This window comes from Rhinopithecus roxellana, chromosome 1 (genome assembly GCF_007565055.1).
Source record: "Rhinopithecus roxellana isolate Shanxi Qingling chromosome 1, ASM756505v1, whole genome shotgun sequence".
NCBI classification, from domain to species: domain Eukaryota; kingdom Metazoa; phylum Chordata; class Mammalia; order Primates; family Cercopithecidae; genus Rhinopithecus; species Rhinopithecus roxellana.
In genome coordinates, this window is record NC_044549.1 from 193,978,850 (window position 1) to 194,050,121 (window position 71,272).

At 42.0% G+C, this 71,272-nt stretch overlaps 2 protein-coding genes across 12 annotated transcripts; both read left to right on the forward strand.

Annotated features, from left to right (window-relative positions):
- Positions 1–1,267: 1,267 nt before the first annotated feature.
- On the forward strand, positions 1,268–12,731 carry ZNF620 (zinc finger protein 620). 3 transcript variants are annotated; one of them, XM_030935258.1, is made up of 5 exons: positions 1,268–1,401; positions 1,584–1,656; positions 6,820–6,946; positions 7,784–7,897; positions 11,258–12,731. In XM_030935258.1, exons 2-5 carry the CDS (start codon positions 1,633–1,635, stop codon positions 12,259–12,261), a joined length of 1,269 nt encoding a protein of 422 aa, XP_030791118.1. In that variant the 5' UTR covers positions 1,268–1,401; positions 1,584–1,632; the 3' UTR covers positions 12,262–12,731. The 3 variants fall into 3 exon arrangements, with proteins under 3 accessions (XP_030791118.1, XP_030791122.1, XP_010358328.1); XM_030935262.1 differs by having other exon boundaries at positions 1,323–1,414; XM_010360026.2 differs by lacking the exon at positions 1,268–1,401 and adding an exon at positions 1,412–1,476.
- On the forward strand, positions 1,408–32,158 carry ZNF621 (zinc finger protein 621). Of its 9 annotated transcripts, XM_030935214.1 has the most exons (6): positions 1,408–1,656; positions 18,825–18,922; positions 20,887–20,972; positions 28,279–28,405; positions 29,177–29,284; positions 31,004–32,156. In XM_030935214.1, the coding sequence occupies exons 3-6, from the start codon at positions 20,949–20,951 to the stop codon at positions 32,062–32,064; spliced, it is 1,320 nt and encodes a 439-aa protein (XP_030791074.1). In that variant the 5' UTR covers positions 1,408–1,656; positions 18,825–18,922; positions 20,887–20,948; the 3' UTR covers positions 32,065–32,156. The 9 variants fall into 9 exon arrangements, with proteins under 9 accessions (XP_030791074.1, XP_010358329.1, XP_030791070.1 ...); XM_010360027.2 differs by lacking the exons at positions 1,408–1,656; positions 18,825–18,922 and adding an exon at positions 19,985–20,145 and having other exon boundaries at positions 31,004–32,157; XM_030935210.1 differs by lacking the exons at positions 1,408–1,656; positions 18,825–18,922 and adding an exon at positions 20,008–20,381.
- Positions 32,159–71,272: the final 39,114 nt, after the last annotated feature.

Here is a 71,272-nt window from a genome sequence, read left to right on the forward strand (position 1 = left end):
ACTGAATCATGACTAATCTCTGAGGAGAATGTATTGAGGAAATCATAGTGCATGATTTCCAAAACTAGGTCATAAAAGCTTTGGCCTTGGCCTGTTGGATTCCTCACTTTGGGAGAAAGCTACATGCCATGTTGTGAAAACCCTCACGTGGGAAGGAACTGAGGCTTCCTGCCAACAACCAGCACCCACTTGCCAGCCATGTGAATAAACCACCTTGGAGGTGGATCCTCCTAACTCAATCAAGCTTGAGATGACTTCAGCCCCATATGACACCTGACTGCAACCTCAGCAGAGACCCTCGCCAGTACCACCCGGCCAAGCTGCTCTTGAATTCTGGGTCCACAGAAACTGTGAAAGATAACAATGTTTATTGTTTTTAGCCACAAAGTATTACAGTGGTTTATTATGCAGCAGTAGATACATAATATACTCTCCATGGTAGGACTTGTTTTAGAGGTGGTGGATACATCTAATTCCTGTGGAAGGAGTAACTAAAATCTGTCTCCAGGTGGGCCAGGGCACACATCCCAGTACAGGGCAGGAAGGGGCTCTAAGGCCAAATGTTAATAGCTCTTTCGCTAAACTTCTGAAATTGTCTTTAAAAAAAAAATCTATTTCCCTAAAGCACGCCACATACTGGAGTCCCAGCAGCACTTACTTTGTGTCTTCAAAAGACACAACTGGAAAACAGAACAATACAAACTCACGAGCACTTACTGTGTGCCAGGCACAGCTGTAAATAATTTGCCTATCAATTAACCAATTTAATGAATCAACCCTGAACAGCCTCAAGAGGTTGGTACCACCATCATAATACGCATTTAACAGACAAGGAAACCGGGGCAAGGAAACTTGCTGCAGTCATACAATTAGTAAGCGGTGCAGCTGGGTTTCTGGACCGACGTAGTCCATACACATTCGGCCTTCTGAGTGATGGGCCCGACTTTCCCCACGCCCACTTTTCCCACTGCAGCGCACCCACACAATCTAGACAGCTTTGGCGCATGTGGAGGGAGCGATGGTCCCTTCATTATCTGGAAGGACACCCACAGTGGCAAATGCCAGATAACCATGAATAATACCCAGGATAGTAACCATTCTGTGGCCTGAGCTGGCTGGATGTCATGCCCCGAAGGAGCTACCAGGTGTGGGCGCTGCAGGACCCCCGCCTGGGGCCGCCCGCTCGGGCCCGTGTTGTCTCAGGCAGTAGGGACACTGGCGATGTCGGCTGGGGTAGGGAACCACAGAGACTGGCAACTTCCCAGGTTCCTAGAGAGGAGGCGCATGGAAAACGCACTTCCGGCGGAGGGTCCCACGCTTCTCTCGGTGTCGGCTGCAGGTGGTATTTCCACGCTTTATCTGCGCCTGCGCCGCGCGGGGTTAGCGGTCCGAGCGGAAGAGGTTCGCGGTCCGGGTGACTGATTGGTTTCCCTGGGGCTTGTTCTGCCTGGTTTTCCAACCCCTTTGCTGTTTGGGGTGAGGGAGGGGGTAGCGGAACGGAGCGGAGCCCAAGTCGCACAGAGGGCATTTGCGGGGTGCGAGGCAGCATCAGTCTCACCCGTGCTTCTTTATTTTCTCTTCAGTTTCACTTCTCCGAACTCCGAGGCAGTGTGTGAAGCTGGGACGCCAGCCATGCTCCAGACCGCTTGGCGCCAGGTGAGTGAGCATCCTCTCCCTCCCTCTCACCGTTTTGATGTCAAGAGAGAGCAGGTGTCACCTCTGCATTCAGATCTTGAATTGTGTAGGCTAGTGGCTTCCATTGTGCATCTGTCACTATGAGAGGGATGGAGAGGTAAGAATGCCCAATTTAAGACTAGAAAACTATTGAGTGTGGGGGGATTGGTTGGGATTTGGCAGTTGAAGCCAGCTTAAAACTAAAAATTCTGAAATGTGGAAATCTGCATTATTACATCCAGTAAAGACCCCCTTCACCCCAATCCGCAGGCTTGGAGAAGTATTTGCTTCTCCAGTATAGCAATTCTAGTAACTGTTTTGTAGATTCCATTGTATTTTCTACATAGGTCATCTATAAGTAAAGATAGTTTTACTCCTTTCTTTCCAGTCTGGATGCCTTTTATTTTATTTTGTCTTGCCTCACTGTACTGGCTAGAAACATTATTTCAATATTGAACAGAAGTGGTGAGAGCAGATATCTTTGTCTTATTTATGCTTTTAAGGTGTGAAAGCATTCAATCTTTCACACTGAAGACTGGTGTTCACTGTAGGTTTCTTGCTTTTTTGTTTTGTTTTGTAAATGCCCTTTATCAGGCATTCTCTTCAATTCCTACTTTGGTGAGAGTTTTTATAGGAATGGCTGTTGGATTTTGACAAATGCTTTTTCTGTGTCTATTTAGATGATCGTATGGTTTTTCTCTTTATTTATTTATTTATTTATTTATTTATTTATTTATTTAGAGACGGAGTCTCGCTCTACCGATAGACTGGAGTGCAGTGGCGCGATCTTGGCTCACTGCAACCTCCACCTCCGGGGTTCAAGCGATTCTCCTGCCTCAGCCTCCTGAGTAGCAGGGACTACAAGCACGCGCCACCACACCCAGCTGATTTTTGTATTTTTGGTAGAGACCAGGTTTCACCATGTTGGCCAGGATGGTCTCAATCGCTTGACCTCGTGATTCCCCCGTCTTGGCTTCCCAAAGTGCTGGGATTACAGGTGTGAGCCACCGTGCCCAGCCTCTCTTAGTTCGTTAATGTGGTGAATTACATTACATTATTTTTCTTTCAAATATTAAACCAACTCTGCGTTGGGATAAAACCGACTTCGTCATGATGTATTATTCTTTTATTAGTACTATATATTGAATTTAATTTGTTAAAATTTCTGTGTCTATGTTTATGAGGTATTGATTTGCAGTTTTCTTGTGACATCTTTGTTCCATAGAATGAGAAATACTCCCTCCTCTTTAATATTTTGGAATGATTTATGTAGAGTTGATTGCATTTCTTCTTTAAATATTTGGTAGAATTCATCAGTGAAGGTATATAGGCATGGAATTTTCTTTCTGATAAGATTTTTGAGTCCTTTGGTAGATATAGGGGCTACTCTGGTTATCCGTCTCTTTTTATTTCTTTATTTCTTTATTTTTATTTTTTGACACGTTTTTCTCTATGTTGCCCAGGCTGACCTCAAATTGGGCTCAAGTGATCCTCCCCACTCAGCCTCCCAGGTACCTGGGACTACAGGCATGCATCACTATGCGCAGCTTAAATGAGTTTTGGTAACTTGTGCCTTTCAAGGAACTTATCTATTTTATCTAAGTTGTAGAAATTATTCACATAAAGTTGTTCATAATATGTCCGTATCTTTCATTATCTGCAGTGATGTCACTTCTTTTATTACTAATATTAGTGATTTGTGTATTCTGTCTTTTTTTCTGGCACTCTGGCTAGAGGTTTATACATTTTATTAATTTTTCCTTAAGAAAAATTAAGAACTAGCTTCTGGTTTCATTACTTTTCTGTTTTATGTCATTAGTTTTCACTTTGATCTTTAATGTATTTTTTACACCTATTTTGTGTTAAATTTGCTGTTTTTTTAGTTTTAAGGGGGAAGCTGAAGTCACAGATTTGAGATCTTTCTTCTTTTTTGTTTTGTAAAATAGGCATTTAGTGCTATAAATTTCCTCCCAAGTACTGCTTTGGCATTATCCTGCAAATTCTAGTACATGGTGTTTTCATTTTTATTCAGTTTAGAGTACTTTGTACATTCTCTTATGGAAGTGTGTTACTGACTTTCCAAATATTTGGGGATTTTCCAGGAGTCTTTCTGTTATATCAGATTTAATTGCATTACAGTCAGAAAACATACTTTGTATGACTTGAATCATTTTGATTTTATTGAGCTCTCTTTTATGGCACAGAATATGGACTGTCTACCTATCTACATTGTCTTATATGAATTTGGCCACTACAGCTTTTTTTTTTTTTTTTCTTTTGAGACAGTTTTACTCTGTCTCCCAGGCTGAGTGCAGTGGTGCAATCACAGCTCACTGCAGCCTCGACCTCCCAGGCTTAAGTGATCCTCCCAAGGAGTTGAGACTACAGGTACGGACCACTGTGCTTAGCTAACTTCTTTTTCCTAGAGACAAGGTTGCCCAGGCTCGTCTCAAACTCCTAGATGCAAGCCATCCTCCCGCCTCCACCTCCCAAAGTGCTGGGATTACAGGCATGAGCCACCATGCCTGGCCTTACAGTTTTCTTTGACTAATGTTGTCATGGTATATGTTTTATTTTGGTATATCTATTATTTTGATATATCTATTATTTTGGTATATCTGTTATTGGTATGTCTATTATTTTGATTTTAATTTATGCCTGTCTTTATATTTAATGTACATTTATTGAAGGTGACAGATAGTAGGTTCTTATTTTTTTAAAAATCCAATATGACAATGTTTGCCTTTTGGGATGTTTAGATTATTTACATTTGATACCATTATTGATATGGCTAGAGTTGGGCCTATCATTTTTCTACTTGTTTTCTAATGGTCCCAACTGTTCTTCATTTCCCTTTATCCTCTTTTTCTATTTTCTTTTTTTTTTCTTTTGTTTGAGACAGAGTCACTCTGTCACCCAGGCTGGAGTGCAATGGTATGATCTCGGCTTATTGCAATTTCTGCTTCCTGGGTTCAAGCAATTCTTGTGCCCCAGCCTCCCACGTAGCTGGGATCATAGGCACACACCACCATGCCCAGCAAATTTTTTGTATTTTTAGTAGACATGGGGTTTCATCACGTGGGCCAGGCTGGTTTAGAACTCCTGGCCTCAAGTGATCTGCCCACCTCAGCTTCTCAAAGTGCTGGGATTACATGCATGAGCCACCGTGCCTGGCTCTTTTTTTTTTTTTTTTTTTTTTTTCCATTTTCCATAGGATTAATGGTGTGTAAATATCAGGCATTGTTCTTTTCAGTCTTTCCAAATGATCCTTTCTTTGGCCTTGGTTAGTTTTCCCACATCCATGTACTGATCTGTGTTTTGTTGAATACTCTGATAATTGAGATTCCATCTCTATGCAGCCCTCTCCTCGCTAGCATTCTGTCCTACAAACTCTAGCTGCCTTGGTCTCTTCAGACTCTACAAGGTAATATGCCAGGTTCTGCCTCAGTTCCCTCTTCCTGTGTTGCAGCCTGGAAACTCCTCAGGGTAGTAGCTTAGGGAGTTACAGGGCTCACCTCTTTTTTTTTTCCTGTTTCTCAGGAACTGTTGTCGTTTTTTGCATGATATCTTGAAAATTATTTTTATATAATTTGTCCGGTTATTTTGTGTCAGGCAGGAGGCAAAATCCAGCCCCCATGATTCCACCTAGATAAGAACTGGAAGTTTTCCCTTAGCATTTTTTTTTAGAGACAGTCCCACTGTCACCCAGGCCAGAGTACAGTAGCACAATCATGGCTCACTGCAGCCTCGACCTCCCCTAGGCTCAGGTGATCCTCCCACCTCAGTCTCCCGAGTAGCTGGGAGCATCACCTTGCATGGCTAATTTTTGTGTATTTTGTAGAGACGGAGTTTCACCATGTTGCCCAGGCTGGTCTCAAACTTCTGAGCTGAAGCAGTCTTCCCGCCTTGGCCTCCCAAGGGGCTGGGATTACAGGCGTGAGCCACTGCACCTGGCCTGCATTTTAAAAAACATTACCCTTTTACTTTTGCTGTTTAGTCTGTTGCCATCTTGACTTCCCAGTCTTCATGTGTGTATTGTTTTTCCTTCTCTGAAAGCCTGTAGGATCTCTCATTTTTCTGAGACTTCTTGTGTATTCTCCTTTTTCTGAGACTTCTCAGTTACATGCCTATGTGTAGATATTTTTCATTCATTGTCCTAAATACTTTGTTGGTCCTTCCTTCTCTATGTTGCTTTTAAGGAGATAGAATATTTTACCAAGTTATACACAACAGTGCACATTTACAAAATCCTTAGCTCATCCTTAGTTCTGTGGTTTGAATTGGGCCCCTTTTTGTTTGCTTCCCCTTCTGCCGGAAGTTGAGTTTCATCTTTGTCTGCTTTTCTAGTCGTTATCATTCATTCTTTCTCTGCCTTCTAAAATTCTGTTTATGCCTCTAGCTGGCTTTGACTCCTCTCTCTCTCTCTCTTTTTTTTTTTTTTTTTTGAGACAGGGTCTCACTGTGTCACCCAGGCTGGCATACAGTGGTGCAAACACAGCTCACTGCAGCCTCGACCTCCCCAAGCTCAGGTGATCCTCCCATCTCAGCCTCCCAGGTAGCTGGGACTACAGGCAGGCGCCACCACACCTGGCAAATTTTTGTATCTTTTGTAGAGACAGGGTTTCACCCTACTGGCCACATGGCCAGGCTGGTCTCAAGCCATCCACCCGCCTCGGCCTCCCAAAGTGCTAGGATTACAGGCATGAGCCACTGTGCCTGGCCTGCTTTGACTCTTTTCTTGGGCTATTATGTTACTATCACTTCAGTAGGGTTAGGGAGAGTGGAGATCAGTACAAAAGTATTATTCACTGTGTTTATACAGATGTCCCCTGTGCATGTGCACACAAAACCCACACTGGGGAAAGGAGCCCAGAGGAACAGATGGGCACACAGAGCAGGGCACAGTGGAGACAAGCAGAGATCAGCAGATGAAAATAGAACTGTTTGCTGGGGATGACCACAAAGGGGTGCAGTGACCCTTGGACTCCCTTGTTGGTGTGGGCAAAGATGGCTGAGGGCTGGCCTCTGGTGGAGTGCTGGATAACTGTCCTTGGCAATACCACTAGACCCAGTAGGTCTCTGCCCCACTACTTAGCCTGGTCCTCTGCCCTCATGCAGGGTTTGAGCAGGAACCTGTTGTTTTAGGAACCAGTGACCTTTGAGGATGTGGCTGTGTACTTCACCCAGAATGAATGGGCCAGCCTGGACTCTGTGCAGAGGGCCCTGTACAGGGAGGTGATGCTGGAGAATTATGCAAATGTGGCTTCCCTGGGTAAGACATCTCTTCTTCTTGTTTTTGGCCTCTGCCCTTTGAGCATCCTGGCTTCTTTATTCCTTAGAATTTTTTAGGGTTTCTTTCTTTTTTTCTTTTTTTCTTTTCTTTCTTTCTTTTTTTTTTTTTTTTTTTTTGAGACAACAGTCTCTGTTGCCCAGGCTGGAGTGCAGTGACGCGATCTCGGCTCACTGCAACCTCCACCTCCCAGGTTCAAGTGGTTCTCCTGCCTCAGCCTCCCAAGTAGTTGGGATTGCAGGTGGGTGCCACCACACCAGGCTAATTATTATATTTTTAGTAGAGATGGGGTTTCACCATGTTGGCTAGGCTGGTCTCGAACTCCTGGCCTCAAGCGATCCTCCTGCCTTAGCCTCCCAAAGTGCTGGGATTACATGCGTGAGCCACCACTTCTGGCCCTAGAACTTTGTGGGGTTTCTAATAACTCCCTGTTGCCCTGAAGGCTGAGCTGTCTGGAGGTTTCTGGGTGGAGAGAGCCCTGTGTTCCCAGGTTTTGAAATCAGCTGTCTCTCCAACCCTAGAAGGGACTGTACCCAAAACATGGGAGGGAAAGGAGCTCTTGGTAGCACAGCAAAGCCCCTTGTGTCTTCCAAGTTCTCTGAAGAAAACTTGAGATTCCCTTATGTGAGCGTGGGATTATTCTGGGACTCTGTGCCGCTTTGTGGGAAATTGCTGTCCTCCAGCAGCATAGATTAAGTTTCTCCCTGATTCACCTCGTCTCTCACTACCTGGCTCAGCAGATAAAGATAAAGGGGGACTACAAGAGGACCCTGGTTCCTGATTCCCCTTACCTTTTCCTGTTTCTTTCTCCCTGGGCAGCATTTCCATTCACCACGCCTGTTCTGGTCTCCCAGCTGGAGCAAGGGGAACTGCCATGGGGCCTCGATCCCTGGGAACCTATGGGCAGGGAGGCTCTCAGAGGTATCTGTCCAGGTGAGCATGAGAACCCACTAGATGTCTTTTTGGCTTGACTTGCTTTCTTGTTTTCACATTTCATTGCGCAAGAAGTGTTCCTTCTCTTGGGAGACTGTTTTTGTTCCTGTGGAATGATTACATGTGATTCTCTTAGTTCGTGGTGGTAACCTACCTCAACTGGGGAAGGGCCTGTCTCTTTTAAGACAGGAATGACTGTAAGATTTCTTTGCGTATTCATCTTTGCCTCTTCTCACAACCTGCCAAGGGAGACTGTCTGATTGGGCAGCACTTAAACCAGCTCATTTCTTCTCTGTCATATGAAACCATTTTATTTTTCTGCCAGTTTGTTTTTGCAAAGATGAGAATGTCAGCCACCTTTGGAGGAAAATAGGCTTCTGGCAACATTGCTGGCCATCTGCATATCACAGGCTACATTGTTTAAGCACTGATTTAAATAATAAAAAGTTTATTTTTATAATAGAAATTTTCAAATATACGCAAACACCAGCATAATGCACTCCATGTATCCTTCATCCAGCCTCAACAGTCACCAATATCCTTTGATTCTTATTTCATCTTTCCCCCACAGATACTTAAAAAAATTTCTGGAGCAAAATTTATTGTAAATTAAAGGTGATTAACTTCCTCATTTTGATGGTTATTGATATAAGAATTAACAATAGGCTGGGCATGATGGCTCATACCTGTAATCTCAGCACTTTGGGAGGTCAAGGCAGGTGGATCACTTGAGGCCAGGAGTTCAAGACCTACTTGACCAACATGGCGAAACCCCGTCTCTAAAAAAAAAAAAAAAAAAAAAAAAAAAAAAAAAAAAAAAAAAATATATATATATATATATATATATATATATATATATATATATTTGTGTGTGTGTGTGTGTATATATATATATATAGCCAGGCCTGGTGGCTTATGCCTGTAATCCCAGCACTTTGGGAGGCTGAGGTGGGTGGATCACCTGAGGTCAGGAGTTCAAGACCAGCCTGGCCAACATGGTGAAACTTCATTTCTACTAAAAATACAAAATGTTAGCATGGATGTGGTAGCACGTGCCTGTAATCCTAGCTACTTAGGAGGCTGAGGCGGGAGAATCGGTTGAACCTAGGGGTGGAGGTTGCAGTGAGCTGAGATTGCACCACTGCACTCCAGCCTGTGGGCAGCAAGCCAACCAGGTGCCAAGGCAAGAGACCGAGGGCACAAGCTGTTCCAGTATAATAAAGAAAATATATAATAAAGAAAAGTGTAAGAATAGTTATACTAGAAATAGATTATATATATGATTGTATATTAATATTATTAATCGTTAGTTTGTAGCATTACTCTTTATTCCGATATTATAATAATCTTTGTTCTGTGATTATAACCTAGGAAAAACCAGGCCATACAGAGATAGGAGCTGAAGGGACATGGTGAGAAGTGACCAGAAGACAAGAGTGTGAGCCCTCTGTCACGCCCAGACAGGGCAACTAGAGGGCTTCTTGGTCTAGCGGTAGCACCAGTGCCTGGGAAGGCACCCGTTACTTAGCAGACTGGGAAAGGGAGTGTCCCTTTCCCTGGGGGAGTTAGAGAAGACTCTGCTCCATCACCTCTTGTGGAAGGCCTGACATCAATCAGGCCCGCCTGCAGCCATCCGGAGGCCTAATCATCTCCCTGTGATGCTGTGCTTCAGTGGTCACGCTCCTGGTCCACTGTCATGTTCCGCCCTGTACACCTGGCTTCGCCTTCTAGATAGCAGTAGCAGAATTAGTGACAGTACTAAAGCCTTTGAAATGCACAGAAGAAATAATGACATAAGCTGTCCCCTCTCTCTCTCTCTGCCTCGACTACCAAATAGGGAAGGGCCCCCTGTCCGGTGGACACATGACTCGCGTGACCTTACCTATCATTGGAGATGACTCTCACTCCATACCCTGCCCCTTTGCCTCGTACACAATAAATAGCATGGCCAGGCATTTAGGGCCGGTCTCCGCATCTTGGTGGTAGTGGTCTCCTGGGCCCAGCTGTCTTTTCTTCTTTTTCTTTGTCTTGTGCCTTTATTTCTACAATCTCTTGTCTCCACACATGAGGAGAAAAACCCACAGGCCCAGTAGGGCTGGACCCTACACCAGCCTGAGTGACAGAGCGAGACTCTGTCTCAAAAAAAAAAAAAAAAAAAAAAAAATACCATCAAAAATTAGCTGGGTGTGGTGGTGTGCACCTGTAGTACCAGCTACTGGGGAGGCTGAGGCATGAGAATCACTTGAACCCAGGAGGTAGAGGTTGCAGTGAGCCAAGATTGCGCCACCGCACTCCAACCTGCGTGACACAGCGAGACTCTATCTCAAAAGTAAATAAATAAATAAAACATAGTATATTTTTTATTCTTTCTTATTCTGCTTTACCCCTCCTCTGCCTGTGAAAATTTTCTGTGCTCTTCTGCAGAGAATGCCCATTACTGATCCACTCCCAAGTCTTGAGTTTAAGTTGTAGCTTTCTGGATGTGACCTCAGGACCCTACGTCATCTAAGTAAAAATATTTTCTGAACAATTTTTTGTGAATGCATGCAGGCTGAAGATTTTATTTAATCCGCAAAAGGCTTTGATAGTGGAGGGAATATTTCTCTTTGGTTTTCCCTTATTATCATGTGAGTTTAGTAGTTCACTTTTCAAACTGTTGTATTAAACAAATGCACAAACTACCAGGCCCTCTTTGGGACTTACGTTCACTCTTGGACGAGTTCTTCACATTTCCACTGCTCTTTGGTTTTAAAGGCAAGCCTCCAAACCTTCCTTTCTCCTTCAGGATGCTGTGGTGGTTGCCATGCATGGCGTCCTCAACCACTGCATGGGAGCCTGCTGCTTTACTAGAGCCAGCTTGATGGTAGAGATCAGCTCTCTTTTCAAGATTATGACATGGATGATGTCTTCTAACAAGCATCTCTTAAGGAATCTCAGCCTGTGGGACCTGTTGTAGTGCTTGAGCTGCCTAACCTGCCCCTTCTCTAATCTCGGGAGTCTTCCTCTCACTTATGGATTTCTATTTGTTACTTTTCTATGTTTGTGTCTTTATCCACCTCATTCACTTTTCTTAGTCTTTCTGCCCTAATTAACAGTCTTTGCAGTTTTCTGGTTTGCACACTGTTCATGGGAATGTCTCTTGGCCTTGCTTGCCTCCCCTCTCAGAGTTTTCATGTCCCTGTGGGGCTCTGTTGTGTGGTGATCTTAGGCAGCCATCTTGTGAGCATATTAGAAAATATCCATATACTCAGGGCAAATTAGAACCACTTAATTCTGTTTCTTCTTCAGCACAGATAGTGTGTGTGTGTGTGTGTGTGTGTGTGATCAGGGATTGACACTTGTATTTTCTTTTTGTGATAGGGGATGAGGCCAGAACTGAGAAGGAAAGATTAACTCCAAAGGAGCATGTGTCCAAAGAAACAGTGTCCTTCAGACTGATGGTGGGGGTGCTGCCAGGGAATGTTTCCCAGCACCTTGACTTTGGGAGCAGCCTAGAGCAGCCCCAAGGTCATTGGATAATTAAGAAAAAATCAAAGAGGAGACATTTCACAGATACCTCAGCCAGGTACCATGAGGCCTATGCGGTCAAGAATGGAGAGAAGTTTGAGAAATTAGGAAAAAATATTAGTGTCAGCACACAGCTCACTACAAATCAGACAATTCCTAGTGGTCAGATATCTTATGAATGTGGACAATGTGGCAGATATTTCATTCAAATGGCAGACTTCCACCAACATCAGAAATGTCACACTGGTGAAAAGTCTTTTGAATGCAAAGAATGTGGAAAAGACTTCAGATATAACTCATTACTTATCCGGCATCAGATAATTCACACTGGAAAGAAACCATTTAAATGTAAAGAATGTGGAAAAGGTTTAAGTTCAGACACAGCCTTGATTCAGCATCAGAGAATCCACACTGGAGAAAAGCCCTATGAATGTAAGGAGTGTGGCAAGGCCTTCAGTAGCAGCTCTGTCTTCCTCCAGCACCAGAGGTTCCACACTGGGGAGAAGCTCTATGAATGTAACAAATGTTGGAAAACTTTCAGTTGTAGCTCAAGTTTCACTGTCCATCAGCGAATGCACACTGGGGAGAAACCTTACGAATGTAAAGAGTGTGGAAAACGACTAAGCTCCAACACAGCCTTGACTCAGCATCAGCGAATTCACACTGGGGAGAAGCCCTTTGAATGTAAGGAGTGTGGGAAGGCATTCAATCAGAAAATAACCCTGATTCAGCACCAGCGAGTTCACACTGGCGAGAAACCTTATGAGTGTAAAGTGTGTGGTAAAACCTTCAGCTGGTGTGGAAGATTCATTCTGCATCAGAAACTACACACTCAGAAGACACCTGTCCAAGCTTAGGGCTATCCATAGTTAGGCCCACGGTGCCTCTCATTTTTTCTCTTTATTTTCATGCTCTTTTTCAGTGTCCTTGCTATCCTTCCTGGGTAGACACTTGGCTTTCATCATGAAATCTTCCTTAAGTTTTTTGAACCCCTGTTTCCCCAACATGAAGTCTCTTTATGGTTAGAGAAGACCAAAAAAAAAAAAAAAAAAAAAAAAAAAGAAAAACAAAAACCAAACTTAAAAACATGAAAGGAAATGTAAGTTTCCAGATTTAAAGGATATGCTGGGTGCCCAGCAGGATGGATTCAAGGGAAACCTACATTAAGGAAAATTGCTGTGAATTATGAAAACACCAAATTTGAATAAGAGGATCATGGAGAAAAAAATGAGACCCTAAAAGTTTCTAGAGAGAGAAAACAAAAGATCAGAAATTAAAGTGAGGCCGGGCACGGTGGCTCATGCCTGTAATCCCAGCACTGTGGGAGGCCGAGGCGGGCGGATCACGAGGTCAGGAGTTCGAGACCAGCCTGACCAATATGGTGAAACCCTGTCTCTCCTGAAAAAAAAATTACAAAAATTAGCCAGGCGTGGTGGTGCATGCCTGTAATCCCAGCTACTCAGGAGGCTGAGGCAGGAGAATCACTTGAACCTCTGAGGCAAAGGTGGCAGTGAGCCAAGATCACACCACTGCACTCCACCCTGGGCGACAGAGTAACACTTTCTCTCAAAAAAATAAAAAATGAAAATGGCATTAGATTTTTCAGCAGCAACCTTCAAAGTCAGATGACAATGTGTATGCCTTCAGACTTCTCATGGAAAATGTTTTCCCCTGCAATTCTATACTCCAAAGTATAAGTATAAGGCCCTTATACTTATAAAGTACAAGGCAATTCAGGCCCTTTAAATCTGCAACCTTTATTTCCCATGCATCCTTTCTTATATTTGCAACACTACACAAGAAGTAAACCAGTAAATAAAAAGACAGATACATGGATACCCTATTACAGTCCGTATGTCAGAAGTCTCCTAAATTCAAAAACGGGCCCTGTCCATGTGGAGCCACATGCATCTTGGAAGACATTCCTAGTCAGGTGCAAACTTCAGAGACCTATCCCACCCTACTTACTCTTCAGTTTGTCTTCACTAGACAGTTGTAGTCTGTGCCTTTGCAAAAGTCAGGACGTATATACTCTTTGAGTCAGGTGCAAGGCACCATTTGTCTGAAATTTATTCTTCTCATTGCTGTATCAAGTGATCTCAAAGCTGGAAGCATTTTCTTGCAACTCCATCTAGTTATTTTTTATGATCATGGAAGAACCTACCATTATTGCTGTTATCTGTGGAAATGAGGGAAGATGTAAATGTGTTAGGTTTTAGCATCCCCTCTGGCAGCCAGCTTGATTTTGCCTGTTGCAGGAAGCAGAAAGTAGTGATTAATAATACAGAGCCAGGCAGATTTTGCTTTGAGCCCAGGTGTTTGTCCTTGGTTAAGTTACAAAAACTGCACTAGTTTCCTTATCTGTAAAATGAGGATGACAGTTAATCTACCTCATAGGTTTGTGTTGGGGATTAAATGCATTAATACATGTAGAAGTGTTTCAAACGGTGACTGCATATAATAAAAGTATTACCTATTATTGGCCGGGCGCAGTGGCTCAGGCCTGTAATCTCAGCACTTTGGGAGGCTGAGGTGGGCAGATCACGAGGTCAGGAGATTAAGACCATCCTGGCTAACATGCTGAAACCCTGTCTCTACTAAAAATACAAAAAATTAGCTGGGCATGGTGGCACGCACATGTAGTCCCGGCTACTTGGGAGGCTGAGGCAGGAGACCAGGAAGGCAGAGGTTGCAATGAGCTGAGATCATGCCACTGCACTCCAGCCTAGGCGACAGAGTGAGACCCCACCTCCAAAAAACAAAATTACCTATTATAATCCTATTGATAAGTTTTGACTTATCAATATACCAGTGAAACAATTATCACAGTTCAAGATAATAATCAGCCACCACCCCAAAACTTTGCTTGTACCCCTCCCTAATCCCTTCCTCTTGGCCCTTCACAGGCAACCACTGGCTTGCTTTCTGTCACTTGGATTAATTTTCGTTTATTTTTTGGTCTGGTGTCTTTCACTCAGCATAATTACTTTGAGATTCACCCATGTTGTTGCATATATATCAATAGTTCATTCCTTTTTATTGCTGAGTAGTAGTCTACTGTATGGATATGCCATAATTTGTTTATTCATTGACCTGTTGATGGCCATTTGGGTTGTTTCTAGTTTTTGGCTATTACAAATAAAGCTGCTATGAACATTTGTGTCCACATCTTTGTAAGAATATATGCTTTCATTTATCTTGATACCAGGAGTGGAATAGCTAGGTCATTAGGTAGGTTGTGTATATTAAACGTTTTACATTTTTATTACATTTTTATTTTTTAGAGGTTGGGAGGGGGTGGTTCTTGCTTTGTTGTTCAGGCTGGACTCAAACCCCTGGGCTCAGCGTATCCTCCTTCCTCAGTCCTCCTGTCCTACTCTTAGTAGCTGGGACTACAGGTGTGCACCACCATACCCTATTTAACTTTTTGAGAATCTTCAAAACTGTTTTACGAAAGAGGTTGTGCCATTGTACATTTCCACTTGTATTGTATGACAGTTGTACTTCCAATACATCTATGCCTACACTTGATGTCAGGTTTTTAAATTTTAGCTATTCTAATTGTTTAATGCTATCCCATTGTGGTTTTAATTTGCATTTCTCTAATGACTATTGTGCTTATTTGTGTTCCATATATCTTATTTGATGAAGTGTCTGCTCATATCTTTTGCCCATGTTTTTATTGGGTTTTGTTTTCTCAATCTTTGAGAGGTCATTATTGTGGATACAAGTCTTTTTCAGATATGTGATTTTTAAATATTTTCTTCTAGCCTGTGGTTTGTCTTTTCATTCTCATAACAGTGTTTTTTTGTTTTTTGTTTTTTTGTTTTTTTCTTTTTTGAGATGGGGTTTCACTCTGTTGCCCAGGCTGGAGTGCAGTGGCACCATCTTGGCTTACTGCAACCTCTGCCTCCCAGGTTCAAGTGATCCTCCCACCTCAGCCTCCCAAGTAGCTGGGATTACAGGTGCACATGATGACAGTGTCTTTTAAAGAGCAGAAGACATTAGTATGCATGAAATCCGATTTATCAGTTTATTTATTTTATTTATTTTAAAATAGAGATGGGGTCTCAGTATGTTGCACAGGCTGGTCTTGAACTTCTGGGCCCAAGTGAGCCTCTTGCCTTGACCTCCCAAAGTGCTGGAATTACAGGCGTGAGCCACTGTGCCTAGCCTGTTTTTTTTTTTTTTTTAATGGATCATGGTTTCAGTGTCAAATCTAAGACATCTTTGCTTTACCCACATTTGCAAAGATATTTTTCCTGTTTTCCTTTTAGAAGTTCTATAGTTGTTTTTTTGTTTTTTGTTTGTTTGTTTGTTTGTTTTACAGAGTCTCACTCTGTTGCCCAGGCTTGAGTGCAGTGGCAGAGTGGCAGGATCTCAATCTGCAACTTCAGAGGTTGCTCACTGCAACTTCCACCTCCTAGGTTCAAGCAATTATCCTGCCTTAGCCTCCTGAGTAGCTGGGATTACAGGCCTGTGCCACCATGCCCAGCTAATTTTTGTATTTTTAGTAGAGATGGGGTTTTGCCATGTTGGCCAGGCTGGTCTCGAAATCCTGACCTTAAGTGATCTGCCTGCCTCGGTCTCCCAAAGTGCTGGGATTACAGGTGTGAGCCACCGTGCCTGGCCAGAAGTTTTCTAGTTTTAGGTTTTACATTTAATTATATCATCTATTGAGTTAATTTTTGTCTGAGGCATGGATCTAAGTTTTTTTTTTGTTTTGTTTTGTTTTTGTTTTTTTTTTCATGTAAGTGTCCTATTGTAGCACCATTTTTTTTTTTTTTTTTTAAGAGATGGGTCTCACTATGTTGCACAAGCTGAAGTGCAGTGCTATTCACAGGCATGATTATAGTGTACTGTACCCTTGAATTCGTGGTCTCAAGTGATCCTCCTGCCTCAGTCTCCTGAGAAGCTGGGACTACAAGTCTGTGCCACTGCTGCCTGGTCTGTAACACCATTTTTTGAAAAAAGTTCCCCCACTGAATTGCCTTTGTACCATTGTGAATCAGAAGTCCATATATGTGTGGGTCTATTTCTAGATTCTGTTCCATTGATCTGTTTGTCTGTCTTGATGCCATTAAGGCACTGCCTTTATTATTGTAGTTATCTAATAAGTGTTGAAATCTAATAAGCGTTGAAGTCATATAGTGTTAGTTCTCTAACTTTGTTCTTTGTCAGGGTGTTTTGGCCATTAGAGGTCTTTTGCATTTGCATATGAATTTTAGAATCAGTTTTTCAGTTTCTATAAAACACCTCCTGGGAGTTTGATTGGGATTGCATTGAATATAATGATCAATTTATGGAGAATTGACAACTGTATAGAGTCTTTTGACCCATGGACATGGTAGATCTCCCCATTTAGATATTAACTTCCTTCAGCAATGTTTTATAATTTTTACTGTGCAGATCTTTCACACTTTTCCCCAGATGCATCTAAAAATTTTATCTTTTTCATGCATAAGTACTGAATAACTTATGATACTTGTAATAATAAACAGTGAATTTCCAGTTTTTGCTGACATATAGGAATATAATTGTTTTTTATATATTAACCACATATCCTGCAACCTTGCACAACTCACTTATTAGTTCTAGTAACATTTTATAGATTCCATAGGATTTTCTAACATTGAGAATCATGTTTGCAAATAACAGTTTTACTTCTTCCTTTCTAATTCTGGATGCTTTTTTGTTTTTTGCCTTATTGTAGTGGCTAGTGGGTGGGGATAGTGTGTTTTTAGGGAGAGCTAATCTCTCTGGCATTGATCAGGAGAGAGACATTCAGCTCCAGAGACTTTAATTTTGCTGTTACGTGAACTGACTCACAGTTGCAAAGTCTAAAGTTTCCCGTATCTTTTGGTTCACTTTGCTCTTTAGCTTCCTCTAAGCAGCACTGCCTATAGATGGTTTCTGTTGAAGCTGTTCTGGAAAAGAATGGGCCTGTTGTAGCATGGTCCCAATTTTCTCCTCAGACTGCTCATGATTCCTGTCATGGTTCCAACGTGGGGATTTTAGGCACTTTGTCTTGCCTACCAAAACTTTCATCTCTTCTCCCTGCACCATAATACCAAATGGAGGAGTTACGTGTCCAATCTTGTTCCTTCTAGTTAGTTCAAGTTAGAACTAATTGGAATAACTGTCTGATACTCTTTAGAGTTTGTGGTATATAAATGTGTACATGTACATACACCCATATATGTGTGTCCATTTCTCTAGATTCACGGTAGATACTCTTTGATAGGTTTAGAGAAGGGGCAGTATGCAAATATATGTTCTAATGCTATTATTCTTGGAAATCTAATTCATCTATTTGAAACAATTGCTCTTCATAAATGTTACAATAAAAGTACTATAAAAAGGACCGTTTCTGTGGTAGGTAAAAAATGTGTTTAGCCAGCTCCCCAAATGGTCCCCAGTGATTCTCATTCTGGCGTTCACACCCTTGTGTATCTCATCCAACACTGAATCATGACTGGCCTGTGATGATAGTATACTGAGGAAATGACAGCAGGTGACTTCCAAAGCTAGGACTTAAATCATATTGCCACTTCTGCCTTGACCTCTTGGGCTGCTCACTTGAGGTGGAAGTGGAAGTCTGCTGCTGTGTTGTGAGGATACTCAGCCATGTACAGATACCTGGTGTGGGAAGGGAGGTTTTTTTTTCTTTTCTTTTCTTTTTTTTTTGAGACAGAGTCTCGCTCTGTCCCCTGGGCTGGAGTGCAGTGGCGGGATCTTGGCTCATTGCAACCTCTGCCTCCCAGGTTCAAGCGATTCTCCTGCCTCAGGCTCCTAAGTAGCAGGGATTACAGGTGTGTGCCACCACGCCCGTTGTATTTTTAGTAGAGACGGGGTTTCACCATGTTGGCCAGGGTGGCCTCAAACTCCTGACCTCAGATGATCTGCCTGCCTTGGCCTCCCAAAGTGCTGGGATTACAGGTCTGAGCCACTGTACCCGGCACAAGAAGGGACGTTTCACACTAATAGCCGGCACTTATGTGCCAACCATGTGAGTGAGTTACCTTTGAGGCAAATCCCCAGCCTCAGTCCAACTTTCAAGTGACTGCAGACCCAGGTGACACCTGACTAGACCCTCATGAGAGATCCCAAGCCAGTACCATCCAGCCAAGCCACTCCCAAATTCCTTATCCACAGAACCCATTTTTTTTTTTTTCTTTTTCTCTTTTTAGGACTGACTGACCTATGTTCACTAATTCATAGAAACTTCAAGAGATAGTGTGTTTTGTTTTCAGCCATAAGGCTTTAGGGTGATTTGTTATGCAGCAGTAGATACCTAGTATACTCTCCATAATAGGACTTCACAGTCTAATTCTTAAGAAAGGAATAACAAATCCAAGAAGTGGGACCCCTGTAATAAAGCAATATATCTACATACCCAGGATCATTTTTTATCTTTTAGTGGTGGGAGACCAATTCCCCTTTATAGCATGGAAATGCCTGGTGAGGAGGAGCCTGGTATCTGGAACTGTGTTCAGGAGAAGTATCAGTGTGATCAAGGTAAAAGAAAGTCTGTCCATCTTGGCACCACTTTGATACTGGAGAAAGGCTCCTGTCCAGAAGGGCACGGTAGAGAGGTACTTGCCAATGAGCTGGGGAGGGCTGCCACTGACTGACTGGCTTCAGGAAGTGTTTATCACTGACTGGCTCATGTTCAGAAGCTTGGAGTGACGCTGTTGTGTATTGGTTGATTTTCAGAGTTACGTGTACTGATCTAAAATTATGTAAATTAATGGCAAGTACTTGTTAGTGACTTGGGACTTTGGTCAAAAAACAGTCTTTTCCTTCCCTGAATATGAAAAATAAGGTCTTTTAATTAGCAGCCTCCCGTCTTCACTGTTTTTTCTTCGTGCAGTCCAAATTACAGAACAGACCCTAAAGGACTGTCCAGATCATTATTTGTGGAATTATGATATATATATATTTCAGCTGGTGTTAACATTTAAGTGCCAGTTACTGAGCAGAAAAATAGCTCTAACTACGAGTTTTTGTAATTTATTGGAAAAAGCTAAATGTAAGACATTTAGGGTGTCCTGCCAAAGTCAACACTGGACAAGATCATTTAATATAGGACATGTCCTGTATATACAGGATGCCTGGCAACCGTAGCCAGGGTGTTTTGGTTGTTAAATGAATCTGTCCTAAAAGGTTCCATGCACATCTAGGTCCTTGGAAGGCAGAGGGCTAAAAGGGCGAGTGGAAACCATGGTTTCCCTGAGGACTGCCCAGCTGAGGACCTAAGCAAGATCCTAGGCTTGGGCCTCTTAGAGATGACAAAGCAGGCGCCATTCTCCCCTCACCTGCATGGCCCAGGCTTCAGGTGAGCCACGGGGTGAAGGCGGCCAACAGCTGAGGCGCTGCCAGTGAACTGGGGCCCCACTTGTGCCTAGAGGGTGAGGTATGGGTAGAGCCAGGCTGCATCAGTCGATGACACTCCCAAGGCAATGCCGACGGCTGCCGGAGAAACCAGGGCTGAGAGCGCTACGCTGCCGGTCCGCCGCCTGCCTCTCAGCCCAGCGGGTCGCCGCGACCTCTCCTCTTCCGCAGGGCGGGGCCAGCCGTGAGAGGCGGGGCGGGTCTGGCCGCGGGGCGACCGAGATGGCGGCCTCCGGGGGCCTAGAGGGGCCCTGAGCACGCACTTGCTTTTCCGGCTCGGCCTTTAGTTAGTGACCAGCCCCTTGGTGTTCGGCAGAGCGTGGGTTTCAGCGAGTTCTACGTGCAAGGTCCGCCCGGTGCCGGCTTCCTTGCTGCCCCTGGCGGCTCGTTACCTCCCACTTCCCCTGAACTTGGTCCCAATGGCGGCCCGCCCCTCCTTCACCCGGACCGTGGGCATCTGGGCCTCGCCGAAGCCGCCAAGGTGGTTACTCTGGCTTCTACAGCCCGGGTCCAGCCCTTTGCCACCGAGGCCTGATACTCTTTTCTGCCCTAAAGAACTTGCCCTGACGGCCTCTCGCTCCCGGTACTGACGTTTCTGATGTCTGGGGTCGCCTGCTTTCTTGGGTGGAGTGTTAAGATCCCGGTTGGGTGGGGTGTCCGGTCAGCATCACCCACTGGGACGCTGAGTATTTTACCCTTAATTCGCATTTAGCCACCCCAGTTCCTCTTCTCCTGAGGTTCTTTTTTTTTGAGTCAGCGTCATCGTGCCTATAAGCATTCTGTAAAGACTCTTTACGTTTGTAGAGACCCAATACAATAGGGACAGGGCTCTTGGGTCCCTCAGTCTGCCCGTGGGAATGGGCTCAAAAAAAGCTCTTCGGACTGAGCAGGCAGGTGGAAGATTGTTCTGAAGACCAGGCAGAACAGCTCATAAGAAGGTCGGGGCTATCAGCGTGAGAACAATTAGAGGGAGTCCTAGTAGAATCCCCGTGCATCCAGTGCTGGAAATGTGGAAACTAGGATGGCCATAGGTTGCTGTAGGTGGTGGAGGACAGGGTCCTTAGCACTCATGGCTGTTTTTCTCTTAGCTCCTGAGGATCTTGCTTGTCCAAACCCAGAAGACAGTGCATGAAGCCGGGGGACATCCGCCATGCTCCAAGCAACTTGGCCTCAGGTGAGCTGAGCTTAAGTCTTTTTTTTTTTTAAACTCACTTTAGCTATCACATAATCAGGAAAGGATGAGGAAGGCCTAACTTGGCCAAGCTGTGTTTTCCCTTTTGTATCTATCTCTAGGGCTATGGCAGATGTAAATATGTACTGGGGAAATGAAAGTTTTGTGTATAGAGAGTGCATGCATAGATTTAAATGGAAGACAGGGGACCCATGCCAATGAATTCTTTCTGAATGTGGAAATCCAGATCATGTTCTAGCAAATGAAAGTTACCTGCTGAAATCAGACTTTTTTTTTTTTTTTTTTTTTTTTTTTTTTTTTTTTTTTTTTTTTTTTTTGAGACGGAGTCTCGCCCTGTCGCCCAGGCTGGAGTGTAGTGGTGCTATGATCTCGGCTCACTGCCGCCTCTGCCTCCCGGGTTCAAGTGATTCTCATACCTCAGCCTCCTGAGTAGCTGGGATTACAGGTGTGCGCCGCCATGTGCGGTTAATTTTTGTCTTTTTAGTAGAGACGGGGTTTACACCACGTTGGCTAGGCTGGTCTCGAACTCTTGAGTTCAGGTGATCCGCCCACTTCGGCTTCCCAAAGTACTGGGATTATAAGCAGGAGCCACCACGCCAGCCTGAAATCAGAAATTCTTTATTGGAGAGATTGCCCACGAATTGTATTGCATGTATCCCAGAGAGATTAGTATTGTTACTTAAATATACATTTTCTAAATGCTAGATGCAAGGACTGTGAAGTTGAAGGGAAAGCTGGATGTACTCTAGAAACCGGAAGGGGTCAGAGAAAGTGGTTCAATATGAAATGGAAGAAATAGATACCTGTATTATAGGTCATGGTGAGGACAGTGGTTTCTGTACTGGTTCATTGGGAAGGCTCTGAAGAATTTTAGGCAGGGAGATGACAGAGTGACAGAGTTGGATTTATATATTAAAAGGATCTTCCCAGCCCTTAGTGGCAAATTCTGTAGAAAGGTGGTAGTCAATTAAGAAGATATTGCGGTCAGGTAAGATATTAAGTGTTGTCCTCTTTTGTTTTTTGAGACGGAGTTTCGCTCTTGTCACCTAGGCTCTAGTGCAATGGTGTCATCTTGGCTCACCACAACCTCTGCCTCCTGGGTTCAGGCGATTCTCCTGCCTCAGCCTCCCAAGTAGCTGGGATTACAGGCATGTGCCACCACGCCTGGCTAATTTTGTATTTTTAGTAGAGATGGGGTTTCACCATGTTGGCCAGGCTGCATTTTATTTTTTAATTTAATTAATTTATTTATAGTTTTTATTTTCTGGAGCAGTTTTCGGTTCACAGCAAAATTAAATGGAAGGTACAGAGATTTCCCATGTATTCCCTGCCCCTGCACATGTATGTACAAGTTCTGATAGAAGTTCAAATACAAGTCTGGTATCAGCACAGTACAATGTCAGTGTCTTTAGAAGAATGGAAATCCTTTTTTTCTTTCCTTATTCTCCAATATGTCCTAAACAGCATATGAGGTTTGATTGAGAACTAACCTACTGCCAAACCATTTGACACTGGTACTTAAAATAGTTTTTTAGAGCAGTTTTAGTTGGTAACAAAATTGGGCAGAAAGGAAGAGTTCCCATTGATCTCCTGCCACCACAAAACGCACAACTTTCTTCAATATTAATGTTCCACATCAGAGTAACACTTTTGTTATAGGGAGTGAACCTATACTGACACATCAGTGTCATTCAAAGTCGATAGTTTACATTAGGGTTCACTCTTGATGATGACATGTATCCACTATTATACAGAATAGTTTCACTGCCCTAAAAATACCTTATGCTTCTCTTATCCATCCTTACTTTCCCCTTAGTCGCATCCCAGTTGACAACCATCAATTGATTTTTGTATTCTCTTCATAGTTTTGCCAGTTCCAAAATGTCATATAGCCAGAATCATACAGTATGTAGCATTTTCAGATTGGCTTCTTTCACTTAGTGATAATGCATTTCATTTCCTCTGTGTCTTTTCATGGCTTGATAGATCATTTTGTTTTAGTGCTGAATAATATTCCATTGTCTGTATATACTACAGCTTATCCATTCACCTACTGAACGACACCTTGGTTGGTTCCAAGTTTTGGCGATAATGAAAAAAAGCCCCTATAAATGTCCACCTACAGGTTTTTGTGTGGACAGAAGTTTTCGACTCCTTTAGTTAAGTACCAAGGAGCATGACTGCTGGGTTGTATGGTAAGAGTGTGTTTAGTTTGTAAGAAATTGACAAACTCTTTTCCAAAGTGGCTGTCCCATTTTGCATTCATTCCCACCAGCAATGAATGAGAGTTCTGTTGTTTTGCATCCTGGCCAGCATTTGGTGGTGTCAGTGTTTTGGATTTTGGCCTTTCTAATAGGTATGTAGTGGTATCTCATTGTTTTCATTGTGGTTCCCTAATGACATATACTCTTGAGCATAGTTTCATATGCCTATTTGCTATCTGTATATTTGCTTTGTTGAGGTGTCTGTTGAGGTTTTTTGCCTAGTTCTTAATTGGCTTGTTCATAAAGAGTTCTTTGTATATTTTGGATAATAGTGCTTTATCAGATATGTCTTCTGCAAATATTTTCTCCCACACTTTAGTATGTCTTCTCATGTTCTTAATGTGTTATCCTTTTAAAATATAGTTTAATTCCCCCTCATTTTTTTTCTTTCAATTGTTTTCTCCAAAACATTGTTTGCTAGTTTTTCACGCATGCTTTTCTAGATGACGTTAAATGATTTCCCACCCCAGCACAAATTTCATGGATTTTTTTGTTAGGAGAGGGGATTTTATTGAATTCATGAGTAAATTTGGAGATAATTGACATCTTTACAAGTTTGATTCTTCCCGTTCAGAAACACTATCAGTTCCAATTTATTCAGTTCTTTTTAAATGTATCTTAGTAAACATTTCGTGTTCTTCCATCCTGTTCTCACTGATTTCTCTTAGGTCCATTCTTAGCAATTTTTTGTGTGAATGGCATCTTAGTTTCTTTCAGTGTATCTTCCAGTTGTTTATGATGTAAGTACCATCATACTAAAAGCTAATAATTTTGGTTTACTTATTCTGTATCTAGATAACTTAGTGAATTGTTTTATAAGTTCTAAATGTTTTCAGTTTGTTTTCTTGGTTCTTAGATGTCTTTAGGTGATAGTTATTTCATCTGCAAGCAGAGATATTTATGTTCATTCCTTTCCTATATATATGCTCCTTTCCCATCTTTTGCAGAAAGTAAAACCTCAGCTTATGGTAAATTGTCAACTATCAACTTTAATGGATTTGCTCTAGCATTTTACTGTTTAGATGGTGTTTGCTGTTGGTTTCTTACTCTCTTCATAAGTTAAAACAATTTTTTTAATGGTTAAACCGTTTTTGAAATAAACTCTTAGGAAATATATATTAAGCATCTGGTACATGTTAGGCACTCTACTGTGTGCTAGTAAACCAATCATGAACAAACAATTCTTGCCTCATGGAGTTACATTCTGGTGGGCGGAGATAGATAGTAAACCATATCATATGACAAGATGAATAATACTGTGGAGAAAAATGAAATAAGGTGAGGTACATGGGGACCATCCACAGGAAGAACAAAAAGATATCCCAAACCCAACTGCCTTAAAACAATGTTTTTTCCTTAATATTAGGCATTTTCTAGGGCTCATGAAACTTAAGAATAGTAGATGGCAGGAGAGGCAGACAGTTTGTGGAAGAAGAGATGATGGATGTAGGCTGGGAGGAGAAAGTTGTGAGAGAAGCTCTGGAGATGTCAGGGTGTGAGGTTTGACTTGCTATAAGTGGAGGTGAAATTTGGTTTTATCTGTGAGCCTGTAGTTACTGTCCTCAGAAGCCCTTAATGGCTTGTTGAAGCAGTACAGTAATTGTATACAGGACAACATGATCCAGTCTGCTGTTTGGGCTTTTGGCTCACATTATTTTGGGGGCCCTTTGGACCTCATCATTGCTCAGTTTAAAGACTGGCTCTCCCTTTGAGGAGTGTCTGCGTTTATTTTATTTTTTCCTTTCAGCATCTCTTTTAGAGCTGAGTTCTCTGCTTGCTCTTGTTTGAAGAGACACCCTCTCATAAGGACCTGCGTGCAGAGCCAGCAGAGCTGCTGTAAGCAGTTTGAGTTGCCAGAATTTATCCTTGATGTACAGTTCTTCCCTCCTTCCTTCAAGACCAGTTACAGTCATATTCCTTTTTCTCTATTCCCCTGTGCCCACTCCAGTCCATATGCTGCTTTAAGGGCTCCCAGGAGACAGAATATAGAATGTGCATGCAAGAGTTAGGAGCTTGACTGTGCCTCTGTTGGTAGGTATTTTATTTTCAGCATCTGAAAAGAACAAGGCTGACTGCATAGCGTAATGAGACTCTTCTGGGAGGTGGAATCATCTTTGGGAGCATCAAGGTGAGAAAGCGTACAGGTCATGAAACGTCCTCCAAGCTGAGAGTCTAATCTCTGTGATTTGCAGTATGCTGAACTCTAGAAGAAGAGAAAGGCTGGGTGCAGTGGCTCACGCCTGTAATCCTAGCACTTTGGGATCCACTTTCGGGTGGATCACCTGAGGTCAGGAGTTCAAGACCAGCCTGGCCAAAATGGTAAAACCCTGTCTCTACTAAAAATACAAAAATTAGCTAGGTGTGGTGGTTGGCGCCTGTGATCACAGCTACCTAGGAAGCTGAGGCAGGAGAATCGCGTGAACCCAGGGGGCAGAGGTTGCAGTGAGCCAAGATCGAGATACCTCACTCCAGCCTGGGCAACAGAGTGAGATTCTGCCAAAAAGAAAAACAAAACAAAACAAAAAAAAACAGAGAAAGTAGCCAATGGACACCATCTGAAACTGCTCTGGGGCCTCATGGAAGGTTCAGAGGCTCAGGCTTCCAGGGTGGTGTGTGTAGTTTTGAAATAGATGACCCCCAATTTAAATTGGGGAAGGGGGCCCATATGGCCTGGAGGGAGTACACTGAAGATGGTTTGAATGGTGATTTTTGGAATTGAGGAGTTTGAGAAGCTGTTCTCCAAAGATAGGGCAGCACCAGGTTCAGGGGTTAGCCATGTTTTTGGAGAAGTTTGTGAGCCCAGTGTGGGAGACAGCTTGGTGTGTTAGTAGAGCCCACGTTTGTTGTCTGGCAGATCTGTATTGAAGTTCCCGTTCTACCACTTCCTGGCTATGTGATCTTCAGCAAAGTAATTGAACTTTTGAATCTAAGTTTCATCATTTGAAAAATGGGAATAGTAATTCTTATTTCACATATGTTTTGTAATGATTGAATGAAAAACAAGATGTAAAATTACCAACCTTGGCTGGGCGTGGTGGCTCACACCTGTAATCCTAGCACTTTGAGAGACCGAGGCAAGTGGATTGCTTGAGCCTAGGAGTTTGAGATCAGCCTGCGCAATATGGTGAAACCCTGTCTCTAAAAAAAAAAAAAAAAGGCCGGGCATGGTAGCTCATGCCTGTAATCCCAGCACTCTGGGGAGCTGAGGTGGACGAATCACCAGAGGTCAGGAGTTTGAGACTAGACTGGCCAACATGTTGAAATCCTGTCTCTACTAAAAATACAAAAATTAGCCTGGCATGGTGGTGTGTGCCTGTAATCCCAGCTACTTGGGAGACTGAGGCTGGAGAATCACTTAAATTTGGGAGGCAGAGATTGCAGTGAGCCGAGATCGCATCACTGCACTCCAGCCTGCCTAGGTGACAGAGCAAGACTCCGTCTCAAAAAAATAATTAAAATATGGCCGGGCGCGGTGGCTCAAGCCTGTAATCCCAGCACTTTGGGAGGCTGAGACGGGCGGATCACGAGGTCAGGAGTTCAAGACCATCCTGGTGAACACGGTGAAACCCCGTCTCTACTAAAAAATACAAAAACTAGCCGGGCGAGGTGGCGGGCGCCTGTAGTCCCAGCTACTCGGGAGGCTGAGGCAGGAGAATGGCGTAAACCCGGGAGGCGGAGCTTGCAGTGAGCTGAGATACAGCCACTGCACTCCAGCCTGGGTGACAGAGCAAGACTCCGTCTCAAAAAAAAAAAAAAAAAAAAAATTAAAATAAATAAATAAATAAATAAATAAATAAAATAACCAACCTAGGGGCCTGGTGCACAGAGCTAATCAACAAGTATAGTTGTCTTCATTCTTGGGAAGATGGAGATAGCCCCAGGGGAGGGAGTCAGAGAGGGGAACACCTAGTGAAGTGACAGCCTTGGTGGATGTGATGGAGCTCAGAAAAGTGGGGGACAGATCTGTGCCCAGGGACCTGGCACTGCCAGCTTGTCTTTCAAGACTGGTGGTTCAGAGAGGAGGGTCAGAATGGGCAGGCTAAAGGTTTCTTTCAAGAGAGCCAGCTTTCTGATAAGGCAGAAAGGTGGAAAAGAGAAATTTGCAAAATACTGGTGTTATTTCTAACATGCTTCTCTCTACATTGTAGACAGTGTTGGGGAGAACCAAAGAGAAGCAGGTGGGGGCTTCTCTTTGTAGACAGTGTTAGGGAGAACCAGAGGGACCAGATGGGGGCTGTGCATGTGCCCCTTGGATGGGTGGATACAGGGTGTATTAGTCCATTTTCACGCTGCTGATAAAGACGTACCTGAGACTGGGAAGAAAAAGAGGTTTAATTGGACTTACAGTTCCACATGGCTGGGGAGGCCTCAGAGTCATGGTGGGAGGTGATAGATCCTTCTTACATTGTGGCGGCAAGAGAAAAATGAGAGAGTTTGGGCAGGGGAACTCCTCTTTTTAAAACCATCAGATCTCATGAGACGTACTCACTGTCACGAGAACAACATGGGAAAGACTTGCCCCCATGATTCAGTTGTCTCTCACCAGGTCCCTCCCACAACATGTGGTAATTCAAGGTGAGATTTGGGTGGGGACACAGCCATACCGTATCACAGGGTGAGTAGTTGCTGTCTGTAGTGGTTGCTGTATAGAAAATAAGGAGAGAGGATTACAGAGTACCTGAGGGTAGGAGGTGCCAGGGAGACAGATCTGTGAAGCCAGGAACCTAGGAGTTGATGCTGTTACCAGGGAGAAAGCAACTGGATGCCAGGCTATAAGAATCAGTAGCAGCTAGGGGCTCCAGAGCTGAGTAGATGGGAGAGTGTTGGGGCTCCCCATTTGAAAGTGGAACTGCTGGCTGAGGGCTCGCCCCTGGCTGTGGTGGTGGGTGCTCTTGTTTGAGCACATCTTCCGTGGGGCTCAGAGTTGTGGGTGCAGGCAGGTTTATCCCTTCCCTGAAGCTCAAGCTGCTTCCTTCTTCCTTCTACTCCTCACTCAGAGATTGAGCAGGAACCTGTTGTTTCAGGAGTCAGTGACCTTTGAGGATGTGGCTGTTTACTTCACCCAGAATCAATGGGCCAGCCTCGACCCTGCGCAGAGGGCCCTATACGGGGAGGTGATGCTGGAGAATTATGCAAATGTGGCCTCCCTGGGTAAGGCCTCCCTCCCTCTGTGGCCCTTTGTAACAGTTTGCTATCTTCCTCAGATGTTTTGGGGATTCTAGTAGCCCTTGGGTTTGATGACTTCAGAGGAGAGTTTTGCAATCACCAGCCTCCAGAAATACTGGGTAGGGAAATCCCTGGGTTTCTTTGTTTTTGTTTGTTTGTTTGTTTGTTTTTGCTTTTTTGTTTGTTTTGAGACAGGGTCTTGCTCTGTCATCTAGGCTGGAGGGCAGTGGCATGGCCATGGCTCACTGCAGCCTCAAACTCCTGGGCTCAAGCAATTCTCCTGCTTCAGCCTCCCAAGTAGCTGGGACTATAGACGTGTGCCACTGTGCCTGGCTTCCCTTTGATTTTAAAATTAGACTTCCTTATACTCCAGGAACAGTGTGGTCCTGGGCCCTGAGGGAAAGCATTCTTTCTGGCACCCTAGGTGAGCCCTTTGTTCCTTTGTCCATCCAGTTTTCTGGGGATGTTCGCCCTCCCTTTGTGGAAGGGTCTCCCAGGGGAGCAGTAGGTACATTTTTCCTGAGGGAGTTTCCCTTCTTCTGAGTCAGGGCCAGATTGCAGCTTCTTTCTGAGGAGAGTCATACCTCCTTGGCTTTATCGTGGAGCACAGTTTGGACCTCCTTGTCGGAACTCTCACTTGGTCTGCTGATGTTCCATTTCTCTCCCAGATAGCCTGATGGAGGGTGGGCTGAGAAAGATCCCAGGAATAGCTCTGGACATCTCCCCTCTATTTGTCTTTCTCTTTTCTTCATAAAGTAGCGTTTCCATTCCCCAAACCTGCTCTGATCTCCCACCTGGAGAGAGGGGAAGCACCATGGGGCCCAGATCCCTGGGACACTGAGATTCCGAGAGGCATCAGTCAAGGTGAGTATGAGAATCCAGTGGTTAAGTTTCTTGTTTTGCCTTCCTGGTTTACTAGGTAAGAAGCATTTCTTATGCTTCAGGGAACAAAGCTCCCAGTTATTTATAAGTTGATACTCACTGCACTCTCAGACCTCACACTGAGTTCTGACCCTGAGCTTCGAAAGACCGCCTCTGGGAGTACATGGCCTCGCACTGTCTGCACATTCATGTGGCTGTCCTCCGAGGCAGAAAAGCTGTGACCCAGTAGCTCCTAAACCACTTTTTTCTTACTTACCGGTGGAGACGTTTTAATTGTATGCCATTTTTCATTGCAAAGAAGTGGGGTTTCAGCCAAATTTAAGGAAAATATGATTTTTTGGGCCAAACTGACTTATTTGTGCTATAGCTATAAATTTTACTTTAGGCCTTCAGCCCTGAAAAGAATGGCTTTAATTGGCCTTTTTAGTATCTAAATCACTTAAGAGTTTCACTTGCCATAATCTTTAGATCTACATTATGTTTACCATAGATGGGACTATAGACGAAAGGGCTAGGAATATTCTCCCATCATAGCCCCCTACACACACACACGCACACACACAGACACACATGCACACATGCACGTGTGCACACACATGCCACCTAAAATTTCCCTGAGATGACTTACCAGTCCTGGAAGGTTTTGATTACTTGCGTTTCCGTTTTTTTGGAAGAAAATTTCAAGCCTTCTCACACATACATGCTTTTGTATATAGTGGTTCCTTTAGCAGTGGTACCACAGTGGCTTACAGCTCTCTGATCCAACTTCTGTTCCAGCTGACTTTCTGAAACTAATCATCTTTTATCCCAGAATATTGTGTGGAATATTTAAATATAGGATAATTAGGACATTGTTTAGAATTTGGGGTGATTGCCTGGGTTACAGGTAGGACACTGGGATCCATTTTTTTTTTGGTTTGTATTTCTCAGTCTGCAAGACCTCTTGTAGTGTTGGAGCTGCTTCTCTATTCTTCCCAGTCTCTCATTCCTTTCTCCTCTTCTGGGTTTCTGTCTCTCTTTAAAAAATTTTCCCATTTCTCGCTGTTCTTTCTTATTCTCTCCTTCTTTTTTCTTTCTTGTCTCTCCTGCCTTCTTTCCTTCTCATTCTTGATTCTGCTTCTTCCCATTTCACCTACCTTAGTTCAGTTTTCCAGCCTTCCTCATGGGGAGCACTTCTTGGCTATCTTTCCTGTTCCATTTCTGTGTCTTTACTTCTCCAATTCTATGTCATTATTTTTCTATTTTTTTTTGAGACAGGGTCTAGCTCTGCTGCCCAGGCTGAAGTGCAGTAGCACGATCTCCACTCACTGCAACCTCTGCCTCCTGGGCTCAAGTGATCCTCCCACCTCAGCCTCCCTAGTAGCTAGGACCACAGATGTGCGCCACCACACCCGGCTAATTTTTGTATTTTTTTGTGGAGACAGAGTTTCGCCACGTTGCCCAGGCTGGTCTCGAATTCCTGAGCTCAAGCCATCCGCCTGCCTCAGCCTCCCAAAGTGCTGATATTACAGGCATGAGCCACCACACCTGGCCTGTCATTATTTTTCTTTGTCTCGCTCATCCTCCTTTATAGATGCTTGTATATAACCATTTCACAGGTATGTTTTTTAAAATTACATTCTGCAAGAGAAAATTAGGAACACTGGATCCTACTTTTCTCCCAGTTTTGTAACTAGGAACACTTGTGGTTTCTTTGGTCAGGTGATGAGTCCTGGATCAAATACGAAGGGCCAGTTATAAAGCAGGAAGCCTCTGAAGAAACAGAGTTGCACAGAATGCCGGTAGGAGGACTTCTCAGGAACGTTTCTCAGCGCTTTGATTTTGAAAGCAAGGCAATGCAGCAGACTTTCAATCTAAATCCAAACTTGATACTTCGAGGTGGAATGAAGTTCTATGAATGTAAAGAATGTGGGAAAATCTTCCGATATAACTCAAAGCTCATTCGGCATCAGATGAGTCACACTGGGGAAAAGCCCTTTAAGTGTAAGGAGTGTGGCAAAGCTTTCAAGTCCAGCTATGACTGTATTGTACATGAGAAAAACCACATTGGAGAAGGGCCCTATGAATGTAAGGAGTGTGGCAAAGGTTTGAGTTCCAACACAGCCTTGACTCAGCATCAGAGGATCCACACTGGAGAGAAACCCTATGAATGTAAAGAGTGTGGGAAGGCTTTCCGTAGGAGTGCGGCCTACCTGCAGCATCAGAGATTACACACGGGAGAGAAACTCTATAAATGTAAAGAATGTTGGAAAGCTTTTGGTTGTAGGTCACTTTTTATTGTCCATCAGAGAATTCATACTGGGGAGAAACCTTACCAGTGTAAGGAGTGCGGCAAAGCCTTCACTCAGAAAATAGCCTCCATTCAGCATCAGAGAGTTCACACTGGGGAGAAGCCTTATGAATGTAAGGTGTGTGGGAAAGCCTTCAAATGGTATGGAAGTTTTGTTCAGCATCAGAAATTGCACCCTGTGGAGAAGAAGCCGGTCAAGGTTCTTGGGCCATCCCTAGTCAGTCCCCAGTGCCCCTCTCCAGCCTTACCTCCTGTTCTTCTCCAGGGATCCTGTTCTGCTCCAGCTGTGGCTGTGCCTTCACTGACCTTTCCACATGCTGTGCTCATTCCTACCTCTGGGAATTTGTTCATGCTGCTGCCTACATCTGGAATACCTTCTTCATCTGCCCAAATAGTGCGTGTCTTCCAGGATCTTACTCCCACTGTGAAACCTTCCCCAGTTATTCTCACCCCTTCCTCTCACTCCTCATGAGCTTTATCTTGGCAGTCTTACGGTTCTTATGCCCAGTAAATCTCCAACCTAATTTTTTTTTTTTTTTTTTTGAGACAGGGTCTTGCTCTGTCACCCAGGCTGGAGTGCGGCGGTGTGATCTTGGCTCACTGCAACCTCCACCTCCTGGGTTCAAGCGATTCTCTTCCTTCAGACTCCCGAATAGCTGGGTTTACGGGCACACATCACCACCCCCAGCTAATTTTTGTATTTTTAGAAGAGACAGGGTTTCGCCATGTTGACCAGGCTGGTCTCAAACATCTGACCTCAAGTGATCTGCCTGCCTTGGTCCCCCAAAGTGCTGGGATTACAGAAGTGAGCCACTGTGCCCGGCCTCCAACCTAATTTGAGTTTCATTCGTATTTTTTTCCTCACCTTACATGTGTTACAGCTGTTTCAACATAAATTCCATTATCATCTATATATATTTAAAGACCATGTTTATATAATCTGTTCTGGGTAGAAAATGGAAATACTGAACCTTTGCTTTAGTCCCTTTCAGGCTTGAACAACAGTGGCTGTATCTGCATCGTGGGGTTGCTGGTGGTAGAACACTTTGGTGTTAGGAAAGTTTGGAAAAGAGGATATCCCTGTATTAGGCCATTATGATTAGAGATAAGCAGCCTGGGAGAAATGTACAAGACCTGTGGCTACTGGTAGAGAATTGGAATAAGCTTCCAACAATGGACCGTAGAGATTAATGGAGATTGTTTAGTGGGCCCATGGCTAGGTGGGGTATTAATACAGTTGAGGTTATGTTGCCCTTGGCACACATCTTTGAGAATCTCATACATCTGTGCAAAAGATAGTGTGAAATAGTAAAAAAAAAAAGTATGTGTTGATGGCAGTGAGAGCAATCATGTCTTTAAACATGAAGTTTTTTTTCTTTAGTTTTGCTCTTGATAGCTAGATGTTTCTTTTAACTTTTATTTCCTAAGTAAATAGACACAAAGGCATTCATCTTTGTTGCATGTGTTTTGTAGATTTTTCTTGATGAGCATTGTTTTTTTTTTCTTTGTGAGCACTGGCTTCTATATTTTATTTCATATTTATGAACTGTAAATATGAATTTGATGAATTACTAAAGAAATAAAAGTAATGCTGTAAAGCCAACTCAAGGGGAATCTGAATAAGCCTCCAAAATTGGTGTTTTAGAAATAAAGGGAGCTGTTTAGTGGGTCAGTGGCTAGGCTTATGTGGTAGGTTAGTAAAGTGGAATTTGGGATTGCTCTTGGAAGTGGCTTTGATGAGGATCCTTTACAACCATTCAGAGGACTGTGTGAAGTAGTTACTGGGAAAAGAACTTGAATTATGCATTTATTGGCATTAATGTAAACATTAAGTCCTAAGCATTGGTGGAAGGGTCCATATATTTTTTTCTTTTGTGCTGCTATTGCTATCTAGATGTTTCTCTATAACAGTAACAGCCAAACCTTTACATTCTTGGTTTTTAAACTTTACCATGTGCCTGAATTACATGATGTGCTTGTAAAAAGAAGAGTTTTCTGTCTTGTAAAAATTCTGATTTTGGATATCTCTGGTGATGGCCAGATTTTTAGCATGGACCATACTTTGAGAGATACGCTTCAAACAGAAAATGCCCACCCCTCCTCCTTTACCCAGCTTAAACTCTATGGTCAATTCTTAAAATAATTCCTTTACAGTCTCCCTTAACTCCCTTGCCCTTCTCTTGCTTTGTCATGCTTGCTTGGCAAAACCTCATCTCTGACTAAATACAGTTCTTTGCCTTCTCTGTTCCTGCACCAGAAGTGATCAAGAGAAAGCCTACTACCATGCTGAATTGTCACTTTAAATTCATGACCAGTAACTTCATGGAGGCCCTTAATGTTTCCTGACGGTCATACTACACTTTTTGGAGTCCACTTAACTCCCCTGCTTTCCTAGGCCACTACTTTATACTTCCTCTCTTCTTTAACTTCCAAAACATCCCTCTCAGTTCTCATGCTCAGCTGATGGTTGTTTCTGCCTTCTGTGAGAGAACAGCAAGCTCCAGAAAGTGGCTGTGCCTTCAGCCCCATGCCAGAATGAGAACATATGGAGCCAACTTGAGTCCAAAAGAGCTATGGCTACCTTGTTTCGCCCATCTACTTTTCAGCTTGCAGTATCTGATTCTTCACCACCGTATTCTCAGTCACTTCCACTAAATAGTGCTACTGTTTTAAGGTTCTGTCACACTCAGTAACCCACTTCTGGTTCCTCATTCTGTGTCAGTGATCAGTAGTAGACTGAAGAATCCACCTTAGATTTGCTGCATACTATTAATTAGCTTACAAAATGTCTAAGAGGAACTAAGCTGGGATGCCACATAGGCAGAAGCCAGGAAAAATGACCAACCACAGAACCAGGTGGTTCCAGTGGAAACTCAGCAGCTGCTGGTGCCTGCTACTGGACTGCCACCCCCATTGAAGGCAGAGACTGGACTACCAGGAAGGTCGTTTCACATTCTGTAGTAAAAAATATCCCCACAATCATTTTGGTAGGGTCTTCTGTCTTCAGCTAGGGTGTACCTGCTCAGTGGGAGTTGGTTATATGTGTATGTCCAAGTTGCAGGGGCTTCTGGGAAATACAGTTTTTGGATTCTGCCTGGGAAGACAGTTATAATATGGAGAAGTCTGAAAATGGGGAAGGGGTTTTCAAAATACATTGGGCAGCTGTAAAATATCAGATACCCATTATAGGCATTGAAGGTGACCTAAATGACAGAAGGATGCACTATATTCATGGGTAGGAAAGATTAGTTTCATCAAGATTTCAATTTTTATCAAATGAATTCATAAAAACAATATCAAAATTCCAGAGGGGCCTGTGTATAGAGAGGCCAAGGACACAGAGTAGCTAACCCAATTTTGAAGAACAAGGTAGGGGGTTTTATACTATCAGATATTATATACAATGATCATCAAACAGAACAAAGCAAAAAACCAAACTCCCCAAACCCAAGTTGAAAAAGAAAAAAAACAAAAAACAAAAACACCCTACACTGTAATAGTATTATTATTATTTTTTAAGATGGAATCTTGGCCGGGCACGGTGGCTCAAGCCTGTAATCCCAGCACTTTGGGAGGCCGAGACGGGTGGATCACGAGGTCAGGAGATCGAGACCATCCTGGCTAACACAGTGAAACCTGGTCTCTACTAAAAAAATACAAAAAACTAGCCAGGCGAGGTGGCGGGCGCCTGTAGTCCCAGCTACTAGGGAGGCTGAGGCAGGCCACTGCACTCCAGCCTGGGCCACAGAGCGAGACTCTGTCACAACAACAACAAAAAGATGGAATCTTCCTCTGTTGCCCAGCCTGGAGTGCAGTGGTGCGATCTTGGCTCACTGCAACCTCCATCTCCCGGGTTCAAGTGATTCTCTTGCCTCAGCCTTCCAAGTAGCTCAGATTACAGGTGTGTGCCACCATGCCCAGCTTATTTTAAAATTTTTAGTAGAGACGGGGTTTCACCACGTTGGCCAGGCTGGTCTTGAGCTCCTGGCCTCAAGTGATCCCCTCCCAAAGTGTTGGGATTACAGGCATGAGCCACTGTGCCTGGCCTGTACCATGATTTGCTGAAATTTTTAAAAGTCTAAAATAAGGTACTGTTTAGAAATATACATATTTTGTACAAAATTATAAAGAAAGCACAGAGAGGTAAGCATTAGTGGCACAGCTGAGAAAATATAAAAGGTAGTTCCGTCTCTATCCTGTCTCCTTTATTCTGCTACTGCTCTCATTCAGTCTCATCTCAGGAATCCAGTCCCAAGTGCTGCCTGCAAATTGTCCAACACCCTCCACCTTTGCCACCTATTTCTTGTGTAAAACAGATGTTTGTTTCTAAAATATAATGAATTAGTGATTATCGAAGTACAGGCATACCTCATTTTATTGCACTTTGTTTTATTGTGTTTTGCGGATATTGCATTTTTTACAAACTGAAGTTTTGTGGCAAGCCTGTGTTGAGCAAGACTATCGGCAGTTTTTTTTTCGACAGCGTGTGCTCACTTCATTTTTCTGTGTCATGTTTTGGTAACTTACAATATTTCAAACTTTTCATTATATGCGTCTTGATGATTAGTGATGTTTTATGTTTCTATTGTAATTGTTTTGGGGTGCCACAAACTGCATCCATGTAAGACAGTCAGCTTAGTTGATGTGTGTGTGTGTGTGTGTGTGTGTTCTGATTACCCCACTAACTGATGGTTCCCCATGTCTCTCCCTCTCCTCAGACCTCACTATTCTCTCAGATACAACAGTATTGACATTAGACCAACTGATAACCCTACAAATGCCTCTAAGTGTTTAAGTGAAAAAGTCAGCTTAGTGAGGAAGGCTAATGTCAAAAGCTGAGATAGGCCAAAAGTTAGACTGCTTCTGCCAAACAGTCAAGTTGTGAATGCAAAGGAAAAGTTCTTGAAGGAAATGAAAAGTACTACTCCAGGGAACACAGGAACGATAATGAAGTGGCTGGGTGCAGGCAGTGGCTGACACCTAGAATCCCAGTACTTTGGGGAGCCAAAGTAGGAGGATCCCCTGAAGCCAGGAGTCTGAGACCAGCTTGGGCCACGTAGCGAGACCTCTGTCTCTACAAAAAATTAAAAATTTAGCTGGGTGTCATCGTGCATGCCTGTAGTCTGATGTGCTTGGGAGGCTGAAGTGAGAGGATCCCTTTAGCCAAGGAGTTCGAGTCTGCAGTGAGCTATGATTGTGCCACCGCACTCTAGCCTGTGTGACAGAATGAAACCGAAAAAAGTGAAACAGCATTATTACTGATATGGAGAAAGGTTTAGTGGTCTGCATAGTAGATCAAACCAACCACAAATTCCCTTAAGCCAAAGCCTAATCCAGAGCAAGGCTGTAACTTCCATTGTATGAAGGCTGAGAGAAGTGAGGAAGCTGCAGAAGAAAAGTTTGAAGCTAGCAGAGGTTGGTTCATGAGATTTAAGAAGTCATCATAAAAGTGCAAGGCGAAGCAGCAAGTGCTGGTGTAGCAGCTGTAGCAGTTTATCCAGATCTAGCTAAGTTAATTGATGAAGTTGCTACACCGAATGAGATTTTCAATATAGATCAAACAGCCTTCTTTTGGAAGAAGAAACCGTCTAGGACTTTCATGGAGAGGAGAAGTTAATCCCTGGCTTAAAAGCGTCAAAGGACTGCTCGACTCTCTTGTTAGGGGTTCGTGCAGCTGGTAACTTTTAAGTTGAAGCCAACGCTCATTTACCATTCAGAAAATCCTAGGGCCCATGAGAATTAAGCTAAATCCACTCTGCGTGTGCTTTAGAAATGGAAGAACAAAGCCTGGATGACAGCACATCTGTTTACAGCATGGTTTACTGAATATTTTAAGCCAACTGTTGAGACCTATTAAATATTAGGAAAAAAAATTTCTGTCAGGTGCAGTGGCTCACGCCTGTAATCCCAGCACTGTAGGAGGACAAGGCAGGCAGGTCACTTGAGGTCAGGAGTTCGAGACCAGCCTGACCAACATGGTGGAACTCTGTCTCTACTAAAAATACAAAAATTAGCTGGATGTGGTGGTGCGTGCCTGTAATCCCAGCTACTTGGGAGGTTGAGACAGTAGAATTGCTTGAACCCACGAGGCAGAGGTTGTGGTGACCTGAGGTTGCACCACTGTGCTTCAGCCTGGGTGACAGAGTAAGACTGTCTAAAAAAAAAAAAAAGTCGTTCAAAATTTTACTGCACATTGATAATGCGTCTGGTCACCCAAGAGTTCTGATGGAGATGTACAAAGAGATTAATGTTTTCATGTCTGCTAAACAACATCCATTCTGCAGGATCCATTACTCCATAGTTCAAGGAGTAATTTTGACTTTCAAGTATTATTTAAGGAATACATTTTGTAAGGCTGTGGCTGCCATAGTGAATCTTCTGTACAAAGTAACCCGAAAACCTGGAAAGGATTCATCATTCTAGATGCCATTAAGGACATTTGCAATTCATGGGAGAAGGTCAGAATATCAACAGCAGTTTGGAAGACTGACCTCAACCCTGATGGATGACTTTGAGGGGTTCAAGACTTCAGTGGACAAAGTAACTGCAGGTGGAAATAGCAAGATAACTAGAATTAGAAATGGAACCTGAATATGTGACTGAATTGCTGCAATATCATGATAAAACGTGAACAGATGAGTTGCTTCTAATGGAAGAGCCACGAAAGTGGTTTCTTGAGGTAGGACCTACTCCTTATGAAGATCCTGTGACCATTGTTGAAATGACAACAAAGGACTTAGAATATAACATAAACTTAGTTGATAAAACAGCAGCAGAGTTTGAGAGGATTGACTCCAATTTTGAAGACAGTTCTACTGTGGGTAAAAGGCTATCCAACAGCATCACATGCTACAGATAAATCTTTGGGAAAGGAAGAGTCAGTTGATGCTGCAACCTTCATTGTTGTCTCATTTAAAGAAATCGCTAGAGCCACACTAACCTTCAGCAACCACCACACCGATCATTCAGCAGCCATCAACAGTGAGGCAAGACTCTCTTCCAACAACAAAGACTCACTGAAGACTTAGATTATCGTTAGCATCTTTTAGCAATAAAATATTTTAAAGTATGTACATTGTCAGATATAATGCTATTGCAAACTTAATAGACTATACTATAGATTAAACATAACTTTTATAGGTACTGGAAAATAAAAATAATTGTGTGACTCCCTTTGTTGTGTTAAACATTTTATTACAGTTGTCTGTAAGCAAACCTGCAATATCTCCAAGGTATGCCTGTATTTTTCAAAGTGTGGCCTTTCAACATTGCTGTGAAGTATATCAGTAATAGTATCTTATTTCGTGGCTGTCCAGAAATAAGTTACATAACTTGTCTTAATCTAAAAATCATTTTAAAAGCCTGATGATTTAATATATTTCATAAAGAAAACTTTTGACAATTTGTTTTTAAGAGACAAAGTTTTCTATGTTGCCCAAACGATTTGAACTCCTAGGGTCAAGTGATCCTTCTCCCTCAGCCTCCCAAGTAGCTGGGACTACAGGGCATTTGACAGTTGTATTACATGAAACCCAATTGTAAGGCTAGCTCATATCTTTCTCTTAAATGAGTCAGCAACCATTGTTACAATTTCATTTCCACTGATCTCCTTTCTTGTTTCAATGGATTTGTGGTGTTATAGGAAATTGCAGTTGGCCCAAAAGTTTCAATCTACTCCATTTTGCTGCGTCCACAAGGACACCTTGGATTTTAATAATGATAAAAAGATATACTTTCCTGGTACTACTCCCCATTTGACATTTAAGCACAGGGCATTGAAAGGTTAGATTTTTACATTTCAGGTTTGTATAAAAAGAAATGAGGCTCCAGAGAGAGTAAATGACCTCGCTAACGGTTGCAGTGGTTGGGGACAAAGCTGAAGTATATTGATGCGCACACTCAGCCCTGATGCTAATTTTCTAACAATAACAGTCTCAAGTTATAGCAGCAGTTTTCAGTGTATCAAGTACTTACATGAAATAGGGCTTTTTTGTTTGTTTGTTTTTATTTCTGTTTTTGCAGGTCGTCTTAGCAGTTCAATTGTAATTTGTTCTTCAGTGACTATCAAATTGGTTAATTATGGAAGGAGTGATGTCCATTAGATGGTAGAGGTGTAAATAATGAGTGTCAAATGTATAGGCAGCAGAAATCTGAAGACAAATTGTGCTTGTTACTGAGAAGGGAGGTTCTCTTTATCGCCGCTATCAGCCGGGGACAGAGCAATTTTCTTGTACTTTTCAGATCTCTCATTTTCCATAAACAAAGTGCTTAATTGTTTTATAAACAACCTAGAAGGGATGTCTATATTACTTGTACAGATTGTCCATTTTTAATCTTTTGATTATATAAGCAGCTTTTTTTTTTTTTGAGACGGAGTTTTTGCCCTTGTTGCCCAGGCTGGAGTGCAGTGGCACAATCTCGGCTTACCTCAACCTGTGCCTCCTGGGTTCAAGCAAGTCTCCTGCCTTAGCCTCCTGAGTAGCTGGGATTACAGGCATGTGCCACCATGCCCGGCTAATTTTGTATTTTTAGTAGAGACGGGGTTTCTCCATATTGGTCAGGCTGGTCTGGAACTCCCAATCTCGGGTGAGCCACCCGCCTGGGTCTCCCAAAGTGCTGGGATGTCCTGGGATTATAGGCGTGAGCCACTGCGCCCAGCTATGAAAGCACCTTTTAAATTTAAAGAATTGTTTTCTACTCAAAGCCTTCTTTTCAAAGTCACTCCTCTGCTCACAGATAGATGAATATCTGATCTGCCTCCTTTGGAAAGTCTAATTGGAAACTCTAAAGAATGTAAGCCTTTGGGTATCACCTAGCTGACCTGGAAGCTCCCTCCCTGCTTGGAGTCTTCCTGCCTTTTCTTCAAGTTGTCCTGCCTCTCCAGACCAAACCACTGTACTTCTTACATATATTCATTGATGTCTCATGTCTCTTCCTAAATGTATAAAACCAAGCTGTGCCCTGACTACCTTAGGCACATATCTGGATTTCCTGAGGCTATGTCATGGGCACATCCTCAATCTTCGCAAAATAAACTTTCTAAATTAACCGAAATGAATAAATAAATATTTTCTAACTATAAAAGAAATATGTGCTTAGAGCAAAAAACTAACCTAGAAAAGTACCTAGGCCTGAATTCCACTACTTTTAATATTTAGTGAACACACATATGTACACATACACAAATTATGCATATCCTATTGTAAATTTCTGTTTTTCAGTTAGCTGATTATCATGCACATGTCCCAATTAACAAGTAAGCTATAATATGTTTCATGGATGTATAATATTACATTCCCTGGACTTAAACTCTTTACGTAAGCAGTCTCATTATTGAACATTTAGGATGTTTCCATTTTGAATCTCATTATTTAGAGACAGGATCTTGCTCTGTTGCCCAGGCTGGAGTGCCATGGTGTGATCATAGCACACTGTAGCCTTGACCTCCCAGACTCAAGCACTTCTGCCTCAGCTTCCCGAGTAGCTGGGACTACAGGTGCCTGCCACCATGCTTGGCTAAGTTTACTATTTTTAGTAGAGATGAGATCTTGCTATGTTGCCCAGGCTGGTCTCAAACTCCTGGGCTCAAGTGCTCATCCTTCCTTGGCCTCCCAAAGTGCTGGGATTCCAAGCATGAGACACCGTGCCCAGCCTTTGAATCTCTTTTAAATACTTTGAGAAACAACTTGTACATACATGATGATACAGTCATGATTTTTAAAAGTTTATTTCCAAGGTTTTTTTTTGTTTGTTTGTTTGTTTTTTTTTTTTTAATGAAAGAAATAGGGCCAGGTCTGGCGGCTCATGCCTGTAAACACAGCACTTTGAGAGGCTGAGGCAGGTAGATCACTTGAGCCCAGGAGTTGGAGACCAGCCTGGGAAACATGGTGACAACCCGTCTCTACAAAAAATGAAAAAATTAGCCAGTTGTGGTGGCACATGCCTGTAATCCCAGCTACTTGGGAGGCTGAGGCAGGACTATCACCTGAGCCCAGAAGGCAGTGATTGCAGTGACCTGTGATTGCACCACTGCACTCCAGCCTGGGTGACAGAGTGAGAACCTGTCTCATAAAAGAAGAAAGAGAAGGACGGAGGGAGGGAAGAAGAAAGGAAGAGAAATATTTAAATTAAAGTGAAGGAAGGAAGGAAAATACTTGAATTAAAGTGGAGATCCCTTTTGTTGTTCTCCCTGTTTCCCTCTGTTATTTTTCCAGAGTTCATAAGTAGTATATAATATTACTTTATTTTTGAGACAGGGTCTTGCTCTGTCACCCAGGCTGGAGTGCAGTGGCCCAGTCATGGCTTACTGCTTCCTAGGCTTCTTGGTCTCAAGCAATCCTCCTACCTCAGCCTCCCTAGTAGCTGGGACTACAGGTGTCTGTCACCACACCTGGCTAATTTTTTAATCTTTAATTTTTGTAGAGATGGATTCTTTTTTCTTTTTCTTTCTTTTTTTTTTTTTTTTTTGAGACGGAGTCTCCCTCTGTCACCCAGGCTGGAGTGCAGTGGCGCAATCTTGGCTCAGCAACTTCCGCCTCCGGTTAAAGCGATTCTCCTGCTTCAGACTCCCAAATAGCTGGGAATACAGCGCCTGCCATCACGCCCAGCTAATTTTTTTGTATTTTTACTAGAGACAGGGTTTCACCCTGTTGGCCAGACTGGTTTCAAACTCCTGACCTCAAATGATCCGCCTGCCTCAGCCTCCCAAAGTGCTGGGATTACAGGTGTGAGCCACCGTGGCCGGTGAGATGAATTCTTACTGTGTTGCCCAGCCTGGTCTCGAAATCCTGGACTCAAGTGATCCTCCAGCCTCGGCTTACCAAAGTGCTGGGATTGCAGATGTGAGCCAGGAGACTCACATCTCCTGCATCCATTAAACATATTATAGCTTACTTGTTAATTCGGACATGTGCACAATATTCTCATTTGTACATTTTAAAAAGTAACATAGATGCTGTTATTCCAGGGGCACTGGAGACAGTTATGCCATGTACAACTATGTACAGTGATTCTGTATTAGTTTCAGTGTATCATTTAGCAATTTTTTTCCATTAACAAATTGCTTAAGATATAGTACTATAGAACACGTGGTTTAGCAAAATTAGGGAATAAACCCAAAAAGAGAAAAACTTTGTGTTCAGGAAATGGAGGATCAAATATTCATAGAAAAGTGAAGGAACAGGAAGACAATTGTGCACCTGTCTTAGGCAACAACCAGTTCAAATTGGAGGAAGAGGAGGAGGATGAAAAACTGGGAAGAAGGACTCTAGGAAAAAAGTATGATGTCGGAACACCAAGGATAAAGAAAAGATTACGCATCAGGAAACTGGTTTCAGAATGGCACCAGGCTTCTCAATAGCAACATGGGATGCTGAAAGATAGTGAAGGATTGCCTTCAAAATCCTGAAGAAAATTATTTTCAACCTAGAATTTCACCCATAGTCAAATATCCATCAAAAGTAAATTAATGTGAGCAGACTGACTGATAAATGTACTGAGAATGCTGGAGTTAGAAAAATAATCATATTGCAAGCATTATAGTAAAGATTAGTTCAGGTAAGAATCATTGATGGTTGCTGAATCTAGGGGGGAAATTTAATGAGGAGGAGAATATCTGTATAGTCTTAAATATCTACCCATGGAAAGCTTATTAGTTGCAAGAGAAAGCACAGTAAGCATCTAGAGATTGTACAACATCTTGACTGGACACAAAAACTTAACACCACCAGTGAGGAGTATGTAGAAATTGTGACCTCCATATGTGATGATCTGAGAAAGGCACATCACTTGAATGAATTTTCTAACCAGAGACGAATATCTGGATCTAACCACAAGGATGCACCAGATAAGCCCAAAATAGAGTATGTAATTTTACAAAAGGAGTTTCTGTATCCTTAAAAAAAGTGTTAATTGGTGTAAAAGACAAAGATTGAGACAAGATTCCAGATTATGAGTGACTAAAGAGACATGTCAACTAAATGCAATGCTTGATCTGACTGAATCTTTTACTAGAGAAGAAATAAACTGCTGTAACAGACATTGTTGGGCCAATTTACAACATTAGAATCTAGACAATATATAAAAACATTGGATCAATGTTAAATTTATTAAAGTTGATAACTGTGTTATGGTTATTTGGAGAATATTTTATTCTGTGGAAATATTACATACGTACTGAAGTATTTATAGATAAAGGGCCATGATGTATGTAACTTTTTTTTTTTTTTGAGACGTAGATTCACTCTTTTTGCCCAGGCTGGAGTGCAATGGTATGATCTCGGCTCACTGCAACCTCCGCCTCCTGGGTTCAATGATTCTCCTGCCTCAGCCTCCCAAGTAACTGGGATTACAGGCATGTGCCACCACGCCTGGCTAATTTTGTATTTTTAGTAGAGATGGGGTTTCACCATGTTGGTCAGGCTGCTCTTGAACTCCTGACCTCAGGTTGTCTGCCTGCCTCAGCCTACCTAAGTGCTGGGACTACAGGCATAAGCCACCATGCCCGGCCTACGTAACTTATCCTTAAATATTTTAGAAAAAAATGATTATTTGTCTATCTAATCTTCTGTCATCTATGATCATTCACCCATCCACAAGAGAGAAAGAAAGGAAGAAAAAGAAAATGCTAAAGAAAATTGAGTAAAATCTTAATAAGTGAGTCTGGGTAAAGGGTAACAAGTATTTCATGTGTATTCTTATTCTTACAGCTCTTCTATAAATTTGAAATTTTTCCAAAACAAAAAAAATTATAAAGATATTTTTAGCATTCAGGGACTAAATAACCTTCATGTTATAAGAATATGTGTTTCAGAAAAATGAAGAAATAATAAAAAAAATGGAGGGGATCCAGGAAATTGGGAATCCAGCACAGAAGAAGGAGAGAATGATTCTCCTTCTCTTGTACAATTATATACTAGGGTTAGGCAGCAACCAATCATGATTGTAATAGAACAATAAGAGGCTGTGAGAGGGAGATTTCTGGAGAGAAAAAAAGGTGGGGGGAATTGATAGATTGCTTGAGTTCCTTGAGTGTTGGGGAAAATACTGTTTGATAGGTCTATGGGAGAAAAGGGTCATAAAAAACAAAGCACATTACAAAAAGAATTCAGGCAACTGTGAACTACAGGAAAAACAAAAAGTTGAGTGAGAAAAAATGTAATTAGAAAGCACTACTTAGTTTGGAAAATAATGATATTTATGCAGTCATGATAATGTAAATGCTGCCTTTTGTTATAACCAAAATTTATGATATAATAATATTGGGAGAATGATAGAGTATAGTGAGATGTAAAAGAGCTAAATCCTCAATAATTGCAACAGGAACTTAAGTGATTCTAGCTAAAAAGGATAACTACCTCCATGAAGAGCAGTGTAAACACATGTGGCAGCTACAGTTGGTTGTCTACAAAACATCCAGTCTCTTTCTTCCTTCTATCTGGGTTTTGTTCATCATTCCCTCCCTCCATTAGCCGTGCACAGCAAGGTGCATCTCCAGAGGGTAAACATTGCTTGCTCCAAGTCAATTATGCTGTTTCTGTACCCCTTCCTGACCAGCTAGGGCATAGCAGTGTGCTGCAATTCTAGCCAATAACACACAAGGGAGGGCTTCTTAGGAGCTTCAAGGAGTAAATTTTTTACTCTTACGAAAGAGACACTGAGGAAGTGGCCTTTCGGTATTATCATGTCTGGATGTGGTATTCAGAGCTGTTGCATTCATCTTGTGAGCCTGAGGTGAGCCAGCCAAAATGACGGAGGGCAGACGGAGCCCAGATAATCTCTGAGAAGTGGAGCCCTGATCACACTACTCCTTATATTTTCTTTTGGAAACATCTTTAAAAAGATAAAATCAACATAATATAAAGTAAAAAAAAAAAACAAAAAAAATAGTACTTTTTGCCATCGAAATCCTTCATCCAGATGTTATTGTGAACAGGGTGTACATTATTTAGGTCATTTTCCATATGCATATGTGATTTTTTAATATATGTATATATGTTCTTACATGCATGAACACATACAATTTTTAAAAAGCCCAATGGGGATCATACTATAGGCCAGTGATTCTCAAACTTGAAAATGCTTAAGAATTCTCTGGAGGGTTTCTTAAACACAGATTACTAGATCCTGTTCACACAAATGCCACACTGCAGGGCATGCTCAGTCCTTCCAAGGATTAGTGAGCAGACTAATCTGGAGGCCTGGCCGTCTCAGACCTGAACATTCATGACTCATGTGTCCACTCCTCCCACTGCTCTCTCGAGTCTTGAGGGAATAATCCCATTCTAGATTCCCCTTCTCAAAGAGAAAAACACAAGGCCTGCATTGCATGCTGTCCCCAGGCGAGTTAATTCCCTCAATAAACTTAGGCTGTTAACAGAAAATGCCTGTTTTTAGGGATTATTTTCATGTCAGTAAATTCCAATGTGCAGTTTCTTCCCCTCCCTGTCTCCCTCCCCCCTCCCCCCTTCCTTCCTTCCTTCTCTCCTTCCTTCCCTCCTTCCCTTCCCTTTTTCTTTTCTTTTCCTTTCTTTCTTTCTTTTTCTTTCCTTCCTTCCTTCCTTCCTTCCTTCCTTCCTTCCTTCCTTCCTTCCTTCCTTCCTTCCTTCCTTCCTTCCTTCCTTCCTTCCTTCCTTCCTTCTTTCTTTTCTTTCATTCTTTCTTTAAAGAAACAAACACTTTTTTTTATTATTATACTTTAAGTTCTAGGGTATATGTGCACAATGTGCAGGTTTGTTGTTACATATGTATACACGTGCCATGTTGGTGTGCTGCACCCATTAACTTGTCATTTACATTAGGTGTATCTCCTAATGCTATCCCTCCCCCCTCCCGCCACCCCACGACAGGCCCCAGTGTGTGGTGTTTCCCATCCCATGTCCAAGTGTTCTCATTGTTCAGTTCCCACTTACGGGTGAGAACATGCGGTGTTTAGTTTTCTGTCCTTGCGGTAGTTTGCTCAGAATGATGGTTTCCAGCTTCCCAAAGGACATGGACTCATCCTTTTTTGAAACATAAACACCTTTTTTTTTTTTTTTTTTTTTTTGAGTCGGAGGCTCGCTGTATGGCCCAGGCTGGAGTGCAGTGGCCGGATCTCAGCTCACTGCAAGCTCCGCCTCCCGGGTTTACGCCATTCTCCTGCCTCAGCCTCCCGAGTAGCTGGGACTACAGGTGCCCGCCACCTCGCCCGGCTAGTTTTTTGTATTTTTAGTAGAGACGGGGTTTCACCGTGTTAGCCAGGATGGTCTCGATCTCCTGACCTCGTGATCCGCCCGTCTCGGCCTCCCAAAGTGCTGGGATTACAGGCTTGAGCCACCGCGCCCGGCCTTTTTTTTTTTTTTTTTTTTGAGACGGAGTCTTGTTCTGTCACCCAGGTTGGAGTGCAGTGGCTGATCTCTGCTTACTGCAAGCTTCACCTCCCGGGTTCACGCCATTCTCCTGCCTCAGCCTCCAGAGTAGCTGAGACTACAGGTGCCCTCCACCACGCCCGGCTGATTTTTTTTTTTTTTTGTATTTTTAGTAGAGACGGGGTTTTACCATGTTAGCCAGGATGGTCTCGATCTTCTGACCTTGTGATCTGCCCTACTCGGCCTCCCAAAGTGCTGGGATTACAGGCGTGAGCCACCGCGCCCGGCCCAACGTAAACACTTTTTAACTGCTCCCATCAAAAGAGAAAAATCTAGATTTTTAGTACCCGAGATACTGGCTACTGTATCTCCTGGGAGAGGAAAAAAAAAAAAAAAAAAAATAACAGTCCTTGATGGTTGGCAGCCGCAAAATCAAGCAAACGAACCATAAGTCACTTTCTTAATTGCCCTGCCACATCCACGGTATGCCAGATGCTGCAGTAAGACCCATCAGATGAGCCTTTTCAAGATGCTTTCTGCCTGATTTACTCTTTCCGCTCCTTACAATATATTTCCCCCACAAATGAGTGCATGCTCATTCTGTCTGATTTTCTGCCTCTCCGCAAAGCTTAATTACGAAGATACTGAGAAACAGGCTGGCAGAAACCTTCAGGGAACATCAGCAGACTTGAATCTAAAATGATTGTGGGCCGGGGGCAATGGCTCACGCCTGTAATCCCAGCACTTTGGGAGGCCGAGGTGGGCGGATCACTTGAGGTCAAGAGTTTGAGAATAGTCTTACTAACATGGTGAAACCCCGTCTCTACTAAAACTACAAAAATTAGCCGGACGTAGTGGTAGGCACCTGTAATTTTATCTACCCGGGAGGCTGAGGCAGGAGAATCACTTGAACAAGGGAAGCGGAGGTTGCAGTGAGCCAAGATCTCGCCATTGCACTCTAGCCTGGGTGTCGTGGCGGGACTCCGTCTCAAAAAACAAACAAACAAACAAAAAAACAAACCAAAACAAAAAAAATAATAATGGTTGGCCGGCATGGTGGCTCATGCCTGTAATCCCAGCACTTGGGGAGGCCAAGGCGGATGGATCACTTGAGGTCAGGAGTTCTGACCAGCCTGGCCAATATGGTGAAACCCCGTCTCTACTAAAAAATACAAAAATTAGATGCATGGTGGTGCACGCCTGTAATCTCAGCTACTCGGGAGGCTGAGGCAGGAGAACTGCTTGAACCTGGGAGGCAGAGGTTGTTCTGAGCCGAGATCATGCCTCTGCACTCTGGCCTGAGCGACAGAGCGAGACTCTGTCACAAACAGACAAACAAACAAACAAAAAACAGAAAAAATGATAACTGTTCTTTGGAGACAAATTTATTCTAAAATAAGTGTGCTTTTCTAACAATAGTGAGATGTGATAGTTGATGACACATTGGTGAACCCACTGAACAAATTAATTCATTCTCTTAAAAATACTTATTGGGTGCCCACTATGTGCCAGGCATTGCACTAGGACTAAGATATCGTGATAAACAAGTCATCCCCTCTTGTACCTTATAATCTTTTGAGGGAGACAGTACAACAGATAATTGAGCAAGTTATGATAAATTTGGTAAGCACTTGAAGGAAATGTATGGGGTATTGTGAGTAAAGAGGAGGTACTGAGGGAAAAACGCATATGTCCTGTAGTCAGGTACAAGGCTCATTTGAAATGCTGAAGGAAATCTGCTGTGGCTGGAGTAATGAGTGAAGGATGGAGAAAATAAAAAGTACAAGATAGCATCATTTTACTAGTGCAACTTGCTTACTTGTTAAGTAGAGATTGTTTTTTAAAAAATTCTTTTTGTAGAGATGGGGTCTCACTCTGTTGCCCAAACTGGTCTTGAACTTCTAGCCTCAACTGATCCTCTTACCTTGGCCTCCAAAGCACTGGAATTACAGGTTGAGCCACTGCACCTGGCCTCTATCAATTATTGAGAATGGAGTATTGACGTCTCCAACTATTATTATTGAATTGTCTCTTTTTCAATTCAATTCTCTTAATTTTAATTTCATGTATTTTGGGGCTCTATTATGGGTACATCTATGCTTATAATTGTTATTTCTCCATGTCAAATTGAGCTTTTTTTTTTTTTTAACTGTTACATCTTTCCGTCTCAAGTAACTTTTTTTTGTCTTGAAGTCTCTTTTGTCGATATAGTACAGCTACTTCAGCTCTCTGATGGTTACTGAGTGCATAATGTATCTTTTTGTCATGATTTTATTTTTAGTTTAATTGTGCCTTTGATTCTAAATTGTGTCTTTTAAGGCAGCATATAGTTTATTTAAAAAATCCATTCTGCTAGTCTATGCCTTATAAGGCCTACTTCATTTAAACTTAATGTAATTACTGATATGGTAGGATTTACATCTGCAACTTTGCCGTTGGGTTTAATGTGGAAACCCAAAGTGAATAACAAGATAGATTGCTATGATCTTGGTGCTGAAGGATGATGACCAAGGGATATCAACTGCTGGTTCTCATTTGAACCTTAGTCATTGTGGGATTTTTATTATAAGAAACAAGTAGGCTGGGCGCAGTGGCTCACACCTGTAATCCCAGCACTTTAGGAGGCTGAGGCAGCTGAATCACCTGAGGTCAGGAGTTCCTGACCAGCCTGGCCAACACAGTGAAACCCCGTCTCTACTAAAACTACAATAAATTAGCCAGGCATGGTGGTGGGAGCCTGTAATCCCAGCCACTGGGGAGGCTGAGGCAGGAGAATTGCTTGAACCCAGGAGGTGGAGGTTGCAGTGAGCCGAGTTTGCGCCACTGCACTCCAGCCTGGGCAATGGGAGTGAGATTCCATCTCAAAAAAAAAAAAAAAGAAAGAAACAAGTAAATAATTTATGATTGGCTGACATGTCTAATTTATACAGCTATCTGATTTCCAAATAACTAGCAGAGTACTTGGCATATTTGTAATCACCAGGGAGGTTCTTCCTGCCTGCTGCACAGACAAAACCAATTCACTGAGACCATGGCACTGCAATAAAGTAAGAGTTTAATTGACATGAGGTGGGCCGTGCCATATGGGAGAGAAAGTTATTATTCAAATAAATCTCCCTGAAGGTTCATAGATTAGGGGTTTTCAAGGATAGTTTGGTGGACTGGGGACTAGGGAGTGGGGAATGCTGATTGGTTGGGGATGAAATCATAGGGGTGTGGAAAATGGTCCTTGCTGAGGTGCTGAGTCTGTCTCTGGGTGGGGCCACAGGACCAGCTGAGTCATGGGTCATGAGTCCAGGTGGGGTCAGTCTGAACAACATTTCAAAAAAACCAATGTTAGGTTCTACAATAGTGATGTTATATCTAAAATCAATCTTAGGTTCTATAATAGTGATGTTATCTACAAGCAGCTGGAGAAGTCACAAATCTTGTGACCTCTTGAACAATGGCTGGTTATCATTTAAGCCTACATCTTAACAAAATTCAGGCCCCTCTCATAATCCTAAACTTGTGGATTTTCACTAATTATACAAAGGCAGTCTAGTTTTGGGAAGGGCTATTCATCCTTGCTTTAAGGTTAAACTATGAACTAAAGTTCTCCCAAAGTAAGCTGGTCTACATGCAGGAGTGACCAAGTATAGCTTGGAGGTTAGAAACAAGATGTAATTGACTATGTCAGATTTATCTTACTGTCATAATTTTGCAAAGGTTGTTTCAATCTTCCCCTTGGGTTTTAGTGCGTATCAGTCCTGAGGTGTGAGCTATGGAGATGGGAATGGGAAAAGGGCAATGAGTTGAGGTAGGGTTGCCCACAGGGTAGGAGGATTGAAACCATCTAGCAGTTTGCATGTAGTCACAGGTCCCTGGTTGGGATACCAAGGTCTTCATAACAAAAACATTAGTACTCTTATCCACACCTTTAGCATAGCACTTAAGTGAATAGCAGACTGTAAGATAAATAATGAGCCCAACTTAAGGAACGGTCATAGCTTCGGGAATCCCTGTAGAACTGACCTGAAGCCTTGAGAGATCCAGGTGAATGACCCTGAGAACCAATCAGATATTGGGTCATTAGCAGTGACTCAAAAAACAATGGACAAAATTGGAAACTAATAACAGGAAAACTATAGTTTTTCTGAAACATAATTTTTCTCTCTCCAATTTTCCATTTCTACCTGAGACAAATCATATTAGGACCAATTTATTTGCAAAGTAAGTTTTAGTGTTATAATACTTGGTTCAATTATTTGTATATTGAGCAGCAAGAGTAAGTATTTGCTATATAGGCTATTTTGTTTTTAATAAAAGGCTTTCCTGGAATTAATTTCATAAGGAAGCTCAGATTAAATCTTTTAAAAAGCCTCTTGAGCCCAGCCAACTATTTATCTGTGCCTGCAGATACCTGTACAAATTGAGTGAGTTTTCTCTTCTTGAGATCCCAAAAAAACTTGGGGCTCCTGGGCCTGTCAGAAAGGAACATTCTTTCATCGTCATGAAAAGCAAAGGAATTGTTCCAGATTAAAGGAAATTGAGGAGACATAACAATAAAATTCCTAAATTCGGATTCTAGATGACAAAAGACATAAGAACATACTAAACTTAGATTCTAGATGACAAAAATAACAATTGGTAAAAATTTGAATAAAGTTTGTAGGTTAGATAGTATATATTAATGGTAATTTCCTTGTTTCCATAATTGTAATATGGTTATATAAGATGTTAACATTTGGCCGGTGGCTCATGACTGTAATCCCAGCACTTTGGGAGGCTGAGGTGGACAGATCACGAGGTCAGGAGATGGAGACCATCCTGGCTAACACAGTGAAACCCTGTGTCTACTAAAAATACAAAAATTAGCCAGGTGTGGTGGCGGGCACCTGTAGTCCCAGCTACTTGGGAGGCTGAGGCAGGAGAATGGTGTGAACCCAGGAGGCGGAGCTTGCAGTGAGCCGAGATCATGCCACTGCACTCCAGCCTGGATGGCAGAGCAAGACTCCGTCTCAAAAAAAAAAAAAAAGTTAACATTTGTGGAATCTGGATACATGCAGGATTTTTGTACTATTTTTCAACTTTTTTGTGTCTAAAATTATTTCAAAATGAAAGATTAAGGAAAAAGAGTGACATTCTTTACCTATCACAGTTTAGAAACCCTGTGAAGGATAAGGTATGAGACCAGTTTTTCCAAAGAGCTTTTACTGGCTCTATTAGATCAACCTCAGTTCCTCAAAACAGTCTGAAAACATGTCATTCTAGCCAAAGCCATGGTAAAACAGCCAGGGTCTCCAATTGTGTCCTGTTACAAAAGAAAACAGATCCTTATTGAAATTATACAAATAACAATATTGCCATAAACTAAGAATATTCAGAAATAGCTTCCAAATTCTAGGGAAATCAGGTAGAGAGAAATATGCTTTAAAGTTTGCTCACAGGAATGTACATTACTCAATTGTTAAAAGCTGTAAATAGCTCAAAATAATTTTTTAGACTCTGAAAAACAAAACACAAAGAATCAGCCACATTTCAAGCAAAAAGTCATAAAAAGGTTATTTCAGTCTTCTGTTAGTTCAGTTCATGCAATTAACTCTGGTTCTGCTTGATATTCATGAGCATATCAGCTCTCCTGTGAGAGTCCTGGAAGTTTTTCCCTCTACTTTAATGGCACAATTTCCAAAGTTATCAGAAATTTGCAGCCAAGAGTACCTTTTAAAAGCAAACCACCTTTTACTTATTTTATTGTTTAGAGACAGGTTCTTGCTCTGTCTCCCCAGCTGGAGTGTGATGGTGTGATCTTAGCTCACTGCAACCTCAAATTCCTGAGCTCAAGTGATCCTCCCACCTCAGCTTCCCAAATAGCTGAGAATATGAATGCATGCCACCATATCTGGCTAATTTTTGTAGAGATGGGGCCTTACTTTGTTGGCCAAGCTGGTCTCAAACTCCTGGCTTCAAGTGATCCTTCTGCCTCGGCCTCCCAAAGTACTGGGATTACCAGTGTGAGCCCCCAGGCCCAGTCACAAACCACCTTTAAAAAAGGATCAATCAAGATAGTAATTATCTGTGAGAAAAGTCTCAGGACAGCAATGGTTAAAGACACAATGAACAAGGAAATCTGGTCACCTCTATGGCACACCACAATTGAATGTAACAATTATAAATATTACTGATAACATATACTGAGACATATTAGAATTATAGGAAGCTTAAATAATTGTGGAACACATACTGATAATATATTTATATAAATATAACCTAAATAACGTTAAACACCATTTTATGTTTGTCAATGTTTTCTGTATGGTTTCAGTATGCCAAAGGTGACTATGTCTCTTTTGGGCTTTAGGGGACCCTCAAGAAAGACTTAATTTAGCATTTGATTTTGGAAAGGGTGTCAAATATCAAAGGTTTAAAACACTTGATATCCCAAAATAGGATTATAGGTCATTTATTTAGTTGAAGTGGTAGCAAAAACCTTTACTTGTTGGTAGAAGGGAGACTTAGCTTTCCAAATAAGACCGAATAAAGACAATATGAGGTGAATTGAGCCTGTCTCTTTTCTTCCCCCTCTTTTTCCCTTTTTTCCTGCAGTTTATTTAAAAGGTAAAGAAAAATCTTTCATCATCTCTCAATATTATGTGAAAATCTTGTTCAAAAGAGAAAACCAAATTCTACCTTTTCATTGTATTTTTTAATGTTAAACCTAATTTTTAATAAAACCTTACAAACAAATCATTCTTAATCAGTTTGACCATATGGCAAGATTTCCATAAATCCTCTATAATTCATTAAAATTTTCTATCAAAGAACAGATCAATGTTCCAAGGTAACCCTGTTATTCTGACACATGGGCCCAGATTCTAGCCCTGCATCAGTGTGCTTTTTATTTTAATGTTTAATTCATAGAAAAACTAAATAACCTTTTCAAATTTTAGCAAACTTACTTAAACACATAGAACTTCCTTTACAAGATCGATGTCTTACAAATATTTTACAACTTGCTTAGCCTTTCAGGTTTGTCTTATAATTTTTTTTTTAACCTTAAGATAATACTTAAAAGTTCTCTTTAATAAAAACCATACTTCCAAGTCTTCTTATAATCTTGTATGAAAACACATTCTACTTTCCTTATATGCCTTGCATGTAAAACTATTTACTATTTCTCACTGGTCTCAATTACATATGTTACAATGTTAACTCTTAGCAACTTTTACTTTTGGTGAGGAACCTGAAGTATAAGCAAGTTTAACCATGTATCAGATTGCAGAGCCTAGATAAGGACAGAGCTGCAGACACATCTGACTCTTCCCAGCATAGCCGGGGGACATGGCTAACTCCATGTCTCCAGGCCTTACCTAAAATGTAATGACTGTAAAACAGGTAAGTCAAACAATTATTTAAAAAAAGTCATAAAAGCAGTTTATGACCTTAAAACTTATAGCAAACACCATATCTGATCTGCCTAATTCAAACCAATTGTCTAAATTCTGAAAACATTGTCATTTTATTTTACCAATAATTTTTAAAACCATATTTACCAAAGATTATAAAGTGATTAAAGTTTCTATTTTTCTGGCAAAATATTTGATTTAAGTGCTTCTTTTTCTTTTCTTTTTGTTTTTTGTTTTGTTTTTCGAGACAGGGTCCCACTCTGTCACCCAGGCTGGAGTGCAGTGGCATGATTATGGCTCACTGCAGCTTTGACCTCCTGAGCCCAAGTGATCCTCTCACCTCAGCCTCCTGAGTAGCTGGGACTACAGGCATGCACCACTGTGCCTGGCTAATTTTTAAAATATTTATTTTTTATTTTTAACTTTTTTTTTGTGTGTGTGTGTTTTTGGTAGAGATGGAGGTTTGCCATGTTTCCTAGGCTGGTCTCAAACTCCTGGCCTCAAGTGATCCTTGATCCTCAGGCCTGCCTCAGTCTCCCAAAGTGATGGATTACAGGCATGAGCCTCCATGCCTGGCCAAAATGTAGTTTTATTTTTATTTTTTAACTTTTATTTTAAGTTCAGGGGTACATGTGCAGGTTTGTTACATAGGTGAACTTGTGTCATGGGGGTTTGTTGTACAGATTATTTTATCATCCAGGTATTAAGCCTAGTACCCATTACTTATTTTTCCTGATCCTCTGCCTTTTCCCACTCTCCAACCCCTGATAGGCCCCAGCATGTGTTGTTCCCCTCTATGTGTCCATGTGTTCTCATCATTTAGCTCCCACTTATAAGTGAGAACATGTGGTATTTGGTTTTCTGTTCCTGTATTAGTTTGCTAAGGATAATGGCCTCCAGCTCCATCCATGTGCCTGCAAATAACATGATCTCATTCTTTTTTATGGCCACATAGTATTCTATGGTATATTTGTACCACATTTTCTTTATCGATCTATCATTGCTGGGCATTTAGGTTGATTCCATGTCTTCGTTATTGTGAATAGTGTTGCAATGAACATACACATGCATGTGTCTTTATAATGGAATGCTTTATATTCCTTTGGGTATAAACTCAGAAATGGGATTGCTGGTTGAATGGTATTTCTGTCTTTAGCACTTTGATGAATCGCCACACTGTCTTCCACAATGGTTGAACTAATTTACACTCCCACCAACAGTGTATAACCATTCCTTTTTCTCCACAACTTTGCCAGTGTCTGTTATTTTTTGACTTTTTAATAGTAGCCATTCTGACTTACGTGAGATGGTATCTCACTGTGGTTTTGATTTGCATTTCTCTAATTATCAGTGATGTTTAGTTTTTTTTTTTTTCATATGACTGCTGGTTGCATGTATGTCTTCTTTTGAAAAGTGTCTGTTCATATTACATTTATTTTTTGTAGAGACAAGGTTACACTATGTTGCCCAGGCGAGGCAGGATAGGTAGTCAAGGAAGTAACCATGTCCTTGGGATGCAGTAACCGTGGTGACCACGCTCATTCAAGTATAGCTATCTCCAGTAGAGAATTGCCCCTGTAGAGAGCATGTTGATTTTAGCTGACCTCAAGCTGACCCTTTGTTCACTGTGATAGTAAAAAACACACCCTTGGGTGGAGACTTAAGATGCTAATGAGACATGTGATGTATGAACAAGCATATACAGCTACTGCATATGTGTGTCGAGAGGACCATCCAGAACATGCTTGTTAGTAACACTGTTTCCCATCCCTTGTGAATAATCATGTAAGACTCCCATAAAGGAAGTTTCCTCTGTAACAGGTAATGCTGTCTTATCCTCACGAGCAATCTGCTCTGAACCCTCTCTCAGGTTATGCTGTTTATTCTGCACCTAACTTTCAGAGTATTCTTTCTCCTTTGCAATACATTGCTCTATGCTGCATCTCCTTTGTCATGTGCCTGTTGTTTAAATTCTTTTAAACTAAGAAGACAAGAATTGAGGTTTCACAACAGCCATCAACAAGGCTGGTCTCGAACTTTTGGGCTCAAGCAATCCTCCTGCCTTGATTTCCCAAAGTGCCAGGATTATAGGTGTGAGCCACCGCTCCCGGCCTAAGTGCTTATTTTTCTTTAAGCCAATTAATTAGAGCTCTTTGATATGTTTTGGTAGTGAAACATCACACACCTGACACATATGAATACAAAGCAGAAGTAGATCTGGTAGAGTTATAAGATTCTTCATTTGCCAGTTTTTAAGTTTCTCTTCCCTTTTTGATACCATCAGTCTCTTGATTACCTGTTCCTTGCCCTAAATAATTCTCAGGGAGGCAATTGTAAATTTGCATTTTTTTTTTTTTTTTTTTTTTTGAGATGGAGTTTTGCTCCTGTTGCCCACGCTGGAGTGCAATGGCATGATCTCAGCTCACCGCAACCTCCGCCTCCCGGGTTCAAGCGATTCTCCTGCCTCAGCCTCCCAAGTAGCTGGGATTACAGGCATCCGGCACTATGCCCGGCTAATTTTGTATTTTAGTAGAGACGGGGTTTCTCCATGTTGGTCAGGCTGGTCTTGAACTCTGACCTCAGGCGATCTGTCTGCTTCGGCCTCCCAAAGTGCTGGGATTACAGGCGTGAGTCACTGTGCCTGGCCTGTAAATTTGCATTCTTAAAGGGACAATTCTTAGGTGAAACAAGATAGAGAATTTATGTTTTACTCAAATCAAGGAAAATGGTGTGAGTAAAAATCCAGCTAAGAATGCCAGGAAAAGCAAAGACCTTTCTTTACACATGGAGTATTTCCTTAAAGATTTAAGTTTATAAATTGGATTAGTGGCTTTAGGGTGGAACCTTTTAAGGAATGGGGCCCAAGAAAGCATGCAGTTTCTAGGGCTTAATAAACAGGAGTAGCTGGAAGGCGAAACAGATCCTCCGAACTCAAGGATCTCGTTTTTACACTGGATCCCGGGTCCCCCAAAAGAGGAAACCGCCATGGGATGAGACAGTGCAATGCTTTTACCATGCATTTCACTGCAAGGACATTCTCTCGAGGCCTGTCAGCAACCCCAAAGCCAACCAGCACATTCTGTAATCAGCCCATCCCCAATCCTCACCTACCAGGCACCCAAGAGCGTGTTTTTCTTATCCAAAGAACTGGGTGTCGCCCTGTAGTAATATCCACTCACTGTAAGCAACTGCCATTACATTAGCCATCCCTAAAAGTATGCTTTCTACTTAGCTATTACACACCAAGGCTAACAACCCTTTCATAGCGCAAAGTAACTTCTGATGCCCCAAAGTCAAGAAGGTGAGGTAACACAATGAAAAACAGAGCAGGGCCTTGGATTTTGAGAGGGATCTGTCTGTTTACACTTTCGGGGATTCCATGAGGAAAACAGGTTTTTCCCAAAATGGGGTCTGTAGCACCTCCTCTGTTTCTCCCAAAAAGTCCCAGGCTCTCTGGAATTACCTCAGGTCTTCTCATGTGGGCATTGAGGGTGGCAAAAAGACAGGCAAAAGTAAATGGAGAAATAATTCAGTTGACTGAGAGGAAAAAACTTTTTTTTTTCCTCTGAAAACAAGACCCAAGAAGAGAAAAAAGCATAAAGGATATATGTATAGTTTGGATATCCACTTTTAATTAAGCTGACTTTTAACCATAGAGCTCTTTTTAAAAGAAATCATTTTAAATTCTTACTACCAGACTGTAGCCAGGACAAACAGCCAACACCTCTGGCTTTTAAGCTTTATTTTTCTTCCCCAAAGGTATTTTCCCAAGTGAACCCAAAAATCCTTAACTAAGGTTATGATTTATCTGTTGACACATGAAGTGTTTCCAAAGAGATGACAAGAGGTTTTTAGAAGATCTAGAATCACCACTAAGGTACCTTGGAGAAAGGAAAACTCAAGATAGAAAATCAGAAGATGTCCATGGAGGGGACAAAGAATCAGTAAACAGCAAAAACCCCACTTTTTTTTTTTTTTTCCTTTGAGACAGAGTCTCGCTCTGTCACCCAGGCTGGAGTGCAGTGGCTCAATCATGGCTCACTGCAACCTCCACCTCCCTGGTTCAAGCAATTCCCCTGCCTCAGTCTCCCGAGTAGCTGGGATTACAGGTGCATGTCACCACGCCTGGCTAATTTTTTTGTATTTTTAGTAGAGATGGGGTTTCACCATGTTGGCCAGACTGGTCTCCAATTCCTGACCTCAGGCAATCTGCCCACTTTGGCCTCCCAAAGTACTGGGATTACAGGCATGAGCTACTGCGCCGGGCCATTCCCACAAGTATGAAATCAGAAAGAACTCATTCCCTAAGCCAGGAATTGAACCCAGGCCACCATTTTGGAAGCGAAATGGCTTAGCTACTGAACTACAGCATGAGGCAACTACCATCTTCTTTCCCAGAAGGAGTCTAGAGCAGTCGTTTTCAAGCTTCAAAGGATTTTAACTGCTCGAGAGAATTTTCTAAGACTAGCCATGACATTATCATGTGTCCTTCTTTTAATTCAAACCTTTAAAAAAATGTTGCAAGTAAAAGTTCTCTAAAATCCTTTTTAAAAAATGGCATACTTCATTCCAACAGCGTCTCAGTCCAAAAGCCAGTTAAACCAGATGGTAGTTTTCCCAGATTTTACCATATAAGCAAGAAGTATTTCTACAGATGGGGGAGAGGAGACATGTCTATGGTCCCCAAGAATTCACTTTTAGGAATGGGCTTAAGATAGTAAAAGATGAAAAAAGCCCCATAGGGATGGGGTCTTTTAAGATAAAACTCACCCAAGTGCTTGACACATTTGGGATGAAGAGTGTACTGACACATTTCAGACTCTCGGTAACTTCAGACTGGCTGCCTGACACGAACCTGAAAATTTCTAACTTCCAGATGGTAGAAAGAAAGAGAGAATACTCCCACACAGTTGCAAAGTGAAACTTTCAAGGACATAAAACAAGACGAAAGGGAAACTCATCTGGTTTTTGTTTCAGGGACCTAAAGCAAAGTTTGTAACTGACCAGTCTTCAGGGCTAGCTTGAACAGAGGGCTTATAAGGGACCTACAGCAATGTTTTATCCCACAGTAACCCCTCTTTATGACAGAATAACACAGAAAGACAAATTTATAGCATAAAGTACACCAGGTTTGCTACCAGCTAAGATTTGTCACACAAATCCTATTTCTCGTTAATCAAAACTTTGCAGAGAAGACAAGCGGTGATTTTTCTCATTCACTCAGCCAGTCTGCACAGAGAGAGAGAAGTCAGAAGCCTGACTGGTAAGAAATCCTTACGCTTTTGCCAACTTGCCAGGTTTCTGGGTTCCCATTCTCCGAGTGGGTTTGATGACCCTGTTTGCTGTACTGTAGCAGTGGGGGCCAAGCTGCATTACAAAAGAAAATCATCTTTTTCTTTTCATAGAAACATAGGGAAAAGCCTCTTAGTTTTGCATGATGCAGCTCAACTGGCTGCATGGGGAAGTGAATTAACATTTTCCATTCCGGTCAAAACAAAATATACGTGACAAAACACAGACACTAGTCACCCCACCCAGCACCCAAGTATCAACCTGGCAAGGCTCAAACTTGCCCCTGTTGGCTCCTGCTGTCTTTGATCCACTAAGTGGGGTGGGATGACCTCTCACCAGGAGTTATCAATGGGTGGACTCTAGGTAAGATAGAAGAGTGGATGGTCACCATGAGTTATGCCTGTTGAGCTTCCTTCAGGGCTCACTGAATGTGCCTGATTCAGACAAAGTAGGAGAGCCTGCTAGACTTCTGTCAGCAATTTCTCTGGGGAATCCTCTCCACACATACAAACATGCAGAGCAAGGTAAAGAGAGCAAAAAGGCCTTTCAAACCAAGATTCCAGACCAGAAGAGGATTCTTCCAATCTAACCTCATATTCTCTGTCTAAATGGGGAGAAATCTTCCCAAACCAAGGCTCATCCTACTATTTAGGGAGAGCCAGCTAAAACCTTGGAAGAAGCGAAACTGGGACCTCACAAGAGCCAAACTGAGGCCCTCCACAGGTGCTTAACCAAGATCCCTGAAGGCGTTGAACTGAGACCCATCCTAAAAACTGACTCCCATAGGAGCCGGAGCAATTAGGAGGAGGAAAGAGATGCTAGCTGGGCTTAGAACACTCACCAGACAAGTTTAAAAACATCTTTCTAGGGTGTAGTGTGGTGGCTCATGCCTGTAATCCTAACACTATGGGAGGCTGAGGCAGGCAGATCACTTGAGACCAGGAGTTTGAGACCAGCCTGGCCAACATGGCAAAACCCTATCTCTACTAAAAATACAAAAATTAGCCAGGTGTGATGGCACACACCTGTAACCCCAGCTACTTGGGAGGCTGAGGCATGAGAATTGCTTGAACTCGGGAGTTGGAGGTTGCAGTGAGCTGAAAATGAGCCTCTGCACTCTGGCCTGGGCGACAGACTGAGACTCTGTCTCAAAAAAAAAAAAAAAAAAAGACGTTTTTCCAGGAACTAGTTCTTCATTGCATTGCAATTAGGCTCAAGCACCATGGTCGGCATCACCTTATTGACAGGAAGAGCACCAGAGATGGCCTTCACTGCAAGAGAAATAAGTGGCCACCAGAGCTCACCTCCAGGTCCATCATACCAGCAGGAGGTTAACAAACCATGAGCAGGCATCCACCCACAAAGGTGGATCCTAGATGAGCCCCCAAATTTGTAATTGCTGGACAGGTTCTTCCTGCCCACTGCACAGACAAAATCATTTCACTGAGACCAGGGCATTGCAGTAAAGTAAGAGCTTAATTGACGCAAGACGGGCCATGCCACATGGAGGGAGATGAATTTATTAATGAAAATCAATCTCTTCAAAGGCTCAGAGGTTAGGGGTTTTCAAGGATAGTTTGATGGGCAGGGGACTAGGGAATGGGGAATGCTGATTGATTGGGGATGAAATCACAGGGTGTGGAAAATGGTCTTCGTGTGCTGAGTTTGTCTCTCAGTGGGGCCACAGGACCAGCTGAGTAATGAGTCACAAGCCCGGGTGAGGTCAGTCTGAAAACATCTCAAAAAACCAATTATGGGTTCTACAGCAGGGATGTTATCTATGGAAGCAATTAGGAAAGTCACAAATCTTGTAACTTCTGGAACAGCAGTTGGTTATGGTTTAAGCCTATATGTTAGCAGAATTCAGGCCTTTCTCATAATTCTAACCTTGTGGACTTTCATTAGTTTTACAGAGGTGGTTTAGTTTTGGGAAGGGCTGTTATTATCCTTGCTGTAAGGTTAAGTTACAAACTAAATTTCTCCCAAAGTCAGCTTGGTCTACACCCAGGAATGACCAAGGACAGCTTGGAGGTTAGAAGCAAGATGAAGTCTACTGTCAGATTTCTCTGTCATAACTTTACAAGAGCAGTTTCACATTTAAGGGTTTCAACACATGCTTTTTAAATAAGTAAATGACTAAAACATCTTTGTATAAATAGTTATTGCCTTTTTCATAATTCAAGCTGCAGCTTAATGTCACCAGAAAATTAAACAGTAAATACAGAGGCTCATGAACTACAAATTGTAAAACAGCTCTCACTATGAATTAAAACACAGATAAATAATTTCTAGAGATATTCATTTATAAATTGAAGAAATTGCTCCCATAATTATAGAATTACTTTAAGGACATACAGCAAAAAAAAATCTTAAAAATTAAACTTGTATATTATACAGACTTGTATATCGGTAGGTAAATGTCTGTTATTAGCACAAGGGAAGAACATAATGTGAGAATCAGCTAGTTTGGTCTTTCCTTATTAGTGGGGAAAGGGGCAAAATTAGGCATTGTTTACAACTTTATTTGACATGACCCAGATTTTGAGAAAATTGTCTTTTTACCTTTCATTCCTATATTGACAATTGTCATGTGAGAGAACACAGGTCAATCATGGAAACAGACATTTAGAGTCATTTCAACTCATCTAGCTGGACATGCATAGACCCAAAACATAGTTCAATTTATTTCTATTCCAAAATAGAGTTCAATTTATTCCTCAGGAACCAACTGAGAGGTCGTCTGACTTTGCTGGTATGCTAGAGTAAACCAATAAGTATCTGAGACAGGTCTCAATCAATTTAGAGGTTTATTTTGCCAAGGTTAATGACCACGGCTCATGACACACCTCAGGAGGTCCTGAGAATGTGTGCTCCAGGTGGTTGGGTTACAGCTTTGTTTTATACATTTTAGGGAGACAGAAGTTATAGGTAAAGACATAAGTCAATATAAGTAAGTTATGCATTAGTTTGGGCCAGAAAGGCAGGACATCTCCAAGCAAGGGTAGGGAGTGTAGGAGGTTTCCAGGCCATAGGTGGATTTAAAGACTTCCTGATTGGCCATATGGTTGAAAGAGTTAAGCCCTGCAGAAGAGTTGAATTCAGCATAAAGAAATGCATGAGTTTAGATAAGAGGGTTGTGGAAGCCAGGGTTCTTGCTATGGAGATGAAGCCTCCAGGTAGCAGGCTTCAGAGAGAATAGATGGTGAATGTCTCATATCAGACCTTAAAAGATGTCAAACTCTCTGGAAAATACGTAGTATGGGAAAGAGATTCTCTACTCAAAACAAATTTCTCTCATACGAGACAGCTTTGCAGCGCCATTTCAGAATATCTCAAATAAATATATTTTGGTGTAAAATACTGTGATTTCCTTCAAGCCTGTTATCTGTCATCTGATACTATACCAGAGTCAGGTTGGAATTTGGTATCTTATTGCTACAAGGAATCTGTTTTGCCAGTTTTAAGATCTCTATTTTAATGTTAATGCTGGTCAGTTGTGTCTAAACTCCAAAGGAAGGAGGGTACAATAAGACATGTCTGACCTCCCACCACCCTTCTCATCATGGCCTGAACCAGTTTTTCAGGTTTCTTTGGGGTCCCATTGGGCAAGAGGGGAGTCCCTACAGTCGGTTAAGGGGTTTAATTTGGTTTACACTAGTAATCCAGAGAGGGGATTAAGCCCTGTTTAACTCTCCACCCTCATTTTCACCTTGTTTGAAAAAAGATTCACACTGATTCACCAATTATTATTATTATTATTATTATTATTATTATTATTATTTTTGAGATGGAGTCTTGCTTTGTCACTCAGGCTAGAGTGCAGTGGTACAATCCTGGCTCACGGTAACCCCTGCCTCTGGGTTCAAGTGATTCTTGTGCCTCAGCCTCCTGAGTAGCTTGGACTGCAGGTGTGTGCTATCACGCCTGGCTAATTTTTTGTATTTTTAGTAGATACAGGGCTTCAACATGTTTTCCAGGCTGGCTTTGAAATTCTGTCCTCATGTGATCTGCTGGCTTCTGCCTCCCAAAGTGTTGGGATTACAGGCGTGAGCCACCACGCTCAGCCACCAATCATTATTATTGTTAATTTTTTCTTTTAACACACAGTTACTGGCTTGAATTTTTAAAAAAATTTTTTTTTGTTTTGTTTTGGTAGAGGTGGTTCTTGCTATGTTGCCCAGGCTGGTCTTGAACTCCTGAGCTCAAGCAATCCTCCCCCCTCAGCCTCCCAAAGTGCTGGGATTATAGGCATTAGCCACCACACCTAGTTCACCAATTATTAACAATTTCCATAGTTTGGTGTCTCTCTCTCTCTTTCTACACACACACACACACACACACACATACACACACACACACGCACACATCTTTTTTCTTCTCTTTCTTTCTTTTTTCTTTTTTGAGACGGAGTCTCGCTCTGTCACCCAGGCTGGAGTGCAGTGGCCGGATCTCAGCTCACTGCAAGCTCCACCTCCCGGGTTTAAGCCGTTCTCCTGCCTCAGCCTCCCGAGTAGCTGGGACTACAGGCGCCCGCCACCTCGCCTGGCTAGTTTTTTGTATTTTTTTTAGTAGAGACGGGGTTTCACCGTGTTAGCCAGGATGGTCTTGATCTCCTGACCTCGTGATCCGCCCGTCTCGGCCTCCCAAAGTGCTGGGATTACAGGCTTGAGCCACCGTGCCCGGCCTTTTCTTCTCCTTCTTTCTGAACGGCTTGAGAATAAGTTGCAGACATCATGTCCCTTCACCTCTTCACCCCTAAATATATCCATGGCTATATCCAAAGAGCAAGAACATTTTCTTATTGATGTAACCTCAATATAGTTAAAAAATATAGGAAATTTAATATTGATCCAATACTATTTTCTAATTGACTGTCTATATTCCAGTTTTGCCAGTTGTCCCATGAATATCCTGTATAGCTATTTTTATTTCTAAGCCAGGACACACATTGCATTTAGCTTTCATATCTCTTTAGTCTCTAATTTGGAGCACTTTCTCAGCCTTTCTTTGTTCTTCATGACTCTGCATTCTTTAACCTAGGTTTGTCTCATGTCTTCTTATCTATGAATTCAAGTTACATGTTTTGGACAGAATATCCTAGAAGTAATATCGTGTCCTTCTCAGTGTATTATACCATGAGACATACACTGTGAGACTGTACCATTATCCATGACAGGAATGGATAAGGTGGTGTCCATCAGGTTTCTGCGCTGCTAAATTACTATTTTTTTCTTTTGTAATTAATGGGCATTTTTGTGGGCGATAGTTTGGGTATATGTGAATATCCTGTTCCTCACAAACTTTCACCTATTCCTGGCTGAATTATCACCCTAATTTTTAAATATAGATAATATATAGATATCTAGATATATCTATATAGGTATATATATATCTGTATAATCAGTGGAGCATGAGATAGAAACTGAATCAAGTTTTATAATTCTACTAAATTATCCTTGGCAAGTAAAATAGTTTCAGAATGCCAGCAAACTTCCGACCAGTTCTTCAGTAGATTGACAAACAAACCAGTCAGATGGAAGTTGCAGATATTTTTAAACAGAGCTATTAGCAACCCCAAGGAAACCTGAGGACTGGTAAGTCCTTAGGTTACATTCTCCTGCTATTCAGAGCCAGATAAACCTTGACTGTGTGACCCTCAGGCAATCCACCATTAATCTCAGGACAGGGTAAACCCTTCATTTCTCTACGGAGAAATGCTTATTTTCAAAATGTGGTCGATTTCCAAGGCCGAAGTTCTTTCCTGGGGAGGGGCTTTCCTTGTTTGCAACCAATCTTGACTAGTAAAGGAAGTGTGCAGGCCACACCCACCTTATGCTCCTCCAATGCCTGGTGATTAAGGGCAGAGAGGTCCCTGGCTTTGTGGGGATGGCTGGGGTTGGGCTTTCTCTGGCTGCTTACATGTGGTACATTTACTTCTTTCTAAATAAATCATTTGTTTTATATTCATTGATTCTGCATGTCCCCTGACATACATCATATGAAAAAGTGGTGATTTAGAAAGAAGACCTCAAATCGGATGGTCGATCAGTGACAAAGTTCTGCTGGGCTTTTCTAAGCACCTGTGGCTCCAGGATGGAATTATTCTCACAGCCAAGTAACAGTACAGTTATTTTCATTCATCTGTTTACCTAACATTTCAGTAGGTAACTCTAAAAGATGAGGGGTCTACAAAGACCCTAAATTGTTATACCTGAAAGAAATCAGCACAACTGCCGTGGCATATTCTGCTTTTCAGTCTAATGGGGATGTTGAAAGTTGTGGCCCAGGCTGAGTCAGGAATAGGCAGAGGGGTTGGAGCCTGCTTGTGGCAGAGGAGTGAGGAGTGGGAGGCGGGAATTTATGAACGTTTAGTGGGGTTCTGGGGAAGGGCGGCACAGAGAATGAGGGAGGAGGGAGGATGCTGTCGCAGCACTTGGGGGTTGATAAATGTATGTGGAGTAAATGACAACATCAAGCATCTTAGATGGAAAAATACCCTGTTTTCCACTGCTTTTGTCTTTTAGTCCTGGGTTTCCTGTCCCCTGAACTACGTATGTTAAGAAACGTTTATAAGGAGTTATGTGTATTTATTATGCTTAAAGATTCAACTAGCCTGCCTTAAGGTACGTAATGTCTCTCAACCGCAAATGCCTTTTCTTCTCTTTGTTTAAAATGCATCTTTATTCTTATACCCAATTTTTCTTTTTGTTGGTATTAGATTTTGACTAGAAGAGATTGGTCTCATTCCCAGGTTACCATGAATATGCCTGCATATCATCGTTTTTGTTCATTAAAAACATTTTTTTTCCCATTTTAGTTTTCTATTCCAAAAAAAAGTACGTATTCACCCAACCCGCATGCAAATCAGTAACAGCACATTTCATGTTCTTGCTATATTTCCCTGTGCTTGCCTCTATTTCTGCAGCCCTCCTGCTGTTTTCCTGCCTGTGTGTTCTTTTATTCTGTTGATAGCTTTCATTTTGGTCTTCCCTTCGCATCTGGCCCTTCAAGCTGGGCTGCGGTTCCGCGCTGCAGTTGGGCCATTCAGTGGTTGGACTCTGTCCAGCCCCTGCCAAATGCTGTCTCTTTCTGTAGCAGGAAGATGAGCTTAGGATATCTTTCTTATGGTGTCTTGAATGATGTATTTTGCTTTGGGTGCAAAAGCCCATACCAACTTGAAATGCTGTCTATGCTCTGTATTTAATAAGAAATATAATAGCAATAGTAATAATAATAGTAGAAACAGCCTTACACTTTTGGAGCCATTGTTGAGGACAGCCCTCCCCCCTTGGCTATTATTTTTCAATAATAGTCAAAAAGATCTATAGATTATATTACAAAATATCTTCATGAATGTTTTGTTGTGCCAGCATTTTTCCCTGTGCTGTTATGGATTGTATCATAGTCCTCTCAATAGAAGTGAAAATTTAAAAATAAGAATTATTCTAGCTGAAGACCAGAATAAATATTCTTAAGAAAAAAAACTCTACTATAATGGCAAGAGAGTAAGCCTTATTTTTATTGAAATATGATTAGCAATGAAATGCACATCTTAAGAATTTGATGAGTCTTGACAATTGTATACACTCATATACCATTACCAAAACAAGATCATAGATCATTTCCACCACCTCAGAATGCTCCCTCCTGTTCCCTTCCAGTCAATACTCACCCCTCAGAGGTAGCCACTGTTCTGATATGTATCACCATAGAGAGGTTTTGCCTGTTCTTGAATATTGTATAAATGCAGTATGAGTACTCTTATATCTGACTTTTTTTTTTTTTTTTTTACTTATTACTATGTCTGTGAGATTCATTCATGCTGTTGTGTGTATCTATAGCCCATTCTGTTACTGCTGAGTAGTTTTCCATTATGTGTCATGTAATTTGTTCATCTGTTCACCTGTTGATGGGCATTTGAATTATTTTCAGTTTTTGACTATTTTGAATAAAGTTGCTATGAACATCTGTGTGCAGGTCTTTTATGTGAGTGTGGCAGAAGTCTCTAAAATGTCTTCCAGTGATCCCTGCCTCCTGTTGTTCTTGCCCCTGTCCAATCACCTCTCCTTGAGTGTGGGTGGGACTTGCGACTCCTTCTAACTAACAGAATATTGTAAAGGTGATGGAATGTCATTTCCATGGTCATGTTACATATGACTGTATCTTTCATCCTGTTAGCAGATGCTGTTGACTCTTTTGCTGGCTTCTATGAAATAAGCTTCCCTATGGAGACACCTACATGACAAGGAGCTAGGGGTGACCTCTGATCAACAGCCAGTGAGAAATTGAGGCCCTCAGTTGAGAGTCTGCAGGAAACAGAATCCTGCCAACAACCATATGAGCTTGGAAGTGGTTCCTTCCCTAGTTGAGCCTCTGATGAAACCTGAGCCCTGGCTGGCACCTTGATAGCAGTTTTATGAGAAGTGCTAATGAGGAGGACCCAGCTAAGCCAGGCCCAGACTCCTGGCTCACGGAAACTGTGAGCTAATAAATGCAGCTTTTTAGAGCTGTTAAGTTTGTGGTAATGTTACACAGCAATAGGTTAAAACGGTGGGCACGCGTTTTTAACTATCTTGGATAAATATCTAAGAGTGGAATGAGTGGATCATATAGTAAGTATACATTTAACTTTTGAAGGAACTGCCAAACTCTTGTTCACGTGGGTGTATATTTTTATACTCCTACCAGCAGTGTAAGAGAGTTCCACTTGCTCCACATCCTCAACAACATTTTGTGTTGCCAGTCTTTTTGATTTTCCATTCCAATTGGCATGGAATTATCACATTGTGGTTTTAAATTTGCATTTACTTGATGACTAATGAGGAATAAACCTGTTTTAACCTGTTATGCAACCTGTTCAACATTTGTTTTTCTTCCAAGAGAAATACAGCTTGTTTGTTAGCTTAAGTTTTTTTGGTCCTTGTTATTTGAGATACACAGATGAAAAGACAAGACTCCTGACTTAAAGAAACATAATGTAAGGAGCACATCAACATATTGTTGTATGTAAAATATAAAATGGGGAATAGAAAACATGAGATATTTACTATATACCTAATGTATAAAATGAAAAATGAAATGGAAAAATGAGTAAATTAGTATACTCATTGCTAAATGAAATAACATGTACTACTATGCCTTAAGGTAGGTGTTTGTAAATTTCATTTTAAGATAAGGAATCTGAAGCTCACAGACAATTACCAGTTGAAATGGGCTAGGCTATGCTGCAGTAACAAACATCTCTCCATATTTCAGTGGTTTAAAACAACAAAGGCTTACTTCTTGCCCATATACACGTCCATCATGGGTTGGTCTGGAACTCTGTTCCACATCTTTGTTGTTTTCATTGTAGAACTATGGCTGACAGAGTATACACCACATTGCTGATACAGTGGCAAAGGGGAAAAAAAGCATAGCAAAGATTGCACAAACTCTAAAAGCTTGCTTCACCTAGTAGTGACATACTCACTTTGCTCACTTTTGTGAACAAAGGACAAAGGACTCCAGTGGGGCAGGGAAATATAATTCCATCCTCTAGAGGTAAAGTAATTTACCCTAAAGGGCAGAATCTTGACTCAAGCCAGATCTTAAGATTCTAAACCTAATGCGTTTCCTTCTACATCGTTGTTGTCCCAAATGATCCTTAAAATAATATTGTTTCATTTTCTTACTGTTTCCATGGTTTTTTTTGTGCTATTTCTAAGGTTGAAATATTCCCTTATTCATTTTTCATCAAAATGAGCCAGATAACTCATGTAAAGAGAATTTATTTATTTAGCATGCTTGCTTATACACAGATGCGTATTTTCAATTTCTTCATTTCCAGTTCAGAAAGCTCTGTTGGTAATGAATTTTCATTAAAGTAGTACAAGATTGGAAAATAAAATAAGCTTTGACACATTTTCCAAAATAATCAACACAAACCCAATGTGAGAACCACTCAATTATTACCTCTGGAATCAGCCCCAGATTATTAAAATGCAATTATACTCAGGAAAGTAACCCAGCGGGGGACTACATTTTTTTTTTCTCAGTCATTTTCACAGTCAATTTTCTCGGGGTTTAGCGGACACCTCTTCTACACTCTCCTCCTGATATCTGAACAACGCTGTAGGCTCACCCAGGACTTAAGAATACCAGAATTTGTTTCTTGCTCCGTTGGTTTCAAAGATACCAATTGGATACTAAATCGGATATGGTTAGATTTGATCTGTAGATGGGTTTTATATAGCTCACAGTGTTTACAACTTTAAAAGATCAGCTGCTAATACTTAAAAATTGTGCACATAAGTTGGATTTGCAGCTTCTCTCGGAACACTGAAAGAGCTGACAACCCTGGGCCTCATTTCTATGTGGCGATACTTGCCTGATGCTGAGTAACAGCTGGCCTTTAGGAGGGCCAGGTGCCACACAGATCCTCATAGTCCCCACCTGGGACCTCTTCGCTTAGCTGAGTTTCCCAACGAAGGTACACAGAAACTGAGGCATTTCTCAGCATCTCTCTCTTCCTGATTCTCTGCAGTTTTCCAAGCCCCAGCTGTCAGAAGCCCCCTGATGCCGTGAGTTGCTCAGCAGGAGATCTTCCCGAAGAGCTGCCTGTAGGGATAAGAACCAGATGCCATAGCAGTAATGGCCAGTGAATTCAGCCCGGGGCCGTGCACAGTTCCCTTGGTTCCTGTCAGGAATTTAAGGTAATTCCTGAACTTCCCCTGATTTGGTTCCCCAACTTGCCTTTCTGCTTGGGCCCCTGTTACACTGACAGTCCACCCCTTGTTCATTCCTATGAGGTATACAGATTCTCAGAGCTTGCTGCAACCTTCTATTCCATGGTAGCCCTCTCCTGGTTTGGACCCTATGCTTCCTGCTCACCTGTAGCCTTTGCTTACAGCCTGGCTACCTCCTTCGACTGCCACAGCTCAGGGCTCTCAAGTGGGCATGGCATTGCATTAAGTTGTTATTGCCTTACATTTTGTTATTTATTTGCACAGGGTAAATATGTAGCAGGTTGTTTTTTTTTTTTTTTTTTTTTTTTTTTTTTTTTTTTTTCTGAGGCAGAGTCTTGCTCTGTTGCCCAGGCTGAAGTGCAGTGGTGTGATCTCAGTGAGCTGCAAGCTCCGCCTCCGGGCTTCACACCATTCTCCTACCTCAGCCTCCCAAATAGCTGGGACTATAGGTGTCTGCCACCACACCTAGCTAACTTTTTGTACTTTTTTTAGTAGAGACGGAGTTTCACTGTGTTAGCCAGGATGGTCTTGATCTCCTGACCTTGTGATCCACCCACCTCAGCCTCCCAAATGCTGGGATTACAAGTGTGAGCCACTGCGCCTGACCAGGTTGTTTTTTAAAATAACAGTATTGGGTGTGTTGTATATCTACATATAAAAAAGTCTATCTTTATCTCTGCCTCACACATACACCAAAATCAATTCCAGGTGAATTGCAGATCTAAAACAAGTAGGACTATGAAAGAATACATAGGAGGAATCTTCAGGATCCTGTAGTACTGCTTGTTCATTTAGTTCACTTTTTAAGTCATTCCACACAAAGTAGGATTGAGAGCCTACCATATATTGGGCTTCGTGCTGGGCAGCAGTGATATGAGAGTGAACAAGACACACTCCTTGCCCTCAAAGAGGATGCAGTTTAGTTGGGGAAAGAC

Bases quoted from the DNA above. Each gene is read 5' to 3' on its own strand.
- ZNF620 (XM_030935258.1), top strand. From the start codon at position 1,633: ATGCTCCAGACCGCTTGGCGCCAG. The intron at 1,657-6,819 runs GTGAGTGAGCAT...CTGTTGTTTTAG, and splicing joins TCCAGACCGCTTGGCGCCAG to GAACCAGTGACCTTTGAGGA. The intron at 7,898-11,257 runs GTGAGCATGAGA...TTTTTGTGATAG, and splicing joins TCTCAGAGGTATCTGTCCAG to GGGATGAGGCCAGAACTGAG.
- ZNF621 (XM_030935200.1), top strand. From the start codon at position 20,949: ATGCTCCAAGCAACTTGGCCTCAG. The intron at 20,973-28,251 runs GTGAGCTGAGCT...CTCCTCACTCAG, and splicing joins TCCAAGCAACTTGGCCTCAG to AGATTGAGCAGGAACCTGTT. The intron at 28,406-29,176 runs GTAAGGCCTCCC...TTCTTCATAAAG, and splicing joins TGCAAATGTGGCCTCCCTGG to TAGCGTTTCCATTCCCCAAA.